This window comes from Ranitomeya variabilis, chromosome 4, assembly GCF_051348905.1.
Source record: "Ranitomeya variabilis isolate aRanVar5 chromosome 4, aRanVar5.hap1, whole genome shotgun sequence".
Classification (NCBI taxonomy): domain Eukaryota; kingdom Metazoa; phylum Chordata; class Amphibia; order Anura; family Dendrobatidae; genus Ranitomeya; species Ranitomeya variabilis.
This window is the reverse complement of record NC_135235.1, coordinates 17,213,299-17,285,387: the sequence shown is the minus strand read 5'-3', so window position 1 is coordinate 17,285,387 and position 72,089 is coordinate 17,213,299. Positions and strand designations below refer to the sequence as shown.

At 45.6% G+C, this 72,089-nt stretch overlaps 2 protein-coding genes across 4 annotated transcripts in view; one reads left to right on the top strand and one right to left on the bottom strand.

The window, feature by feature from the left end:
- The first annotated feature begins 25,229 nt into the window (after positions 1-25,229).
- On the top strand, positions 25,230-59,342 carry MXI1 (MAX interactor 1, dimerization protein). 2 transcript variants are annotated; one of them, XM_077258069.1, is made up of 7 exons: positions 25,230-25,544; positions 43,905-44,037; positions 54,043-54,072; positions 56,258-56,372; positions 56,644-56,815; positions 57,126-57,805; positions 57,897-59,297. In XM_077258069.1, the coding sequence occupies exons 1-6, from the start codon at positions 25,358-25,360 to the stop codon at positions 57,287-57,289; spliced, it is 801 nt and encodes a 266-aa protein (XP_077114184.1). In that variant the 5' UTR covers positions 25,230-25,357; the 3' UTR covers positions 57,290-57,805; positions 57,897-59,297. The 2 variants fall into 2 exon arrangements, with proteins under 2 accessions (XP_077114184.1, XP_077114185.1); XM_077258070.1 differs by lacking the exon at positions 25,230-25,544 and adding an exon at positions 42,673-43,163 and having other exon boundaries at positions 57,126-57,758; positions 57,942-59,342.
- Positions 59,343-69,308: 9,966 nt separating this feature from the next.
- Positions 69,309-72,089, bottom strand: part of SMNDC1 (survival motor neuron domain containing 1) — a 14,017-nt gene continuing 11,236 nt past the window's right edge. For both annotated transcript variants that reach the window (XM_077258053.1, XM_077258054.1), the window contains exon 6: positions 69,309-70,792. In XM_077258053.1, the coding sequence (XP_077114168.1) occupies positions 70,655-70,792 (138 nt within the window). In that variant the 3' untranslated portion in view covers positions 69,309-70,654. The remainder of the gene's footprint in view (positions 70,793-72,089) is intronic.

Sequence of the window (72,089 nt, the reverse complement as noted above, 5' to 3'; positions counted from 1 at the left end):
CCCGTCATCTCCATCATCAGTATCCAGTGACCACCCATCACCTCCATCATCAGTATCTGGTGATCGCCCGTCACCTCCATCATCAGTAACTGGTGGTCACCCGTCATCTCCATCATCAGTATCCAGTGACCGCCCATCACCTCCATCATCAGTATCTGGTGATCGCCTGTCACCTCCATCATCAGTATCTGGTGACCGCCCGTCCCCTCCATCATCAGTATCTCGTGACCGCCCGTCTCCTCCATCATCAGTATCTGGTGGTCACCCGTCATCTCCATCATCAGTATCCAGTGACCGCCCATCACTAATAGAGGCACATGCGACCACTATGGGGCCCGTGAGTAATAGGGGCCCGCCTGGAGCCAGCCCCCCCCACATTCAGCTGTATCACTGCTCTGTATACACCACACATGATAATGGGGCGCCCTCTTATATTGGGGCCTCGGCCATCACTGCAGGTTACATAGGACGGTGCCGCTCTCAGGGGGAGATCAGGACAGTCCGGTAATCCCTCCATCACTTCTTCCGGCCATATTAGCTCCTCTCCTTCCACAATGTTTTGGCTGACGAGGGGATTATAGGTCTAGAATGACCTCCGGACAACGGGATCCGATTCTGCGTCTCCTGAGCCTCCGACCTCTATGTAATATAACAGCCCCGACAAGAAGATCAGGAGGGGGACGCGATGTACCACAGTGCCACGAGTATCAGATACAGCAGCTCAGCCGAAAGCATCACACAGGATAAGATTAGATACACAGCTCAGCAGATATTGGCTCAACAGACAGTATCACACATGATAGGATTGGATTAGATACACTTGCTTATCAGACAGTATCACACACCACTGGATTAGATACAGCAACTCAGCAGACAGCATCACATGTAAGATTAGATACAGAGCTCAGCTTAAGTTTTGGAATGGACAAGTCACAGTCTAGACCTTAACCCTATAGAAATGACCTGAAGCAGCCATTTATTGGAGAAATAGACCAATGTAGCGCATACCCTGATGAAGCGAGAGTGAAACGCGCGTTGGGGCACTAGGGCCGCATGGAGAGAGGTGGAGAGGTGGAGAGGGAGAGGGAGAGGGAGAGAGAATATAATTATATACAAGAGATGCACAGTTTATACCAACTGCAAATATATAATTATATACAGGAGATACCCAGGTTATACCAGCTGTACATATATAGTTATATACAGGAGATGCCCAGGTTATACCAGCTGTACATATATAATTATATACAGGAGATGCACAGTTTATACCAGCTGCAAATATATAATTATATACAGGAGATACCCAGGTTATACCAGCTGTACATATATAATTATATACAGGAGATGCCCGGGTTATACCAGCTGTACATATATAATTATATACAGGAGATGCCCAGGTTATACCAGCTGTACATATATAATTATATACAGGAGATGCCCAGGTTATACAAGCTGTACATATATAATTATACACAGGAGATGCCCAGGTTATACCAGCTGTACATATATAATTATATACAGGAGATGCCCAAGTTATATCAGCTGTACATATAGAATTATATACAGGAGATGCCCAGGTTATACCAGCTGTACATATATAATTATATACAGGAGATACCCAGGTTATACCAGCTGTACATATATAATTATATACAGGAGATGCCCAGGTTATACCAGCTGTACATATATAATTATATACAGGAGATGCCCAGGTTATACCAGCTGTACATATATAATTATATACAGGAGATGCCCAGGTTATACCAGCTGTACATATATCATTATATACAGGAGATGCCCAGGTTATACCAGCTGTACATATATAATTATATACAGGAGATGCCCAGGTTATACCAGCTGTACATATATAATTATATACAGGAGATGCCCAGGTTATACCAGCTGTACATATATAATTATACACAGGAGATGCCCAGGTTATACCAGCTGTACATATAGAATTATATACAGGAGATGCCCAAGTTATATCAGCTGTACATATAGAATTATATACAGGAGATGCCCAGGTTATACCAGCTGTACATATATAATTATACACAGGAGATGCCCAGGTTATACCAGCTGTACATATATAATTATACACAGGAGATGCCCAGGTTATACCAGCTGTACATATATAATTATACACAGGAGATGCCCAGGTTATACCGGCTGTACATGTATAATTATATACAGGAGATGCCCAAGTTATATCAGCTGTACATATATAATTATATACAGGAGATACCCAGGTTATATCATATATATACATTATCACATGCATATACTATGGCTGTTGGTTGAGAAGGTACATGGTATAACATAAGCTTGTTGTGTTCCGTCATGTATTCCTTGTACTGGCCCATTTTCGGCTCGGGAGCTCTGCACAGATGGGGAGCACAATTGTCACTAGTAAAACAGGTTTGATCTTCAAATAGTGAGCGCCGGGCCGACAGCAGGTGATGGGGCAGCGAGGATTACAACTGTCTGCTGCTCTGGTCGGGAACAGGTGCAGCAGAGGCCACTACTAAAATCCTGATTATTCCGAATACTGATCATACGAGATAAACAGCAGGGCACACGGGGCTGGAGTAATGTCACAGCCAATTGTGAGATGTTTTCAGGACAAAGGTTAGAAGGCAGCCACTGTGTGCAACCTCTACTTCCTGTGCAGTCACTGTGTGCAGCCTCTGCCTCCTGTGCAGTCACTGTGTGCAGCCTCTGCCTCCTGTGCAGTCACTGTGTGCAGCCTCTGCCTCCTGTGCAGTCACTGTGTGCAGCCTCTGCCTCCTGCGCAGTCACTGTGTGCAGCAATCTTGCCTTACGCAGGCATGTACTACGGAGGACAGAGAATGAACTTCAATCCAATATTGCAGCCAGCGGGTAAGGAAAGGGTGAATCAAACACCCGAAAACCCCGCCTCTATGGCTGAAAATTGTTCCCTCCAAATTCAGGTGACAGAGTCCCTTTAAATTCTGTTTGGCCTTGGATGTGTTAGTTTTTGGTTTTGCAAGCTGCAGAGCAGGAGGCTCTGTGCACACAGGCCTGTGTGGAGCCAAAACAGAGCCAGGGACGCACCTAAGAGTTATGTGGTGGTATAGTCGTCCACGGTAACAGGGTTGAAAACGGACTGTTATGAGGCCCCGGCTGTGAACCGGACGATATCATTTATCTGTTTATGTGAGTTTTCTGGAATAAGCCGGATTACTCACCGGTAATGCTCTTTTAGTGAGTCCACGACAGCACCCCACTGGAGAGAGGGATCCGCCCCGCAGGAACAGGAAACCTATTGAGAAATAAAAGGGGGCGGTCCGCCTCTCCTCCTCAGTTTTGATTTCAGAGTACCCGGAGGACCGCCAGTATTAGGCAAATATCATTTATTTCATTCTTTAAACTTATTTGCTTATGATTAAAAGTATTTTACTCATCAGTATGTTTAATATAAATCTAGGGAGGGATGTAAGAGGGTGCTGTCGTGGACTCACTAAAAGAGCATTACCGGTGAGTAATCCGGCTTTTTACTCTTCGCCACGACAGCACCCCACTGGAGATCTTTCAGAGACCATCACCTAGGGAGGGGACCACCATGCTGAGGACAGTCCTGCCAAAGTCTAGGTCAGAAGTTGACGATAGGTCTAGCCTATAGTGGTTATAGAATGTAGAAGGATTTGACCAAGTTGCCGCCTTACATATAGTTTCAATCGGGACGTCTCCCCTCTCTGCCCAGGAGGATGCCATCGCTCTGGTAGAGTGTGCCGTTATGCCTTCCGGAGGGTTTTCTTTCCTCGCGGAGTAAGCCAGTCTGATAGACTCTCTGATCCACCGGGATAAGGTGCTTTTTGTTACTCCATGACCCTTCTTGTGACCCTGGAAGGAAATAAACAGAGCCCTACTCTGTCGCCAGCTGCTGGTTCTTTCAATGTATTTTAACACGACTCTTTTAACGTCTAGAGTGTGATATTTCTGTTCTTCAGGAGTGGAGGGATTACTGAAGAAAGTGGGCAGGATTATTTCTTGTGACCTGTGGAATTTTTTCGCTACTTTGGGAAGGTAGGAAGGGTCTGGCTTGAGAATTAACTTATCCTGAAAAGTTAACAGAAAAGGTGGATCTATAGAGAGTGCTTGGATGTCACCGATTCTCCTAGCTGAAGTCAGTGCTACCAAGAGGGCCGTTTTTAGTGATAGACATTTAATTGGTATTGAGTCTATTGGCTCGAATGGAGAGTCTGTTAGGGCTTGTAAAACTAAATTTAAATCCCAAGGTGGAATCCTAGGTATGTTAACTGGATTCATTCTTTCGCAGGCCGTAATAAATCTGGATACCCATCTATCCCCCACAATGTTATGGCCATAGAGGGCTCCTAGTGCTGAAACATGAACTTTTAAGGTGTTTACAGTTAGACCTAGTTCTCTCCCTTTTTGAAGAAACTCCAGGATAGAATGTATCGGAATCTCTGATGTGTTGGTAGATGTATGGAATTGTAAATTTTTTTTCCATATTCTCGTATAGATTTTTGTGGTGGAGGGTTTTCTACTACGGAGAAGCGTATCAATCAAACCCTCCGAGAATCCTCTCGATCTTAGCATCTGCCTCTCAAGTTCCAGGCCGTCAGGTGGAGATTGTCCACCTGAGGGTGGAAAAACGGACCCTGGAAGAGAAGATTGGGTGTTGAGGGGAGGACCCATGGATCTGAGACAGACATGGTCTGTAGCCATGAGAACCATGGTCTCTTGGGCCAGAATGGAGCTATCAGTACAACTCGCGCTCCTTCTCTGATTTTGCGTATGACTTGAGGTAGCAATATGATCGGAGGAAACACGTACGCCAGACTGAACTGCCAAGGGGCTTGGAGAGCGTCCAGAATGTCCGGATGATCCGCTGGAGATAGGGAAGCAAGTCTCCGGACTTTTCTGTTTTTCCTTGTGGCAAAGAGATCTATCTGAGGTCGGCCCCAAAGAGATATTATGTCCAGAAATATTTGCTGGTTTAGACACCACTCTCCTTGTCTCAGGGTGTGTCGGCTTAAAAAGTCCGCCTGCTGATTGCTTGCTCCCCTTATGTGCAGCGCAGTAAGGGATGTTAGGTGACTTTCTGCTAGATTTAGGATTTCTGTAGCAGAAGACATCAGAGTCTCTGATCGCGTACCTCCTTGACGGTTTAGATACGCCACCGTGGTGGTGTTGTCGGACAGGACTCTGATGTCTTTCCCCCGAAGCTGTGGGAGGAAATAGAATAAGGCGTATTTTACGGCATTTAGTTCTTTAACATTAGAGGAGCTGCAGCTTTCCTCCATGCTCCATGACCCCTGGCAATAATCATTCCCCATATGAGCGCCCCATCCATGAGGACTGGCGTCAGTGGTTATGGTATGAGATGGCGATATTACCCATGGAACCCCACTCAAATTGTTTGAGTCTAGCCACCACTCTAAGGAAGTTAAAACCTCCTGAGATAAGGTTATTTTCGTATTTAGGTGACCAAATAACCGTCTATTCTCTTGTAAAATTTGATGTTGTAGTGTTCTAGTATGGTGTTGAGCCCATCTTACTGCAGGTATACAAGAGATAAGAGACCCTAATAACGACATAGCTTGTCTTAGGGATATACGTGGATTGTTTATTGCAGCTAGGACTTTGTGTCTGATCAGTAAAGTCTTTACCTGTGGCAGAAGACACTTTTGAGATATGGAGTCTAAATGGAACCCCAAGAACGCTTGACGGGAAAGCGGAATGAGTCTGGATTTGTCGGTATTGATTATCCAGCCCAGGTCCTGTAGAGAGGAAATTGCGTGAGCTAAACGATCAGTACATTGAGTAACTGAATTTCCTATTACCAAAAAGTCATCCAGATAGGGCACAATTAAGGTTTCCTTCTGGCGAAGGTAGGCCATCACCTCTAGCATAATCTTGGTGAAGATCCTCGGCGCTGTTGAGAGGCCGAAGGGTAAGGCCGCATACTGGAAGTGACGAACCTCGTTGTTGATTTTTACTGCCACCCTGAGGAATTTCTGGTATCTGTTATGAATAGGGAGATGATAGTAAGCATCTTTAAGATCAATGCCCCCCATCATACAGTTTGGGAAGAGGAGCTTTATGGTGGATCTAATGGATTCCATTTTAAATGTATAGTTTTCAATGAATGAATTGAGTTTTTTAAGGTTTATGATTGTCCTGAAGGAACCGTCGGGCTTAGAAATTAGGAATAGGGGAGAGTAGAATCCTCTACCCTCCTGTCCCACCGGAACTTGGACTAAGACCCGTTTTGATAATAGGGTTTGAATCTCAAGCTCTAAAGCCTGTTGCTGTATAGGCGAGCTGAGAGTTGTTATAATATAAGACTCGTGGGGAACACGAGAGAATTTTAGTTTAATTCCATCTCGGATGATATTTAAAACCCACGAGCTAGATGTTATTTTCTCCCATTGAGTGGCGAAAAACTTCAGTCTGCCCCCAACTGGTATATCCTCAGTATTTGTTGTCTTTTGGGGGGTTGGGTCTTCTAAACATGGTACCTCTCTGCTTGTCGTCTTTAGCAGTCCATGTTGTAGACCTGTCCGTTTGTCTTCTTTTGCCAAACGGTCTCCTTTTAAAGGCCCACCTATAAAAGGGGATAGAAGAGTCAGGAAAAGCTTTCTTCCTGTCTTTTGCTTTCTTTAGTATGTCTAGAGTTTTGCCAAAGAGGAACTCACCCTCACATGGGATGGCGCATATTTTAGATTTTGATTGCGCATCGCCTTTCCAGCTTTTCATCCATAATGCACGCCTCACGTTGTTTACCAGACCTGCAGATCTTGCCGCTAACCGAAGGGAGTCCGCGGATGCGTCTGCCATAAAGGCTGCTGCGCCCCGTATCAAGGGGATAGCTGCCCGTAATTTCTCTCTTGAGATCTTATTCTCAATTTGTTGGTCCAATTGATCGATCCATATGAGCATCGATCTGGCTGTGCAAGTGCTTGCCACTGCTGGCTTAAATATTCCTGTAGTTGCCTCCCAGGATCTTTTTAGGGAGGACTCGGCTTTGCGATCCAGAGGGTCAGAGAGCAGTCCCGCATCCTCTACAGGTAAGGTTGACTGCTTCGAGGTAGAGGCTACCGCTGCGTCAACTTTAGGGACTTTTGTCCATGTAAGAAGCTCGTCGTCACTAAACGGATACTTTCGTTTTGACGCTGAGGGTAGGAAGCTTCTCTGATCCTGCTTTTCCCACTCCCTTTTTATTAATGCTTTTACTGCCGGTATAACCGGAAAACATCTCCTTTTTCTCTCTGCCAAACCCGCAAACATTATGTCTTGCGTGGTTTGTGCACTTTTTGTTTCTTCACACCCCATAGTGTCTCGTATCGATTTTACTAAATTGTCCACACTTTCCACCGGGAAACAAGAGCGTCCCTCAATTTCAGACGATGACGATGATGATGATGATGATTGGGAGGCGTCTGAACCTACCACCTGGTCACTATCTGAATCCGATGAGGGTGTTGGTATTCTGGTCTTGGTTTTATGAGGTTTATCTTGGGACATAGCTCTTAATTCCTCCCTGATAATGGTACGCAAGTCCGTAACGGACATTGCCGCTCCTTGTGTGGTTTCGGTTATGCAGTCCTTGCAGAGTTTTTTGGGGTATGAGTCGGGTAGGGGCTGGCTACATAAAGCGCATTCCCTATGTTTTGTTTTTTGTCGCTTTTTAACCTGACCCGATGTGTGCTGACGAGAGAAGGAGGAAGAGAGAGAGGGGAGATAGCATTAGCTTAATAGGTAGAGTCACTCACACTCACCCAGTGAAGCTGATAATCCCGGATCAGAAGCCCGAGATTCTGTCCTGGATCTGACCACCGAACCGCTCTTATGACCGGTGTCTGAAGATCCTTTGCTGGGACGATCCTTGGCGGGGGGTACTTGGTCTCCCGTTTCAGGGTCCATGGCACCTGGGGATGACATCTTGCATCGCCAAATAATGGTGCTTATTTGATTTATATAGGGCGTTTAAGCGTTCCCTTTTTTTTTTTTTTTTTTCAATCGCATTGCGCATGCGCGAAGGCCGCGCCTCCCCCCGCCGCTGGCCGCATCTTGGATACTCCGGAAGTTCAAATCTATACTTCCGGGTGAATCATTGGTGGTGGGCGGCGCGTGCGCAGTCCGGGATCTTGCCTCGGACTTACTTCCGGAACGCTGTCCTCTCCTGATCAGCGAGGACACCGGCGCTTGCTTCAGCCGCCCATTTCGGAAATGATGCCCGGCGGCCTCACCCGGACCAGGTCATCATCCAGGGCTTCTGTCAGACGAGGAGGGAGCCGTCAAACGGTTCTCCCCCGACGCTGCCTCTGGACTGCAGCCCCTGCCGTTCTCAAAGATACCGCACAGGCGGCATGCATGCCCAGGTATTTTTCTCTTCATAGAAATCCTGTCGTTCCCGCAGGAACAGGAAACCTAAACTGAGGAGGAGAGGCGGACCGCCCCCTTTTATTTCTCAATAGGTTTCCTGTTCCTGCGGGGCGGATCCCTCTCTCCAGTGGGGTGCTGTCGTGGCGAAGAGTAAAAAATACATTTTATGTTGAGCTTTCTGTGGTCCCTGCCTATCTGTCGCACTGTGTGAACACTGCTGTACTACAATATGTGCACACGCCTATACATAAGCTGCAGCAGACGCACCCATAAGGCTCAGTGACGGGGACGAGCCATCTGGGGTGACGTATATGAAGAACTTTGACATTCATCACTCACCACGTGAAAGCCACCACTAACCATAGAATAACCAATGTATAGCATCTGGCAGTCAGAACATGATATCCACAGTGCCCCCATAAGAACAGTGATATCCACAGTGCCCCCATAATAACAGTGATATCCACAGTGTCCCCATAATAACAGTGATATCCACAGTGCCCCCATAAGAACAGTGATATCCACAGTGCCCCCATAATAACAGTGATATCCACAGTGCCCCCATAATAACAGTGATATCCACAGTGTCCCCATAATAACAGTGATATCCACAGTGCCCCCATAATAACAGTGATATCCAGTGTCCCCATAATAACAGTGATATCCACAGTGCCCCCATAATAACAGTGATATCCACAGTGCCCCCATAATAACAGTGATATCCACAGTGTCCCCATAATAACAGTGATATCCACAGTGCCCCCATAAGAACAGTGATATCCACAGTGCCCCCATAATAACAGTGATATCCACAGTGCCCCCATAATAACAGTGATATCCACAGTGTCCCCATAATAACAGTGATATCCACAGTGCCCCCATAATAACAGTGATATCCACAGTGTCCCCATAATAACAGTGATATCCACAGTGCCCCCATAATAACAGTGATACCCACAGTGCCCCATAATAACAGTGATATCCACAGTGTCCCCATAATAACAGAGATATCCACAGTGCTCCATAATAACAGCGATATCCACAGTGCCCCCATAATAACAGCGATATCCACAGCATCCCCATAATAACAGTGATATCCACAGTGCCCCCATAATAACAGTGATATCCACAGTGCCCCCATAATAACAGTGATATCCACAGTGCCCCCATAATAACAGTGATATCCACAGTGTCCCCATAATAACAGTGATATCCACAGTGCCCCCATAATAACAGTGATATCCACAGTGTCCCCATAATAACAGTGATATCCACAGTGTCCCCATAATAACAGTGATATCCACAGTGCCCCCATAATAACAGCGATATCCACAGTGCCCCCATAATAACAGTGATATCCACAGTGTCCCCATAATAACAGTGATATCCACAGTGCCCCCATAATAACAGTGATACCCACAGTGCCCCATAATAACAGTGATATCCACAGTGCCCCCATAATAACAGCGATATCCACAGTGCCCCCATAATAACAGTGATATCCACAGTGTCCCCATAATAACAGTGATATCCACAGTGCCCCCATAATAACAGTGATATCCACAGTGCCCCCATAATAACAGTGATATCCACAGTGCCCCATAATAACAGTGATATCCAGTGCCCCCATAATAACAGTGATATCCACAGTGCCCCCATAATAACAGTGATATCCACAGTGCCCCATAATAACAGTGATATCCACAGTGTCCTCATAATAACAGTGATATCCACAGTGCCCCCATAATAACAGTGATATCCACAGTGCCCCCATAATAACAGTGATATCCACAGTGCTCCCATAATAACAGTGATATCCACAGTGTCCCCATAATAACAGTGATATCCACAGTGCCCCATAATAACAGCTATATCCACAGTGTCCCATAATAACAGTGATATCCACAGTGCCCCATAATAACAGCTATATCCACAGTGTCCCATAATAACAGTGATATCCACAGTGCCCCCATAATAACAGTGATATCCACAGTGCCCCCATAATAACAGTGATATCCACAGTGTCCTCATAATAACAGTGATATCCACAGTGCCCCCATAATAACAGTGATATCCACAGTGCCCCCATAATAACAGCGATATCCACAGTGCCCCATAATAACAGCGATATCCACAGTGCCCCCATAATAACAGTGATATCCACAGTGTCCCCATAATAACAGTGATATCCACAGTGCCCCATAATAACAGTGATATCCACAGTGCCCCATAATAACAGTGATATCCACAGTGCCCCATAATAACAGTGATATCCACAGTGCCCCATAATAACAGTGATATCCACAGTGCCCCATAATAACAGTGATATCCACGGTGCCCCCATAATAACAGTGATATCCACAGTGTCCCCATAATAACAGTGATATCCACAGTGCCCCCATAATAACAGTGATATCCACAGTGCCCCCATAATAACAGTGATATCCACAGTGCCCCCATAATAACAGTGATATCCACAGTGTCCCCATAATAACAGCGATATCCACAGTGCCCCATAATAACAGCGATATCCACAGTGCCCCCATAATAACAGTGATATCCACAGTGCCCCATAATAACAGTGATATCCACAGTGCCCCATAATAACAGCGATATCCACAGTGCCCCCATAATAACAGTGATATCCACAGTGTCCCCATAATAACAGTGATATCCACAGTGCCCCCATAATAACAGTGATATCCACAGTGCCCCCATAATAACAGTGATATCCACAGTGTCCCATAATAACAGTGATATCCACAGTGTCCCATAATTACAGTGATATCCACAGTGCCCCCATAATAACAGTGATATCCACAGTGCCCCCATAATAACAGTGATATCCACAGTGTCCCCATAATAACAGTGATATCCACAGTGCCCCCATAATAACAGTGATATCCACAGTGCTCCCATAATAACAGTGATATCCACAGTGCCCCCATAATAACAGTGATATCCACAGTGCCCCATAATAACAGTGATATCCACAGTGCCCCCATAATAACAGTGATATCCACAGTGTCCCATAATAACAGTGATATCCACAGTGTCCCATAATAACAGTGATATCCACAGTGTCCCCATAATAACAGTGATATCCACAGTGCCCCCATAATAACAGTGATATCCACAGTGTCCCCATAATAACAGTGATATCCACAGTGCCCCATAATAACAGTGATATCCACAGTGCCCCATAATAACAGTGATATCCACAGTGCTCCATAATAACAGTGATATCCACAGTGCTCCATAATAACAGTGATATCCACAGTGCCCCCATAATAACAGCGATATCCACAGTGCCCCCATAATAACAGTGATATCCACAGTGCCCCCATAATAACAGTGATATCCACAGTGCCCCATAATAACAGTGATATCCACAGTGTCCCCATAATAATAGTGATATCCACAGTGCCCCCATAATAACAGTGATATCCACAGTGTCCCCATAATAATAGTGATATCCACAGTGCCCCCATAATAACAGTGATATCCACAGTGCCCCATAATAATAGCGATATCCACAGTGTCCTCATAATAACAGTGATATCCACAGTGCCCCCATAATAACAGTGATATCCACAGTGCCCCATAATAACAGTGATATCCACAGTGCCCCCATAATAACAGTGATATCCACAGTGCCCCCATAATAACAGTGATATCCACAGTGTCCTCATAATAACAGTGATATCCACAGTGCCCCCATAATAACAGTGATATCCACAGTGCCCCATAATAACAGTGATATCCACAGTGCCCCCATAATAACAGTGATATCCACAGTGCCCCCATAATAACAGTGATATCCACAGTGTCCTCATAATAACAGTGATATCCACAGTGCCCCCATAATAACAGTGATATCCACAGTGTCCCCATAATAACAGTGATATCCACAGTGTCCCATAATAACAGTGATATCCACAGTGTCCTCATAATAACAGTGATATCCACAGTGCCCCCATAATAACAGTGATATCCACAGTGCCCCCATAATAACAGCGATATCCACAGTGCCCCATAATAACAGCGATATCCACAGTGCCCCCATAATAACTGTGATATCCACAGTGTCCCCATAATAACAGTGATATCCACAGTGTCCCCATAATAACAGTGATATCCACAGTGCCCCATAATAACAGTGATATCCACAGTGCCCCCATAATAACAGTGATATCCACAGTGCCCCCATAATAACAGTGATATCCACAGTGTCCTCATAATAACAGTGATATCCACAGTGCCCCCATAATAACAGTGATATCCACAGTGCCCCCATAATAACAGTGATATCCACAGTGCCCCCATAATAACAGTGATATCCACAGTGCCCCATAATAACAGTGATATCCACAGTGCCCCATAATAACAGCGATATCCACAGTGCCCCCATAATAACAGCGATATCCACAGTGCCCCCATAATAACACTGATATTCACAGTGTCCCCATAATAACAGTGATATCCACAGTGCCCCCATAATAACAGTGATATCCACAGTGCCCCCATAATAACAGTGATATCCACAGTGTCCCCATAATAACAGTGATATCCACAGTGCCCCCATAATAACAGAGATATCCACAGTGCCCCATAATAACAGTGATATCCACAGTGCCCCCATAATAACAGCGATATCCACAGTGCCCCCATAATAACAGTGATATCCACAGTGCCCCATAATAACAGCGATATCCACAGTGCCCCCATAATAACAGTGATATCCACAGTGCCCCCATAATAACAGCGATATCCACAGTGCCCCCATAATAACAGTGATATCCACAGTGCCCCCATAATAACAGTGATATCCACAGTGCCCCCATAATAACAGTGATATCCACAGTGCCCCCATAATAACAGTGATATCCACAGTGCCCCATAATAACAGTGATATCCACAGTGCCCCCATAATAACAGTGATATCCACAGTGCCCCCATAATAACAGTGATATCCACAGTGCCCCGATAATAACAGTGATATCCACAGTGTCCCCATAATAACAGTGATATCCACAGTGCCCCCATAATAACAGAGATATCCACAGTGCCCCATAATAACAGTGATATCCACAGTGCCCCATAATAACAGTGATATCCACAGTGCCCCCATAATAACAGAGATATCCACAGTGCCCCATAATAACAGTGATATCCACAGTGCCCCATAATAACAGTGATATCCACAGTGCCTCATAATAACAGTGATATCCACAGTGCCCCCATAATAACAGAGATATCCACAGTGCCCCATAATAACAGTGATATCCACAGTGCCCCATAATAACAGTGATATCCACAGTGCCTCATAATAACAGTGATATCCACAGTGCCCCCATAATAACAGAGATATCCACAGTGCCCCCATAATAACAGTGATATCCACAGTGCCCCCATAATAACAGTGATATCCACAGTGCCCCCATAATAACAGAGATATACACAGTGCCCCCATAATAACAGTGATATCCACAGTGCCCCCATAATAACAGTGATATCCACAGTGCCCCCATAATAACAGTGATATACACAGTGTCCTCATAATAACAGTGATATCCACAGTGCCCCCATAATAACAGTGATATCCACAGTGCCCCCATAATAACAGTGATGTCCACAGTGCCCCCATAATAACAGTGATATCCACAGTGCCCCCATAATAACAGTGATATCCACAGTGCCCCATAATAACAGTGATATCCACAGTGCCCCATAATAACAGTGATATCCACAGTGCCCCCATAATAACAGTGATATCCACAGTGTCCCCATAATAATAGTGATATCCACAGTGCCCCATAATAACAGTGATATCCACAGTGCCCCATAATAACAGTGATATCCACAGTGCCCCCATAATAACAGATATACACAGTGCCCCATAATAACAGCGATATCCACAGTGTCCTCATAATAACAGTGATATCCACAGTGCCCCCATAATAACAGTGATATCCACAGTGCCCCCATAATAACAGTGATATCCACAGTGCCCCATAATAACAGTGATATCCACAGTGCCCCCATAATAACAGTGATATCCACAGTGTCCCCATAATAACAGTGATATCCACAGTGCCCCCATAATAACAGTGATATCCACAGTGTCCTCATAATAACAGTGATATCCACAGTGCCCCCATAATAACAGTGATATCCACAGCATCCCCATAATAACAGTGATATCCACAGTGTCCCATAATAACAGTGATATCCACAGTGTCCTCATAATAACAGTGATATCCACAGTGCCCCCATAATAACAGTGATATCCACAGTGCCCCATAATAACAGCGATATCCACAGTGCCCCCATAATAACAGTGATATCCACAGTGCCCCCATAATAACAGTGATATCCACAGTGCCCCCATAATAACAGTGATATCCACAGTGTCCCCATAATAACAGTGATATCCACAGTGCCCCCATAATAACAGTGATATCCACAGTGCCCCGATAATAACAGTGATATCCACAGTGCCCCCATAATAACAGTGATATCCACAGTGTCCCCATAATAACAGTGATATCCACAGTGCCCCCATAATAACAGTGATATCCACAGTGCCCCGATAATAACAGTGATATCCACAGTGTCCCCATAATAACAGTGATATCCACAGTGCCCCCATAATAACAGAGATATCCACAGTGCCCCATAATAACAGTGATATCCACAGTGCCCCATAATAACAGTGATATCCACAGTGCCCCCATAATAACAGAGATATCCACAGTGCCCCATAATAACAGTGATATCCACAGTGCCCCATAATAACAGTGATATCCACAGTGCCCCCATAATAACAGTGATATCCACAGTGCCCCCATAATAACAGAGATATACACAGTGCCCCCATAATAACAGTGATATCCACAGTGCCCCCATAATAACAGTGATATCCACAGTGCCCCCATAATAACAGTGATATCCACAGTGCCCCCATAATAACAGAGATATACACAGTGTCCTCATAATAACAGTGATATCCACAGTGTCCCCATAATAACAGTGATATCCACAGTGCCCCCATAATAACAGTGATGTCCACAGTGCCCCCATAATAACAGTGATATCCACAGTGTCCCCATAATAATAGTGATATCCACAGTGCCCCATAATAACAGTGATATCCACAGTGCCCCATAATAACAGTGATATCCACAGTGCCCCATAATAAGGCCGGAGACACACTGGTGCGAGATACGGCCGAGTCTCGCTGGTTAAAAGCAAGCTGTGGCACCTGCACTCCGGAGCGGAGCGTGCGGCTGCATAGCAATACATGGAGCCGCACGCTCCGCTCCGGAGTGCCGGTGCCACAGCTTGCTTTTAACCAGCGAGACTCGGCCGTATCTCGCACCAGTGTGTCTCCGGCCTAACAGTGATATCCACAGTGCCCCCATAATAACAGTGATATCCACAGTGTCCCCATAATAACAGTGATATCCACAGTGCCCCCATAATAACAGCGATATCCACAGTGCCCCATAATAACAGCGATATCCACAGTGCCCCCATAATAACTGTGATATCCACAGTGTCCCCATAATAACAGTGATATCCACAGTGTCCCCATAATAACAGTGATATCCACAGTGCCCCATAATAACAGTGATATCCACAGTGCCCCCATAATAACAGTGATATCCACAGTGCCCCATAATAACAGTGATATCCACAGTGCCCCCATAATAACAGTGATATCCACAGTGCCCCCATAATAACAGTGATATCCACAGTGCCCCCATAATAACAGCGATATCCACAGTGCCCCATAATAACAGCGATATCCACAGTGCCCCCATAATAACTGTGATATCCACAGTGTCCCCATAATAACAGTGATATCCACAGTGCCCCCATAATAACAGTGATATCCACAGTGTCCTCATAATAACAGTGATATCCACAGTGCCCCCATAATAACAGTGATATCCACAGTGCCCCCATAATAACAGTGATATCCACAGTGCCCCCATAATAACAGCGATATCCACAGTGCCCCATAATAACAGCGATATCCACAGTGCCCCCATAATAACTGTGATATCCACAGTGTCCCCATAATAACAGTGATATCCACAGTGTCCCCATAATAACAGTGATATCCACAGTGCCCCATAATAACAGTGATATCCACAGTGCCCCCATAATAACAGTGATATCCACAGTGCCCCCATAATAACAGTGATATCCACAGTGTCCTCATAATAACAGTGATATCCACAGTGCCCCCATAATAACAGTGATATCCACAGTGCCCCCATAATAACAGTGATATCCACAGTGCCCCCATAATAACAGTGATATCCACAGTGCCCCATAATAACAGTGATATCCACAGTGCCCCCATAATAACAGTGATATCCACAGTGCCCCCATAATAACAGTGATATCCACAGTGCCCCCATAATAACAGTGATATCCACAGTGCCCCATAATAACAGTGATATCCACAGTGTCCCCATAATAACAGTGATATCCACAGTGCCCCCATAATAACAGTGATATCCACAGTGCCCCGATAATAACAGTGATATCCACAGTGTCCCCATAATAACAGTGATATCCACAGTGCCCCCATAATAACAGAGATATCCACAGTGCCCCATAATAACAGTGATATCCACAGTGCCCCATAATAACAGTGATATCCACAGTGCCCCCATAATAACAGAGATATCCACAGTGCCCCATAATAACAGTGATATCCACAGTGCCCCATAATAGCAGTGATATCCACAGTGCCCCATAATAACAGTGATATCCACAGTGCCCCCATAATAACAGAGATATCCACAGTGCCCCATAATAACAGTGATATCCACAGTGCCCCATAATAACAGTGATATCCACAGTGCCCCCATAATAACAGTGATATCCACAGTGCCCCCATAATAACAGAGATATACACAGTGCCCCCATAATAACAGTGATATCCACAGTGCCCCCATAATAACAGTGATATCCACAGTGCCCCCATAATAACAGTGATATCCACAGTGCCCCCATAATAACAGAGATATACACAGTGTCCTCATAATAACAGTGATATCCACAGTGTCCCCATAATAACAGTGATATCCACAGTGCCCCCATAATAACAGTGATGTCCACAGTGCCCCCATAATAACAGTGATATCCACAGTGCCCCCATAATAACAGTGATATCCACAGTGCCCCATAATAACAGTGATATCCACAGTGCCCCATAATAACAGTGATATCCACAGTGCCCCCATAATAACAGTGATATCCACAGTGTCCCCATAATAATAGTGATATCCACAGTGCCCCATAATAACAGTGATATCCACAGTGCCCCATAATAACAGTGATATCCACAGTGCCCCCATAATAACAGATATACACAGTGCCCCATAATAACAGCGATATCCACAGTGTCCTCATAATAACAGTGATATCCACAGTGCCCCCATAATAACAGTGATATCCACAGTGTCCTCATAATAACAGTGATATCCACAGTGCCCCCATAATAACAGTGATATCCACAGTGTCCCCATAATAACAGTGATATCCACAGTGTCCCATAATAACAGTGATATCCACAGTGTCCTCATAATAACAGTGATATCCACAGTGCCCCCATAATAACAGTGATATCCACAGTGCCCCCATAATAACAGCGATATCCACAGTGCCCCATAATAACAGCGATATCCACAGTGCCCCCATAATAACTGTGATATCCACAGTGTCCCCATAATAACAGTGATATCCACAGTGTCCCCATAATAACAGTGATATCCACAGTGCCCCATAATAACAGTGATATCCACAGTGCCCCCATAATAACAGAGATATCCACAGTGCCCCATAATAACAGTGATATCCACAGTGCCCCATAATAACAGTGATATCCACAGTGCCCCCATAATAACAGTGATATCCACAGTGCCCCCATAATAACAGAGATATACACAGTGCCCCCATAATAACAGTGATATCCACAGTGCCCCCATAATAACAGTGATATCCACAGTGCCCCCATAATAACAGTGATATCCACAGTGCCCCCATAATAACAGAGATATACACAGTGTCCTCATAATAACAGTGATATCCACAGTGTCCCCATAATAACAGTGATATCCACAGTGCCCCCATAATAACAGTGATGTCCACAGTGCCCCCATAATAACAGTGATATCCACAGTGTCCCCATAATAATAGTGATATCCACAGTGCCCCATAATAACAGTGATATCCACAGTGCCCCATAATAACAGTGATATCCACAGTGCCCCCATAATAACAGATATACACAGTGCCCCATAATAACAGCGATATCCACAGTGCCCCATAATAAGGCCGGAGACACACTGGTGCGAGATACGGCCGAGTCTCGCTGGTTAAAAGCAAGCTGTGGCACCTGCACTCCGGAGCGGAGCGTGCGGCTGCATAGCAATACATGGAGCCGCACGCTCCGCTCCGGAGTGCCGGTGCCACAGCTTGCTTTTAACCAGCGAGACTCGGCCGTATCTCGCACCAGTGTGTCTCCGGCCTAACAGTGATATCCACAGTGCCCCCATAATAACAGTGATGTCCACAGTGCCCCCATAATAACAGTGATATCCACAGTGTCCCCATAATAATAGTGATATCCACAGTGCCCCATAATAACAGTGATATCCACAGTGCCCCCATAATAACAGTGATATCCACAGTGCCCCCATAATAACAGTGATATCCACAGTGCTCCATAATAACAGTGATATACACAGTGCCCCCATAATAATAGTGATATCCACAGTGCCCCATAATAACAGTGATATCCACAGTGCCTCCATAATAACAGATATACACAGTGCCCCATAATAACAGCGATATCCACAGTGCTCCATAATAACAGTGATATCCACAGTGCCCCCATAATAACAGTGATATCCACAGTGCCCCCATAATAACAGTGATATCCACAGTGCTCCATAATAACAGTGATATCCACAGTGCCCCCATAATAACAGTGATATCCACAGTGCCCCATAATAACAGCGATATCCACAGTGCTCCATAATAACAGTGATATCCACAGTGCCCCCATAATAACAGTGATATCCACAGTGCCCCCATAATAACAGTGATATCCACAGTGCCCCCATAATAACAGTGATATCCACAGTGCTCCATAATAACAGTGATATCCACAGTGCCCCCATAATAACAGTGATATCCACAGTGCCCCATAATAACAGTGATATCCACAGTGCCCCATAATAACAGCGATATTCACAGTGCCCCATAATAACAGTGATATCCACAGTGCCCCCATAATAACAGTGATATCCACAGTGCCCCCATAATAACAGTGATATCCACAGTGCTCCCCATAATAACAGTGATATCCACAGTGCCCCCATAATAACAGTGATATCCACAGTGCCCCCATAATAACAGTGATATCCACAGTGCCCCCATAATAACAGTGATATCCACAGTGCTCCATAATAACAGTGATATCCACAGTGCCCCCATAATAACAGTGATATCCACAGTGCCCCATAATAACAGCGATATCCACAGTGCCCCATAATAACAGTGATATCCACAGTGCCCCCATAATAACAGTGATATCCACAGTGCTCCATAATAACAGTGATATCCACAGTGCCCCCATAATAACAGCGATATCCACAGTGCCCCCATAATAACAGTGATATCCACAGTGCCCCCATAATAACAGTGATATCCACAGTGCCCCCATAATAACAGCGATATCCACAGTGCCCCATAATAACAGTGATATCCACAGTGCCCCATAATAACAGTGATATCCACAGTGCCCCCATAATAACAGTGATATCCACAGTGTCCCCATAATAACAGCGATATCCACAGTGCCCCATAATAACAGCGATATCCACAGTGCCCCCATAATAACAGCGATATCCACAGTGCCCCATAATAACAGTGATATCCACAGTGCCCCCGGATGTAACACACACACACGTCCTTCGCTTGTACATTATTATTTGTCCGACGACCCTCAGAAATAATCTGAATTTATAAATTTGCTTCGCTTACTGTTCTATAATGAAAAAAACAACTTCTATCCCTTTAACTATATGACTTTTTCTCGCCCTAGAATGGTCTTTTATAGAATTTCTAGGAAACCCGGAGGAACAACGAGGAACACTGAAGATCTCTGAGAAATGTCCGTATCATCCCGCTATCTGGATGATAGAGCCCGCTCCTCTTCCCCGGCCCTGGAGGCGGCCATTATCGCTGACATAGCTCCAGGGCCATCGACCAAAAGTACAAGAAGATACAAACACAGTCATAAAGTCAGAACTATGGACTCCAGAGTCTGGGAGAAACTGAGGGGACTGGCCCTTTAAATTATTGTGTCATGCCCCGCCCCCTCAGGTCTTGCATTACACAGTGCAGCAGATGTGCCTGGAGGATCCCTTTAAGGACAAGTCATTGATAGTAAGAAGCCTTATCTCTCTATTCAGGACCTTATTATTAGGGTGACTAATAAAAAGACAAGTCATAAAGTAACGTTAGCCATCATGACTGCAGTATGGGTCCACATGGAAGGTCAGAAACACCATCTGCAATAGCTCTGCTTTCTGTCACTGAATTGGGACATGACAGAGGCCGCTATCCTTCTTGTTCTTGTTTGGATTGTTACAAGCGAGAATCTGATACAATGTAGCAGCTCCTAAATCTTTGATTCTGGAATCATAAGGGATTTTTTTGCTGTTAGATATAAAATGTTTCTATTTACAAACAGCAAGTAGAGATGTGAAAACAATCACAAAAATGTCCAAAAATGATCAAATTCCGTCCATTGCAGCAGAGCCTTTGCCTACGGACAGAACACGTGTCTGCTTCTAGCCCTGGCACCATGGAGCTTCATCCTCAGCAGCAGATTGTCATTGTCCATTGTCATCTCCGCACCTTGGTCGTGGCCGGACCAGAGCAGAAGGCAGCCACAGGCCACAGGATTTCAGGCCTTGGTGCGGAGGGATTACAGGGGGCATTCACAGAAGGATTAACCATTCAATGTCAAGGAGGAGCAGTGCTCAGGAATGATGGGGGTGGTATACTGCATTGCTTGGACCCAGAAATTAAAAAATGAGGGGACTGTGTTTAGATGGAGCATTATGTCTGCAGATTTACCAACGCTACAAAGTGAATGTGAATCAATGTGTGATACTTGTTGGGGATTTTGTGCAGTGTCGCACATAGAAAAGCTGCCAGACAAAAGAACAACAGCTTCCGACTGTGATTTACGACACCTATTGGTCCCTGTGCAAAAAAAGTAATGATAAACCGCAGCAGCAAGAAACACACTCCAGCTAGTGGCGGCTACAGAGATGCCCCTTGCAACAACAGTATTTGGGCCCCTGGCAGGAAGCAGAAAATATCCCCTAAATACTTTATAAAACTCTTCCAGTAATTGTGAGAAATAAAACCCATTGGTTGGTCCCTACGACACAGTAGGAAACTGGTTTTATATGGACAATGGGCCCCTAAACCTACAGGGCCCCTCTACAACTGTACAGGTTGTACCCCTGGCTCCAGCCTCTATCAGCTGGATCCGGAGGACACTCTCACCTATCAGCTTCCTCTCTTTAGATACCTGAATTGTTTTATGGTTTTTTTTTTTATATGTTACCATTCATTTCAGCTGTTGTGTGTGCACACGAGGAATATCACAATTTCTGGTCATTATAAGACTTGTAGCCTGCATTTTTCAACAGTTTTCCCTCTGTAAGCTCTTATCTCAATTTCCTAACACAAACATGAGGGATTCCAGATTTACTGTCTCCGTGAAATAAAATTCTTACTAGAAAGCAACATCATGGAAGATAAAACACAGGAGTACTTGTCAGTGTAGCTGTGCATCCAGCTCCAGAGAGAAAACACTTACTAGAAGACAACAGCATGTAGGAAATTATACAGGAGAGGCGTCAGTGTAGCAGTGAATCAAGCTCGGGAGTGAGATAAAATACTTGAAAGCAACAGCATGGAGGACATTATACAACAGTACTGGGCAGTGTAGCTGGAAATGCATCTGAGATAAAACACTTACTAGAAAGCAGCTGCAGCAAATCCTGTTTCGGGCAGTATGGGTCTCTCTCTGTCTTTCTTTCCCTAGACCTTTCCCCTCCTCTCCTAGATTTTGGTAACTGTAGCCTGACCCCCAAGGACAGCTGAGAGTCCATTGTGTCTTAAGACAGATAGGCTAGTTTCACACTAGCGTTAACTGCAATACGTCGCAAATGCGTCGTTTTTGCGAAACGCCGCATCCAGCAAAAGTTTTTGCTGGATACGTTGTTTCGTCATAGAGTAACATTAGCGACGCATTTGCGACGCATTTGCGACGCATTTCCAAACGGTGAATGCGTTTGGCGGCGTTTGGGCGTATGGTAGCGGTCCGTCGGGAGAAAAAAACGTTACATGTAACGTTTTTTGCTCCCGACGGTCCGCTTTTTCCGACCGCGCATGCGCAGTCGGAACTCCGCCCCCACCTCCCCGCACTTCCCCGCACATCACAATGGGGCAGCGGATGCGTGGGAAATATGCATCCGCTGCCCCCGTTGTGCGGCGGAGACCACACTAGCGTCGGGAACGTCGGCCCGACGCGCAGCGACGGGTTGTTCCCGACGCTAGTGTGAAAGTAGCCATACTAGCAGTTTTCCAGAGTGAATGATGAGTGGAGGAGACAGGAGAGGAGAAGTGGCTCATAAGAGGAGAAAGAAGCAGATTTCTCTGATAAAATATATTATATGTTTCTTCTTTAGGCTTATACCATTAATTTATGCAGTTTATTTAGAGTGCAGCGACCATTTAAGTGCAAAGTTGTGAATTTTGTCAATTTACTTGATTTCTAGATTTTTATGTTGAATCAGTCAAAAAATACTAAAATATTTAGAATGAAGAGTCCTAATTCTAAATATTTTTCTATCCACTGGCTAACACGGTACCAAGATATATATCTTTCCTGTATCAAAAAACACTACTCGCTTGTTATTTTGTTTCTCAGTTTTAGATGTTTCACTTTTGAGAGTATTGATATTTTGAAGTTGTTTTCATGGCGACATTTAGAATTTTTCAGGCTCCGAGCACTTTATGGTACAGCTCCACGAAAGATTTATTATACAGGTGAAATGCAGGCTGTGCTTACATGTTGGGTTTTTGCTGTTTTTTTTTTTTTAATGCCAAGTTTAAGCTACAAAGCAGGTTTTGCTGTGTATTTTTTTTTTGCTTAGGTTTTGCTGCGTTTTTGTCAGCATACATTTGTCTCTTGGGCAGGCTGATAAAGTTTACTGCTTTAAAAAAAATCTCATTCAACTTCATCAGGTTTTTCACTTAGAGCAAAAACAGCAAAAAGGCAGAGACGCTTACCTGCCCAGGCCTCCAAACAAAGGCACTATCAGGATGCAGTGGATAAGATGGCGGCTACTAGGCTGTTATCCTGGATGCTGTGCATCTCCATAGTGTGAACAGCGCCACATACAAGTCTTTTATGTGCAGTAATATGCCAAGCAGCCGTCCCCTCCATGAATTGGTAGGCTGTGAGCGGTTGCCTCATCGGTATTCTGGCACCTGTGTCACTGCCATCTTAACTACATGGGTCCACTGCATCCTGTTAGTGCGTTTGTTTGGAGGCCTGGACAGGTAAGCATCGCTGCCTTTTTGCTGTTTTTTCTGAATTTTTGGAGGATCTCTGAATCCTCTATTTGTGCTATTGCTCTTTTCACTTAGAGCGCAGCAAAACCTGATCGCTGTGTTTTTTTGCAAAGTTTTTTTGCACCACTTACTGCTTTCAATGGGTGAAAGACGCTAAAAAAACACTAAGGGTATGTGCACACGCTGCGGAATGGGGTGCGGATTTTTCTGCACTGATTTTGGTAAATCAGCAGGAAATCCGCACTGCGGATTTACTGCGGAATTACAGCGGTTTTTGTGCGGATTCCACCTGCGGATTCCTATTGTGGAGCAGGTGTAAACCGCTGCGGAATCAGCACAAAGAATTGACACGCTGCGGAATAAACAATGCAGTGCTGCCTCGTGTTTTTTTCCCGCAGCATGTGCACTGCAGATTTTGTTTTTTCATAGGTTTACATTGTACTGTAAACGCATGGAAAACTGCTGCGAATCTGCAGCAAAATCTGCAGTGTGTGCACATAGCCTAAAAGAAGTGTGGTATTGTGAAACGCAGCTGAAAATTTGCTTAAAAAAAAAAGCTGCAAAAAAACGCAAGGTGTGAACATAGCCTTAGGGTGAACCCCTGCAGCATACAGTGCTGCTCAGGGGCACAATATGGCGGCATGTGGAGCGACTATAGCGCGTCGTACACAGGGGCGCTCATGGGCCCAGGGGCAGGTTAGCAGAGGGCATCACATGTGCATCCATTGGTCATGTACAGGTAACTTTGAAATCGCGCTCTGGGGGCGGCTCCTGACTTCTGACCCCTGTACAATATTCTGGCTGATATGTTTACAATAAATATTGAATTGTATAAATTGTTCAGATTTCTGACTTTCTCTTTCCCTGATCCGCCATGCACTGAACACTATTGTGGTACTACAGGTGCCAGCATGCCTGTGCATAAGCCAGATAGTAAAAGTTTACTGAGGCAACCTGCAGCTTTACTAAGGATTTAACCCCATATTTCCCCTGCCAAGGAATAGTGCATGGCCTCATGGCTGGAGCATGGGGGTAGGATGCTGGTTTGTTGCCTGTATTGGTTGCACACTTGTCTGGTTGCTGGGTGGGACTGACTGTCCGGGGTTTAGGCGGTTAAAGCAGTCGTCTGGCGGTAACTGTGCAGTGTCTGCTGCCTGCTGTCTATGCTAATGTAGGTCAGCAGCCGGCGGCACTAGGACCGGCCCGGCCACCTCCTGCATCCAGTGAATGAAGTGCACAGGGGGTTATTGTGGAGCCCCCCAGGACAGGAGAGCAGATCATCCCAGCAGACATGGTCAGAGGGCGGCCCAGGAAAGACAACATGATGGACACGGGCTCCCAGGTACCCAGGTGCCCCCTGACTGAGCTGCTGGGCACTCAGGGGCAGGACATGGGGCACATCACTACTTTCCTGGACAATGTGCAGATCTTGCTGGAAGCTGCCAGTTACCTGGAGAGACTGGACCAAGACAGGAAAAGTAAGGATGGAGGGGCCAGGGGTGAGAGAATGGGGGGCACAGGCCAGGGGCTGCAGAGAAACAAAGGATGGGGGGTCTGAGTGCAGCCTGGTCCAGTGTGAGCCTGGTGCCAGCCTGGCAGGAGATGGCAGGAGCAGGAGATGGCACTGAGCCTGCTGGAGGCCTGAGTGAGCCTGCGACCGGCAGAGGCTCCGACTGCACAAAACTGCACAACTTTCATGGTTCTTCTTGTTCTTTTTTGTCCAGACAAAGAGCAGGCACCATCCCATTGTTAGCAGCCAGAAACTGCCAGCAGCAGCCCAGGCACTGGGCATGTGTCCCTGCAGCCACTATGTGCCCCCACATAAAGCACCGATCCCCCCATACACAGTGCAGTGTATGTTCTGTACATGTAACTGGTCCTGCACCTATGTATCTGTCCCCACATAAAGCAATGATCCCCCCCCCCCCCATATACAGTGCGCAGCTTCCCTGTATGTTCTGTACATGTAACTGGTTCTCTGTATGTTCTGTACATGTAACTGGTTCTGTACATGTAACTGGTTCTCTGTATGTTCTGTACATGTAACTGGTTCTGTACATGTAACTGGTTCTCTGTATGTTCTGTACATGTAACTGGTTCTCTGTATGTTCTGTACATGTGCTGGTTCTCTGTATGTTCTGTACATGTAACTGGTTCTCTGTATGTTCTGTACATGTAACTGGTTCTCTGTATGTTCTGTACATGTAACTGGTTCTCTGTAGGTTCTGTACATGTAACTGGTCCTGCATCTATGTGTGATGTGTCCTCACCATACATGAATGTTTGCCTCCTGTGCTGGTAAGATTTCCACTTTTGTCTACAGTCACCTCATATACAGCCATGTGCACTGACCCCATTATAGAGCCTGCTCCTAAAGATTTACTGTATGATCTCCTACATATAAGTGTGTGATACTATGTGATCTGCTGTTATGTGTGCTTGCTGCTAGTATTTCCCCTTTGCTGTTTGCTCTGATACTATAGGTAACTCATCTATGGGTCATGGACACTACATGTGTCTATAACGTGTGCATTCCCTTATAGATGTGCTGTGCTGTATTCCCATGTGTATATACTGTGTGCATTCCCTTATAGATGTGCTGTATGCCCATGTGCATATACTGTGTGCATTCCCTTATAGATGTGCTGTGCTGTATTCCCATGTGTATGTACTGTGTGCATTCCCTTATAGATGTGCTGTATTCCCATGTGTATATACTGTGTGCATTCCCTTATAGATGTGCTGTATTCCCATGTGTGTGTATATACTGTGTGCATTCCCTTATGGATGTGCTGTATTCCCATGTGTATGTACTGTGTGCATTCCCTTATAGATGTGCTGTATTCCCATGTGTATATACTGTGTGCATTCCCTTATAGATGTGCTGTATTCCCATGTGTATATACTGTGTGCATTCCCTTATAGATGTGCTGTATTCCCATGTGTGCATTCCCTTATGGATGTGCTGTATTCCCATGTGTCTATACTGTGTGCATTCCCTTATGGATGTGCTGTATTCCCATGTGTATGTACTGTGTGCATTCCCTTATGGATGTGCTGTATTCCCATGTGTATGTACTGTGTGCATTCCCTTATGGATGTGCTGTATTCCCATGTGTATGTACTGTGTGCATTCCCTTATAGATGTGCTGTATTCCCATGTGTATATACTGTGTGCATTCCCTTATAGATGTGCTGTATTCCCATGTGTGTGTATATACTGTGTGCATTCCCTTATGGATGTGCTGTATTCCCATGTGTATGTACTGTGTGCATTCCCTTATAGATGTGCTGTATTCCCATGTGTATATACTGTGTGCATTCCCTTATAGATGTGCTGTATTCCCATGTGTATATACTGTGTGCATTCCCTTATAGATGTGCTGTATTCCCATGTGTGCATTCCCTTATGGATGTGCTGTATTCCCATGTGTCTATACTGTGTGCATTCCCTTATGGATGTGCTGTATTCCCATGTGTGTATATACTGTGTGCATTCCCTTATGGATGTGCTGTATTCCCATGTGTCTATACTGTGTGCATTCCCTTATGGATGTGCTGTATTCCCATGTGTATGTACTGTGTGCATTCCCTTATGGATGTGCTGTATTCCCATGTGTATGTACTGTGTGCATTCCCTTATGGATGTGCTGTATTCCCATGTGTATGTACTGTGTGCATTCCCTTATGGATGTGCTGTATTCCCATGTGTATGTACTGTGTGCATTCCCTTATGGATGTGCTGTATTCCCATGTGTATGTACTGTGTGCATTCCCTTATGGATGTGCTGTATTCCCATGTGTATGTACTGTGTGCATTCCCTTATGGATGTGCTGTATTCCCATGTGTATATACTGTACACCTTGTGCTGTTTGCCCCATACACTTGTGGGGGGGCATTAGTCAGTATCTGGGGCCTCAGGGCAGTGACTGTTCCTGGGGTTCATTGTCTGCTGTGATGCCGGCACTGCACGTGTCATCAGGACACACAGAGCCCTCAGTGCCCGGAGGAGGGTGAGGCCGGTGCCCGCGGGTGTAACTCTGCACCCCCATCTGGGGCAGAACGTATCACGGGGCAGAAAGGTAGAAGCCAATGATCCCGAGGCGGGAGCTCCATATCCGGCGCCGAGAATGGGCCCAGCGGTCTGAGATTATTATTATTATTATTATTATTATTATTATTATAATAGGGGATGTATCGGCCGCAATGTACAAGAACAGATTGTGATTCACATTATTGCAGCGACCACGGGCACCTGCAGGTGAGGGGTTAAGCATGGCCCCGGCCCCACACATCGCCCCCCGTCCTGCCGGGGCTTACACTGTACCTGCTCCCCAGGACGGACCACCATCATCCTCCCATGGCATTGGGGGTCTCCAGTATAGCCCCCTCTGTACAGTGCAGGATGCAGAACTTCAGTGTTAGAATAAATATCTTCTATTCCACAAATAAACTGGAAACTACAGGAGACCCTGGCTGGTCGGTGACCGGGGGTCTCACCAGAGCAGATTTCCCTCTGTGCCCCCCATCTGCACCTGTAGATTAACCCTTAGCAGTGACTGCTCCAGTGCAGCTGCACAGACCCCCACCCTCCCTGTCTGCGGTGGTACAAAGACCCCCTGTCTGTCCCCAGCATGTGGCTCCAATCCAGCCCGGCCATTGTGTCTGCAGACTTCTCTGTCTGCTCCAGAATAAAGTGCAGCCCTTGTGTGCAGGTATAGAGCTACATACTGGGGTATACAGGTGTGTATATAGCTACATACTGGTGTATACAAGTGTATATAGCTACACACTGGTGTATACAGGTGTGTATATAGCTACATACTGGTGTATACAGGTGTATATAGCTACACACTGGTGTATACAGGTGTGTATATAGCTACATACTGGGGTATACTGGTGTATATAACTACATAGTGGTGTATATAGCTACATACTGGTGTATACAGGTGTGTATATAGCTACATACTGGGGTATACTGGTGTATATAACTACATAGTGGTGTATACAGGTGTGTATGTAGCTAGATACTGGTGTATACAGGTGTGTGTGTGTGTGTGTGTGTATATAGCTGCATACTGGTGTATATAACTACATACTGGTGTATACAGGTGTGTGTGTAGCTAGATACTGGTGTATACAGGTGTATATAGCTACATACTGGGGTATACTGGTGTATATAACTACATAGTGGTGTATACAGGTGTGTATGTAGCTAGATACTGGTGTATACAGGTGTGTGTATATAGCTACATACTGGGGTATACAGGTACATACTGGTGTGTATATAGCTACATACTGGGGTATACAGGTACATACTGGGGTATATAACTACATAGTGGTGTATACAGGTGTGTATGTAGCTACATACTGGTGTATACAGGTGTGTATATAGCTACATACTGGTGTATACAGGTGTGCATATAGCTACATACTGAGGTATACTGGTGTGTGTGTATATAGCTACATACTGGGGTATACAGGTGTGTATACAGCTACATACTGGGGTATACTGGTACATACTGGTGTACAGGAGGAGCTCAGGCTGCTCTGCTCACACTTTACTTTACAGCTCCCTGTTCTATCACTTTCCACCAACAAATCTCCAGAGAATATTGTTGTCCTCTAATCACAGTGCTCTAGAAATAGTCATTAGTCCCCTCTGTTCTTGGGAAAGCTGGGTGCTGTCTCCCAGGCGGGGGCCGTGTACAGAGGGCTTCCCCCCGGATATTAGGTGGGGTTATAGTGTGGAGCTGGCGGGTCTGTAGCTGCCCCTCATCATCAGTCCCACTGACTTCTGTGGCCACGTCCTTATGGGTCACTGTCCACGGATGGACTTGGCCAAGTCGTCTGTTGAATCGCTTCCTCATCGCTCTGAAGTTACAGAACATTTATTAGACCCCCCCCCATCTCGGTGATCGCACATGGAACGTTCCGCCCGCACTTGTTACATTGTATCAGCGGTCACGTGTCCCGGCCCCGCACCAGTCTCAGGTGCTCTCCCAGCATCACGCGACCTGCACTTCCTCACCGCACACGTGGTTTCCACATGGAGCCAATCGCTGGTTTTCTATTGGCTATCTGTCAAGAAAGGCAGGACCAGGTATTAACTGTCCACCAATCAGAGCGCCGCCGACTCTGTGATGTAGGCGGTTGCTGGGCTCAGCAGAGGGGCGGGACCTGATTGTTCTCTGGGCTGATGACATCATCCTCTTGTTTTAAAGCGACAGGACTTATTTGCTGTGGACAAAAGACTTGTGAGGGGGTGACCTCTTCTCACTGTGCTCGGTCATATTGGGTGAGGGGGACAGACTCTGCAGTGTTGGAGGAGCTGGAGAGGCCTCCACAAATGTGAATTGCTTTTACCAACTGGGATAATAATTTTTAAGTGGAAAAAAAAATAAAATTAAATTAAAATATATATATATATATATATTTGTGATATCGTTATAATAGATGATAGAGTAGATCAGAAGGATTCTCAGGGCCCTGGTTCACTGGTTCCGCTGCCATTTTGGTGATCCATGAGCCTCTGATTCTTTTGCTACCTTCTGCGACTCTTCTGATTAGTAGGTCCGGCATGATGTCATCTGTGAATCCCCCCACAATGATGACATCACCCTGGACCTACTAATCAGAAGAGGCTCAGAGCAAGAAGGACAAGATCTGGTGGCCATTGACTACCAAAATGGCCACTAATCCGAGGCCCTGAGAATGTTTTTTGGTCAACCATGATGACTAGATGGACATACAAAAAATAATAATACAATCACCGCTGTGGTAAGGACGGATGCAAGAGAGTCCTCCGATAATATGGAGCAGAACTGGAAGAGATCCATGTGCCAGATATAAGGGTAGATTGGATCGGCCCACCTCAGGGCCGCCGGGGTCACTGCTGCCTCTACCCCCCTATAGCTACTGGCCAGGATGAGAAAGGCTTCAGGAAGAACGGAGACGTTGCTGTTGGATTTGCACTTATTTTTCTCGGTCTCCCATGACAGCACTACGGAGAGAGGGGATCCGCCCTTCAGGGACAGGAAACCTACAGATAAAAGGGCGGTACCTCTCCCTCGCATCAGTTGGTTTCCTGTCCCTGACGGGGAACCTCTTCTTGGTGGTACCTGAATCAGTCAGAAGACACCGTATTACGGACCGGGACCGGGCAGTTGGGTTCCGGCAGCGAGGAGGCTCCTGCCGTGGCTTGTCCGGCACCCGAAGCCGCCACCGCTGGAACCGAGGGGTTCTTCAGGGTGTGCGGGGGAGAGAACGCCGCCGACTCTGAAGGAGAAAGGGGCGCTGGATCACCCGGAGCTCCTGTGCCGATTAGCACACGCTCCGGGTGTAGAAAGATGGCCGCCGCTCCGGAAATGCGGCAAGAACTTCCGGGTCATCTTCGCGCGCATGCGTGGCAGTCTCTCTTCCTGGAGGATGTACGTGGGACCGGAAGTACGGTAAACGCCGGAGGTGGCGCCGGATTCAAATAGGGAGATAGTGCGACAACTCTCTCCCTGTAAGCATGGAGGACAGCAATCCACAGCAGCAACTGCAGCCGAGGCAGCAGCACCATAAGAAGGTGGACCCTAAGAGTTCCAGAAAAAGTGGGTCTAGCAGTCAGTCCACGCAGCGCAGCAGATCTTCTGCAAGGACTAACTCCCCTCCTCAAGAGACTCCTCTACCAGACCCGGGCCCTCCTCCAGAACCGGTACCTACCTCCACATCCGAATGGTGAGTGATCTCCGTGAAAGTACATATTTTATAATGGGGTTCCCTCTTCTCCCTTACTAGGGTAAGAAGAGGCTGGAGAAAAAGAAAAATAGGTCCTGCCCCACCTGTAACAAAGCTTTGCCGGTAGCCTGGAACAAAAAGCTTTGTAAATCATGCATTCAACGTTTATTGTGTGAAGAGACCCCTGATTTCGCATCTGAACTTAAAACTATAATTAGATCTGAGGTTCAGAATGCCCTTTTATCTTCCAAAAAAGGAAGGATAAGGTGAAGGAGATGGTATATTCCCACTCTGTCCGATCCTCATCTGAGGACGTGGACTCTGACGATTCTAAATCCTCCCTATCTTCCTCCGATGAAGATTCGGGCCGTCATTGCTTCCCACTAGAGGAGGTGGATGCTCTAGTGAAAGCCGTTACAGCCACTATGGGGGTTGAGGATCCCAGACCCGATAAAACGGCTCAAGATATAATGTTCGGAGGTCTGGGACAAAAAAAGCGGAGAACTTTCCCACTAAATCCCAATGTCCAGACACTGATCAAAAGAGTGGGAGAAACCGGACAGGAGAAATTCTTCGGTGCCCTCGCTTAAAAGGAAGTACCCCTTTGAAGACGAGGCGTCCACTTCTTGGGACAAGGCACCAAAATTGGACGTAGCGGTGGCCAAAGCCTCGAAAAAATTTGCGCTCCCGTTTGAGGATATGGGTACCCTCAAAGACCCTTTAGATAAGAAAGCGGACACTTTTCTTAAAGGGGCATGGGAATTGGCTGGGGGTAGCTTGAGACCTGCAGTTGCAGCGACCTGCACCTCCAGGTCTTTAATGGTGTGGGTTGACCAGCTGGAAAGCCAGATTAAGGATGGGTCACCCAGGAGTAAATTGCTGGACTCAATCCCTGCATTTAGGGCAGCAGCAGCATTCCTAGCGGACTCAGCGGACTCGGTGCGTTTAACATCCAAGGCCGCTGCCCTCTCCAACGCAGCCAGAAGAACCTTATGGCTTAAGAGTTGGCCAGGGGACCTCCAAACGAAGCTAAAATTATGTTCTATCCCATGTGAGGGGAAATTTCTTGTTTGGGGAAACCCTGGATGACATCCTCCAGAAAGCTGGAGACAAAAAGAAGGGGTTTCCAAATCTGGGACCAGCCCCATTCAGACAGTCCTTTCGGAACCGGAGATTTTTTCGTCAGAGACCTCCCAGGGAACAGAATAAATGGGAAGAAGGGAGAAGAAAGGATAGGGGTTACCTTTTCGGCAACACTTCCCGTGACAAAAAGCCCTCCAAATGACATTTTTCCTACGGTGGGGGGGGGGGGGGGGAGACTCACCTCTTTTCTTCCTGCCTGGAAGAAAATATCCAACAACGCCTGGATTTTAAAACTCATACAATCCGGTCTAAAAATAGATCTTCTTTCTTCCCCCCCCTCCGAAATTATATAGTGACAAGAACTTCGGCAGCAGAACAAGCGGCATTAGAGAAAGAAATTATTTCCCTACTGCAGAAGTCCGTAATTCAGGAAATCTCCCCTCAAGAAATAGGGGAAGGTTTTCTCTCCCCTCTGTTTCTAGTACCGAAACCCGACGGGTCCTTTCGGACGATTATAAACGTAAAAAAACTTAAACAATTATGTAAAAAATCACAAGTTCAAAATGGAGACAATAAAGTCTACCGTAAAAATTATTTTCCCGAATTGCTACATGGTCGTAATAGACCTAACTGACGCATACTACCATGTGCCCATCCACGAACAATCTCAAAAATTTCTCAGGATGGCGGTCTCCATAGAGGGACAAATAAGAAATTTCCAGTACAGGGCCCTCCCGTTTGGGATCTCAATTGCTCCGCGAATATTCACGAAAATAGTAGCGGAAATGATGGTCCACATAAGGGAACAAAACATTATCATAGTCCCTTGGACGATTTTCTTATTGCGAGCGACTCGGCACAAAGTTGCAGAGAACAGAGAGACCGAGTAATGACTATTCTAACAGACTTGGGTTGGCTCATAAACATAAAAAAATCAAAGTTGGAACCCTGTCAAGTACAGGAGTTCCTAGGACTGACGTTAGACTCCCAGGTTCAAGAATGCCGACTCCCGGGCCCCAAAAAAGACAAAATATTGACCATGATAGCACGAACTCTACAAAACCCCTCCATGACTCTAAGGAGGGCAATGTCACTACTGGGCTCTCTGTCTTCATGCCTGCCAGCGATACCTTTCGCACAATTCCACACAAGCGAGCTTCAGTGGCACATACTAGAGTGGCAGTTAATATTAAAAAAACAATTTGGAAAGCCGGGTCATCCTAAACTCCTCAGTTATTCATTCCCTTCTTTGGTGGGGAAAGAACCAGAATATTTCAAAAGGAATTCCTTGGGTACCAAAAATATCTCAGGTAATAACAACCGATGCGAGTCCCAGGGGGTGGGGGGCCCACATGGAAGACAGAGTGGCTCAGGGCAACTGGTCAGTTCAGGAACTGTCAGCATCCTCAAACCAAAAAGAACTTTGGGCGGTGGATCGTGCTCTTCTATCTTTCCTAACCTACATTCAAGGACATCATGTCCGAATTTTTTCGGACAACATAGTGACAGTAGCCTATATAAATCACCAGGGAGGAACAAGGTCTCGGTCACTGAGTTCCTCCGCCAAGGTTATCAGCCTTGCGGAAAAAAATGTACTGTCCCTCTCTGCGCTACATATTCAGGGTTCAACTAACGAGAAAGCAGATTACTTGAGTCGAACCCAGTTGAAACAAGGCGAGTGGTCCCTGAATCAGTCTATCTACAACCAGATCACAGGAATGTGGGGAACTCCAACAATAGACTTACTCGCCAATTCCAAAAACAAAAAAGTAGCCAAATTTTGCCCTGAGTCCGGAAGGGAATCCCCAGGCTCTGGATGCCTTTCTGATCCCATGGACCCACAAGCTGACATACGCTTTTCCTCCAATCATTCTGATCCCGGCAGTCATTCGGAAAGTCAGAGAAGACAAATCAAAAAATGATCCTTATAGCCCCGTTCTGGCCAAAAAGGACATGGTTTTCCTGGCTAAGGATGCTATCGGTCTCAGACCCATGGATCCTACCGAATATGCCAGACCTGCTACAGCAAGGACCGATTTTCCACCCACAAGAGTCGAACTTGCATTTGACAGCCTGGCTTTTTGAACGGAGACTATTAAAAGAAAGGGATTTCTCAGACAACTTAGTTGCTACATTGTTAAAATGTAGAAAACCTATTACTACTAAAATATATGGGAAAACTTTGAAAAAATTCTTGTCTGTCTCCAAAGTAAAAATCCAGGATGGGCCCTCAATTAATAAAATACTTGAGTTCCTACAAAAAGGTCTGGAACAGGGGTTAGCGGTCAGTACTCTTAAGTAGTGTTGAGCGATACCGTCCGATACTTGAAAGTATCGGTATCGGCCGATACCGGCAAAGTATCGGATCTGATCCGATACCGATACCGATACCCGATACCAATACAAGTCAATGGGACTCAAGTATCGGAAGGTATCCTGATGGTTCCCAGGGTCTGAAGGAGAGGAAACTCTCCTTCAGGCCCTGGGATCCATATTAATGTGTAAAATAAAGAATTAAAATAAAAAATATTGATATACTCACCTCTCCGACGCAGCCTGGACCTTACCGCTGTGAACCGGCAACCAATCAGAAGCCGTGACGTCATCCCTCAGGTCCTAAATTCCTAGAAGGGAATTTAGGACCTGAGGGATGACGTCGCGGCTTGTGATTGGTCGCGTGGCGGTCACATGAGCGGCACGCGACCAATCAGAAGCCGTGACGTCATGGAAGGTGCTGAACGCGCTCATTTTAAACAAAGAAGGCTGCCGGTTACCAGCGGTGATGTCCAGGGGCCTCCGGACAGGTGAGTATATCAATATTTTTTCAGACCCTGGGAACCATACACTGGAAACTTCCGATTCCGATTCCCGATACCACAAAAGTATCGGATCTCGGTATCGGAATTCCGATACTGCAAGTATCGGCCGATACCCGATACTTGCGGTATCGGAATGCTCAACACTACTCTTAAGGTACAGATAGCAGCTCTGAGAGCACTCTATAACCAAAATATTGCGGCTAACCCATGGGTAATAAGATTCATTAAAGCGGTAACAAGATCAAAACCTTTAGTTACTCAAAAAATGCCCTCGTGGGACCTAAATTTACTCCTCTCGGCATTATCTGGTCCTCCATTTGAACCCATAGAGACGATTCCCATAAAAACCCTATCACTTAAGACCATTCTTCTAGTAGCCTTAACATCTGCGCGCAGAATGAGTGATATTCAAGCCCTATCCTCTAACCCACCTTTTACAAAAATATTGGATGATAGTCACTCTTAGACCTGACTTGGCCTATTTGCCAAAAGTGGCGTCAAAATTCCATAGGTCACAAGAAATATCCCTGCCGTCCTTTTGCCCAAACCCCAGAAATGAAAAAGAGCAGAACTTCCATAATCTAGATGTCAGAAGATGTCTAGTCCAATACCTAGATTCCACCAGGGAATATAGGAAGGAAGGCTCTTTGTCTGTTTTCAGGGTCCCAGAAAAGGATTCTGGGCATCTAAAGGTACCTTGGCAAGGTGGATAAAAGAGGCAATAGCGTTGGCATATTCATCCACGGGGAATACGATCCCGGATGGTATAAGAGCGCATTCCACAAGAGCAGTAGCTACCTCATGGGCTGAGAGGTCAGAGGTATCAATAGAACAAATCTGTAAGGCGGCCACCTGGTCATCACCGTCAACCTTTTTTAGACACTATAGATTAAATCTAGCCTCTGCGTCTGACTTGACCTTCGGGACAAGGGTTCTCGAGGCGGTGGTCCCTCCCTAAGCTTAGTCTCTGCAATTCTCTCCGTAGTGCTGTCATGGGAGACCGAGAAAGTCATAGTCACTCACCGATAACTGTGTTTCTCGGAGCCCATGACAGCACTCGCTTATTCCCTCCCATCACGAGTGCGGTGAGCACCTTTTAATTACATATAATTTATATAATATAGTCTAGGCACGAGGTTCCTTTATTAAGAAATGTTATAATATGGTTTTTTCTCTGTTGTAACTAACCTGGAGGTCCTCCGATGCTCTGTAAACCAACTGATGCGAGGGAGAGGTACCGCCCTTTTATCTGTAGGTTTCCTGTCCCTGAAGGGCGGATCCCCTCTCTCCGTAGTGCTGTCATGGGCTCCGAGAAACACCGTTATCGGTGAGTAACTATGACTTTTTCACTTATTGGAGTAGAATTGCTTTTTTTTGGGATATTAGATAGATAGGATAATTAATAATAATAATAATAATAATAATAATAATAAGACACTCCAATAAATTCCTTGTGGTGACCTGTCAGACATTTTAAGCCAATGGATTTTGCAAAATGTATTGGACAAGCATGTGCCAAACTCTGAACTCTCCAGAATGTTCCACTAGTAATAATAATCTTTTTATTTTTATATAGCGCTAACATATTCTGCAGCGCTTGCACACATTCTCATCGCTGTCCCCATTGGGGCTCACAATCTCAATTCCCTATCAGTATGTCTTTGGAATGTGGGAGGAAACCGGAGAACCCGGAGGAAACCCACGCAAACACGGGGAGAACATACAAACTCCTTGCAGATGTTGTCCTGGCTGGGATTAGAACCCAGGACTCCATTGCTGCATTGATAACCACTGAGCCACCGTGCTGCCACTAGTAAATGATATATTGAGCGGCAACTGATCCTAGAGGCAGAATATTGTTCTTGTGTCTATAAGCAGTGATCTGCCCTCAGCGTATCCAGCTCAAATTACTAATACTGACCTACAAAGCCATCCATAACCTGTCTCCTCCATATATCTCTGATCTAATCTCCCGATATCTTCCCTCACGTAATCTCTGGTCCTCCCAAGACCTCCTTCTCTCCTCCACACTTATTCGCTCCTCACCCAAAAGCCTCCAAGACTTCTCCCGAATATCCCCCATCCTCTGGAATTCTTTGCCCCAACACGTCCAACTATCAACATTCGGATCCTTCAGATGGAACCTGAAAACCCACCTCTTCAGGAAAGCCTACAGCCTGCACTGACCCCGCTGCCGCCTCACCAACACCGGAGCTACCGCCTCACCAACACCGGAGCTACCGCCTCACCAACACCGGAGCTCCTGCAACCCCCAACCTACTGTCTCCTTCACCACCATCCTGTAGAATGTAAGCCCGCAAGGGCAGGGTCCTCGCCCTTCTGTATCAGTCTGTCATTGTTAGTTTACTGTAAGTGATATCTGTAATTTGTATGTAACCCCTTCTCATGTACAGCACAATGGAATCAATGGTGCTATATAAATAATAATAATAATATGCCGCTACACCAGTGCAATGACTGGCACAGGGCAGAGGCATCGGTTACCCATCCACTCCAGAATTCAATATAAACTTATCACTCTCACCCACAAAGCACTCCATGGCTCAGCACCACCCTACATCTCCTTCCTGGTCTCAGCCTACCACCCTACCCGTACCCTCTGCTAATTACCTAAGATGAACATTCTCAATCATCCGAACCTCCCACTCCCGACTCCAAGACTTCTCACGTGCTGCGCCAATTCTCTCGAATGCACTACCGAGGATAATACGATTAATCCCCGATACCCACAGTTTTAAGCGTGGCCTAAAAACGCATTTCTTCAGACTGGCCTACCGCCTCAACATATTTATCTAACTATTCCTACAATACCCTTATACGATACGATACGATACGATACACTTTATTGATCCCGTGGGAAATTATGGTATCACAGCAGCACAACTTAAATCATAAAAATCATAAAATGAATTACTTAATTGACATGACAGTTTGTTGACAGAAGAACATTATACATTAGAATAGGACATACACAGCGGGTAAACTGAAATGTAGAGGAATAAAGTAGACATTCACCTTGATGATTTAACCCTAATATTATTGTTGTACATTCCCATCGCAGTTGGCACAAACGATTTCCTATATTTTTCCTTCTTACACCTCAGAAGTATTAGCCGGTTACTGAAGGTGCTCTTCTGTCTCATGAGTAGCTCATACAATGGATGTGCATTATTGTTCATAATTGCCCTACACTTTCTCAGAGTTCTTCTCTCCACTACCTCCTCAAGAGAGTCCAGATTGCAGCCGACAGCAGAGCTTGCCTTTTTGATAATCTTAAGTCTACGTTCACATTTGCGGTCTGCGCCGCAGCGTCGCCGCATGTGTCATACGCCCCTATATTTCACATGGGGGCGCATGGACATGCGTTGCACTTGCGTTTTGCGACGCATGCGTCCCTGCGGCGCCCGCGTCCGGGCGCAGAGGACGCAGCAAGTTGCATTTTTGCTGCGTTCAAAATCAACCAAAAAAAGACGCATGCGGCGCAAAACGCAGCGTTGTGCATGCGTTTTGCTGCGTTTTTGTTTGCGTTGTGCGTTGCGTCGCCGACGCTGCGGCGCACAACGCAAATGTGAACGTAGCCTTATTCAGCTTATTAGCATCAGAGGCCCGCACACTATTACCCCAGCATATGATTGCAAAGAAGATGGCACTTGCCACCACAGATTGGTAGAACATTCCTAACATTTTGCTGCACACATTAAAAGACCTCAGTTTCCTTAGGAAATACAATCTGCTCATCCCCTTCTTGTAGACAGTCTCTGAGTGGCATCTCCAGTCCAGTTTGCTATCCAAATGGACCCCCAAATATTTGTAACTCTCCACCTGCTCTACCTCCTGACCAGCAATAGTGATCGGTAAGCATTCCAACTTAATCCTGCTATAGTTGGCCACCAACTCCTTGGTTTTCTTAACATTTAGTTGTAGATAGTTACCATTGCACCAATCCACGAAATTCAACACCACCCTTCTGTATTCCTCATCCCCCTGATCTCCCCTAATACATCCCACAACCACGGAGTCATCCGAACATTTTTGAAGGTGGCAAAGATCAGATTTATACTGAAAGTCCGATGTATACAGTGTGAATAGAAAGGGCGCAAGCACCGTTCCCTGGGGGGCACCTACACTGCTCACTAATCTGCTTGACACAACGGCTCCCATCTGTACAAACTGTGGCCGATCTGATCGGTAGTCAGTTATCCAATTTCTCATCCCCACCTCCACCTTCATATCAGTCATCTTTTTGTGTAGTAAAGGTGGCTGCAGGGAGTTAAATGCACTCGAGAAATCGAAGAACATCGCTCGCACCGTGGTTCCGTCAGTCTGTGTCTGTACTTTTATACATACTGGTTGGTGACCGGTTCATGCAGCGTTACATGAACATCCTATTTATTACATTGATGGCTGCACCGTACAATGAAAGCAATTGTTACCATCCACCTTTCGTGTCTCCCCTATTTCCTCATAGATTGTAGCTTGTGGTCAGGACCCTCACTCCTCTTGGTATCTGCTGATTCATGTGATTATTGTTGTTCTGTAATGTGTATTGTCTGTACAAGTCCCCTCTAAAATGTAAAGCGCAGGGGAATATGTTGGGGATATAGAAATAAAATGATTACTATTATTATAAATTCTAGAGATGAGGAGATGATGTGGAGGACCCTGGTGCAGCCGCCACGTTGGCAGCCATTGTGCTGAGCCGGCTAATCGGGAGACCCCAGGATTCCAGCACTTAGGCCTCATGCACACATGCGATTTTTGTGTAAGTGGCAGCCGTGATGTTCGCACTCGCACCTGTGACAGTCTATGGGGACATTCACATGTCTGATTTTTCTCTGTTTCTTCCTTTGGACTGTGTAGTCTGCAGAAAATATTGGAGACATCCAATTTTGATCCAATACAAGTCGGTGAAAATAAATTGTACTGCACTCAGATTACATCCGCGTGCGCTGTGATTTTCACAAACTGTCAGAATGAAGAAGGTGGAGAAATTGTTTTTTGTTTTTTAGTTTCTCCATGTATGAGCAAGTCAGATGACACTCGGCCCACACTATGATTAAACTCAAACTTTGATCAAAATAATTGATCCGATTTTCTCGAGAAAAACATCTGAATGAGATGTCCAGAGGCCACAGACCACCCGACCAATATGCCTGCTGGCTCCTCGGGGTCCTGGGAATCTTTTCAATCGCTTCTATTATGTTGTTCTGCTGTAATAGTAAATAACCCGCGGACCCCAGTCTGCACATGAGGCGCAGAGAGCGCTGGTCACACAATCTCATGGTTCCTCTTTAGCTGAAGCCTCCTGACCTGCTTGACATAATTTGTGACCATCTCACCTCACTTCCCCTTATGTCCAACTTCCCAATTTGAAGTTTTAAAAAATGAAAGAAAAACCTAAGGCTGTGTGCACACGTTTAGGAATTTTCGCGTTTTATTCACGTTTTTTCGCTATAAAAACATGATAAAACCGCAAAAAACCGCTCACATTAAGTATCCTATTTATAGAATGCATTCCGCATTTTTTGTGCACATGTTGCGTTTTTTTTCCGCGGTGGAATTGCATTCAGGGAAAAAAACACAGCATGTTCATTCTTTGTGCGGAATCGCGGGGATTCCGCACACACAGGAATGCATTGATCCGCTTACTTCCTGCACGGGGCTGTGCCCACCATGCGGGAAGTAAGCAGATCATGTGCGGATGGTACCCAGGGTGGAGGAGAGGAGACTCTCCTCCAGGCCCTGGGAACCATATACCTGTTAAAAAAAAAATAAAATAATAATAATTTAAATAAATAGTGATATTCTCACCTTCCGGCGTCCCCCGCAGCTTTCCTGCTCCTTGTGACGCTCCCGTTCCCAATAATGCTTTGCGAAAATGACCTGTGATGAAGTGCGGTCTCGCGAGATGCTACGTCATCTGGGGTCATGCCGCAAAGCATTACTGGGACCGGAGCATCGTGAGGAGCGGGAAAGGCTGCCGGGGACGCCGGAAGGTGAGAATATCATGATTTATTATTTTTAACATTCTATCTTTTACTATTGATGCTGCATAGGACATACCTTCACCAATAATATTGGGGGCGTGAAATGGGGCGAGGATGGGAACACCTACCGGTCACTACAATCCTGCCATGCCGCATGTATCTGTCGGCTGGTGGCAATAGGATCTGGCCACAATGTGGTGTCTATGGGGCAAACAATTGTAGAAATGAGATTCTTCTGCCTGATGTTATGTCCCCTGAAATAAGTGTTTGTTAGACGCCTCATCTCTATATAAAAACCAGAAAAGGAAGGTGCACAATCACACTTGGAGCAGGACTCACAGCAACAATGCAGTCCTGGAACATTACATCAATGGTGGACGTCACTGAGCTCCGATCTGCCTCCCTGAGAACCAAAGAGCCATTGTATCCCCAACCAGGGCGCACTGTGGCCCTACAGAAGAGCTGGATCTGAGACCCCCTCCCTCAGAGGCTGTCATCCCACACAGGTCACATACCGTCAAGCCTACTTATAAAATAAATGGATGAGAGACCCCAGAGGCAAATAATCCCCCCCAATGTCAGTGTCTCGTCGGACCCCGCAAACCGCTGTGCTCAGAGGTAGAAAAGCAACAGAAGGGAAAAACAGTATCAAAATAGAAGATATAATAAACATTTATAAATACAATGTTTCAAACAGAACTCCTGAATATGTAGACAACATTTTGTATCTAGAAATCTTAACTTTTCAAAAGTTGGGTTTATTCGGATATATGTGTGGAGATTCTGGCTCATTTGCAATTATGCTAATGTCCCAGCCCCAGCTTGTCTGCTGCATGTTACATCTGCATATTTATAAGCTCGGCTTCTGACAAGGGGTCCTTTTGTTTCCATTTAATAAAAAAAAAAAGTAACTTCTAGCAAAGAGAGGGTTAAGAATGTGCTCTCTGCAGAATGGAAAACTACAACTCCCAGTGCTCCTTGCAGCTGAGCTTGATGGGAGCAGCCCTCTGCCTGTGCTGCAAGAAGTAAACAAACTCTTCTGTGGGTGTCAGTGCAGGGTGGCAGCTCCCAGTCCATGTCCTCAGCCCGCAGTTCCCCTTTTCTGCCCTATTTTCTCTTCTTTCTTCCTTTCTGCACGGATCAGCTGCCATTCCGCCTTCCTTTTCTTCTGCACTGAAGCCCCACCAGGCTCATCTGCCCTACTGAGGCCTTGATCTGCTGCAGAAACTTACTGGGCCCTTTAAAATCTCATTATTTTCATGCAAACAGCATTTAGTCTTTTTGGATTGGAGACATTTTGGAACTTTTTTTTATAATTTATTTGCAAATAATATAGCAGATTTTTTTGCATTTGAAACTGATATTTTTTGGAGGCTACAAACTGCATTATGGACTGCGTCCGAATGGTGAATATTCAGAGGCTCTTGGATGCTGCCGAATATCTGGACAGGAGGGAGCGAGGTAAAGATGTCCTCTGTCTGTATAGAAATGTTCGTGGTTTTTTTTTTTTTTTTTGTGGTCTTTGCATTTCTGCATTGCATTGTGGGGGATGTAGTGTGCGTGCAGCAACGATGGGGTCTCTGGTTGTTTTGATGTGTGATCCCCACCCATGTGTGTGGAGGGAATGTGCCCGAGTGTTGGACACTCAGGGGTAACTTGTGGTTTTTAGGTGAAATGCTATAAATATATGGGTGAATAAGTAGCAGGGGGGTTTCTGTGACTTTCTTGTGTGTCGGGTGTCAAACGACGCCCCAGATGCCGCCACGCTTGGCACTCGTGCCCGTGCACAGGTCACTATGTGGTGACTCAGTTAGTGAAGGGTGGATGGTGCAGAGTTCTGATTGTGAAGTTGTAGGTGATGGATACAAAGTATTCACGCCTGGTGACGAAAAAAACATCATTCTATATTAATAATGTAACTTTCTGTATCCTTTATAAAAGTGCAACAATGTATCTCATGTATATAGAAGATCACCGACCCCTAATCGACCATCCGATTATCCATAATCCTACTGATTACACATTTATTTCATTTTTTTTTTGTGTGGAACTTTAATGGTGGCGATTGATGATAATATGTGTTGTCCAGCTGTCGCAGAATTAATTGATAAAGTGAAAACAAATGGGGAAAACTACAAGTCCCAGCAGTACCACGGCCATTGTTACAGCACAGATTCTTACTCCTGATTTTTCTGTCCGCAGAGTGTGAACATGGCTACGCCTCCAGCTTCCCCTCTGGAGACAGCTCGGATCTTCACAGGCTAAAAACAAGACGACTAAAATCCAAGAGGTGCAGCAGCAGTGGAAGTAGTAATCTAGGAAGCAGCACAAACCGGTAAGAACCGATCTGGTGTGTAATACAGAATGGGGGCTCGCACACGGTAAAGGGGCACCCCAAACCCCCACGTTCTGTCCTATTGGTAGAAGTTCTGCTAGACTCCTTGGTTCCTGGGTCACCATTGTCGCCCACAACGCTCACTAGTTGTGTACATGAATCTACATTGCCATTCTCCTTCTTGGGCAAATTCTGGCTCCACATCACATTTACCCCAGTCCTATTATATTCCAAAGCTGCAGGTGTAATGCTGGTAGATGTTATTGGAAACCATCAGCAAGCTTGTGAATAGATCTTGGCTGAGCGCCTGCCATACAGTGGGGCGGTTAACCCTTCCTTCGTCAGATGACGGTACCACACCGGGTGTGAAGACGACTCTTCCCAGAATACAGGGATCTAGGCAGAGTGGGTCACTGGAAGTAAAATCCAAAAAAGCATCAAAGAAAAGAAGAGGCCGTACAGCAATATGGGGTCAGATACTAGAATCCTGCAGGACGTACGTGGCCCCGTTATAAAAGGCAGCGTGAGCACAGGTGTATGTACTGATGGACCACTACTCACACTCCCATCATCCATCATATGGGGATTATAAATGCCCACCGATAAGGCGCCAATCACACATATACTTGTAGACACACTCATACTATTGTATCAGGTGGCTGCCCAGCATTATATGAGTACACCCCACAGGGTCAGACACCCCAGGGACAAACGCCCCAATTCCCCCCACCTCCACGACCGGACCCGGCCGCATCCTGCAAAGATGAACAATACAAGATCACAACCAACGTCCCCGATCCTGATTGTCCAGCGAGACCCTACACGAAGATCCACAGCAATTCACTCCACAGTAAATAAATACTGCGAGCGGGTACTAGTAAATATTCATTTTAGGCCTCGTTCACATTTCTGTCGGTACGGGCCCGTCTCAATGCGTCGAGCTGACGTACCGACGGACGTTGTGAATTCTCTGCAGGACGTGGGCAGCGGATTGACGCATCCGCTGCCCATTCTGCAGTCCAGGGAGGAGGGGGCGGAGTTTCGGCCGCGCATGCGCAGTCGAAAATAGCAGACCCGTTGCACAAAAAAGTTACATTGAATGTTTTTTTGTGACGAAGGCCTGCCAATTACCGACGCATCCAGTGCACGGCGTATGGAACGTGTGTCGGTAATACAAGTCTATGTGTAAAAAACGCATTCTGCCGGCAACTCTGCAGGATGCGTTTTTTGCACAGAACGACGCATTGCAACGTCTTCAAAAAGACGTAAGTGTGAAAGTAGCCTTATGTGATGTTTTCAGACTAACCAGAGTAACCAGAGAAAACGCAGAAACTTAGCTCTAAATCTGCCAAATAGTGAGTGCAGCTCTGGAGTATAATACTGGATGTAACTCAGGATCAGTAATGTATGTACACAGTGACTGCACCAGCAGAATAGTGAGTGCAGCTCTGGAGTATAATACAGGATGTAACTCAGGATCAGTAATGTAATGTATGTACACAGTGACTGCACCAGCAGAATAGTGAGTGCAGCTCTGGGGTATAATACAGGAGGTAACTCAGGATCAGTAATGTAATGTATGTACACAGTGACTGCACCAGCAGAATAGTGAGTGCAGCTCTGGGGTATAATACAGGAGGTAACTCAGGATCAGTAATGTAATGTATGTACACAGTGACTGCACCAGCAGAATAGTGAGTGCAGCTCTGGGGTATAATACAGTATGTAACTCAGGATCAGTAATGTAATGTATGTACACAGTGACTGCACCAGCTGAATAGTGAGTGCAGCTCTGGAGTATAATACAGGAGGTAACTCAGGATCAGTAATGTAATGTATGTACACAGTGACTGCACCAGCAGAATAGTGAGTGCAGCTCTGAAGTATAATACAGGATGTAACTCAGGATCAGTAATGTAATGTATGTACACAGTGACTGCACCAGCAGAATAGTGAGTGCAGCTCTGGAGTATAATACAGGATGTAACTCAGGATCAGTAATGTAATGTACAGTTAGGTCCATATATATTTGGACAGAGACAACATTATTCTAATTTTGGTTCTAGACATTACCACAACAAATTTTAACCCCTTCATGACCCAGCCTATTTTGGCCTTAATGACCTTGCCGTTTTTTGCAATTCTGACCAGTGTCCCTTTATGAGGTAATAACTCAGGAACGCTTCAACGGATCCTAGCGATTCTGAGATTGTTTTTTCGTGACATATTGGGCTTCATGATAGTGGTAAATTTAGGTCGATAATTTCTGAGTTTATTTGTGAAAAAAACGGAAATTTGGCGAAAATTTTGAAAATTTCGCAATTTTCACATTTTTAATTTTTATTCTGTTAAACCAGAGAGGTATGTGACACAAAACAGTTAATAAATAACATTTCTCACATGTCTACTTTACATCAGCACAATTTTGGAAACAAATTTTTTTTTTGCTAGGAAGTTATAAGGGTTAAAATTTGACCAGTGATTTCTCATTTTTACAACAAAATTTACAAAACCATTTTTTTTAGGGACCACCTCACATTTGAAGTCAGTTTGAGGGTTCTATATGGCTGAAAATACCCCAAAGTGACACCATTCTAAAAACTGCATCCCTCAAGGTGCTCAAAACCACATTCAAGAAGTTTATTAACCCTTCAGGTGTTTCACAGCAGCAGAAGCAACATGGAAGGAAAAAATGAACATTTAACTTTTTAGTCACAAAAATGATATTTTAGCAACAATTTTTTTATTTTCCCAAGGGTAAAAGGAAAAACTGGACCACGAACGATGTTGTCCAATTTGTCCTGAGTACGCTGATACCTCATATGTGGGGGTAAACCACTGTTTGGGCATACGGCAGGGCTTGGAAGGAAAGGAGCGCCATTTGACTTTTTGAATGAAAAATTGGCTCCAATCTTTAGCGGACACCATGTCGCGTTTGGAGAGCCCCCGTGTGCCTAAACATTGGAGCTCCCCCACAAGTGACCCCATTTTGGAAACTAGACCCCCCAAGGAACTTATCTAGAAGCATAGTGAGCACTTTAAACCCCCAGGTGCTTCACAAATTGATCCGTAAAAATGAAACAGTACTTTTTTTTCACAAAAAAATTATTTTAGCCTCAATTTTTTCATTTTCACATGGGCAACAGGATAAAATGGATCCTAAAATTTGTTGGGCAATTTCTGCTGAGTATGTTGATACCTCATATGTGGGGGTAAACCACTGTTTGGGTGCACGGCAAGGCTCGGAAGGGGAGGCGTGCCATTTGACTTTTTGAATGGAAAATTAGCTCCAATCGTTAGCGAACACCATGTCGCGTTTGGAGAGCCCCTGTGTGCCTAAACATTGGAGCTCCCCTACACGTGACCCCATTTTGGAAACTAGACCCCCCAAGGAACTTATCTAGATGCATAGTGAGCACTTATAACCCCCAGATGCTTCACAGAAGTTTATAACGCAGAGCCGTGAAAATAAAAAATAATTTTTCTTTCCTCAAAAATGATTTTTAGCCCAGGATTTTTTAATTTTCCAAGGGTAATAGGAGAAATTGGACCCCAAATGTTGTTGTCCAGTTTGTCCTGAGTACGATGATACCCCATATGTGGGGGTAAACCACTGTTTGGGCACACGGCAGGGCTCGGAAGGGAAGGCACGCCATTTGGCTTTTTGAATGGAAAATTAGCTCCAATCATTAGCGGACACCATGTCACGTTTGGAGAGCCCCTGTGTGCCTAAACATTGGAGCTCCCTAACAAGTGACCCCATTTTGGAAACTAGACCTCCCAAGGAACTAATCTAGATGTGTGGTGAGCACTTTGAACCCCCAAGTGCTTCGCAGAAGTTTATAACGCAGAGCCGTGAAAATAATAAATGTGTTTCCTTTCCTCAAAAATATTTTTTTAGCCCAGAATTTTTTATTTTTGCAAGGGTAACAGGAGAAATTGGACCCCAAAAGTTGTTGTCCAGTTTCTCCTGAGTACGCTGATACCCCATATGTGGGGGTAAACCACTGTTTTGGCACACGTCGGGGTTTGGAAGGGAAGTAGTGACGTTTTGGAATGCAGACTTTGATGGAATGGTCTGCTGGCGTCACGTTGCATTTGCAGAGCCCCTGATGTGCCTAAACAGTAGAAACACCCCACAAGTGACCCCATTTTGGAAACTAGACCCCCCAAGGAACTTATCTAGATGTGTGATGAGCACATTCAACCCCCAAGTGCTTCACAGAAGTTTACAACGCAGAGCCGTGAAAATAAAAAATCATTTTTCTTTCCTCAAAAAAGATGTTTTAGCAAGCAATTTTTTATTTTCACAAGGGTAACAGGAGAAATTGGGCCCCAATGTTTGTTGCCCAGTTTGTTGTGAGTACAGTGATACCCCATATGTGGGGGTAAACCACTGTTTGGGCGCACGTCAGGGCTCGGAAGGGAAGTAGTGACATTTGAAATGCAGACTTTGATGGAATGGTCTGCGGGCGTCACGTTGCATTTGCAGAGCCCCTGATGTGCCTAAACAGTAGAAACACCCCACAAGTGACCCCATTTTGGAAACTAGACCCCCCAAGGAACTTATCTAGATGTGTGATGAGCACGTTCAACCCCCAAGTGCTTCACAGAAGTTTACAACGCAGAGCCGTGAAAATAAAAAATCATTCTTCTTTCCTCAAAAATTATGTCTTAGCAAGTAATTTTTTATTTTTGCAAGGGTAATAGGAGAAATTGGACCCCAACAGTTGTTGCCCAGTTTGTCCTGAGTACGCTGGTACCCCAAATGTGGGGGTAAACCACTGTTTGGGCACACGTCGGGGCTTGGAAGGGAGGGAGCACCATTTGACTTTTTGAATGCAAGATTGGCTGGAATCAATGGTGGCGCCATGTTGCGTTTGGAGACCCCTGATGTGCCTAAACAGTGGAAACCCCTCATTTCTAACTTCAACACTAACCCCAACACACCCCTAACCCTAATCCCAACTGTAGCCATAACCCTAATCCCAACCCTAACCCCAACACACCCCTAACCACAACCCTAACCCCAACACACCCGTAACCCTAATTCCAACCCTAGCCCTAATTCCAACCCTAACCCTAAAGGTATGTGCCCACGTAGCGGATTCGTGTGAGATCCGCACGACTTTTGAAAAATCTGCAAGTAAAAGGCACTGCGTTTTACCTGCGGATTTACAGCAGATTTCCAGTGTTTTTTTGTGCGGATTTCACCTGCGGATTCCTATTGAGGAACAGGTGTAAAACGCTGCGGAATCCGCACAAAGAATTGACATGCTGTGGAAAATACAACGCAGCGTTTCTGCACGGAATTTTCCGCATTATGGGCACAGCGGATTTGGTTTTCCATAGGTGTACACGGTACTGTAAACCTGATGGAAAACTGCTACGAATTCGCAGCGGCCAATCCGCTGCGGATCCGCGGCCGATCCGCTGCGGATCCGCGGCCGATCCGCTGCGGATCCGCGGCCGATCCGCTGCGGATCCGCTGCCAAATCCGCACATGCCATAACCCTAACCCTACCCGTAACCCTAACCCTAGTTCTAACCCTAACCCTAGTTCTAACCCTAACCCTAGTGGAAAAAAAAAAATATATATTTTCTTTATTTTATTATTGTCCCTATCTATGGGGGTGATAAAGGGGGGGGTTTATTTATTATTTTTTTTATTTTGATCGCTGTGGTAGAACCTACCACAGCGATCAAAATGTACCTGTAAGGAATCTGCCGGCCGGCGGGCGTACTGAGCATGCGCCCGCCATTTTCCAAGATGGCGGCGCCCAGCGAGGAGACGGCCGGACACCGGGAGGATCGGTAAGTATGAAGGGGTGGTGGTGGGGTGGATCTGAGCACAGGGGGGGTGATCGGAGGACGGGGGGAGCGGACAGCAGGACGGGGGAGCGGGCAGGAGCACGGGGCAGCGGGCAGGCGGACGGAGGGGACCGGACCACGCACCGGAGCACTGGGGGGGCGATCGGTGGGGTGGGGGGTGGTCACTTCAGGTTTTCCAGCCATGGCCGATGATATTGCAGCATCGGCCATGGCTGGATTGTAATATTTCACCTGTTTTTTAGGTGAAATATTACAAATCGCTCTGATTGGCTGTTGAAAGTGAAACTGCCAATCAGAGCGATCGTAGCCACGGGGGGGTGAAGCCACCCCCCCTGGGCTGAAGCACCACTCCCCCTGTCTCTGCAGATCGGGTAAAATGGGAGTTAACCCCTTCACCCGATCTGCAGGGACACGATCCCTCCATGACGCATACGCTGCGTCATAGGTCGGGAAGGCACAGACTTTCATGACGCAGCGTATGCGTCAAAGGTCGGGAAGGGGTTAAACAAAACGATTCAGATGCAGTTGAAGTTCAGACTTTCAGCTTTCATTTGAGGGTATCCACATTAAAATTGGATGAAGGGTTTAGGAGTTTCAGCTCCTTAACATGTGCCACCCTGTTTTTAAAGGGACCAAAAGTAATTGGACAGATTAAATAATTGTAAATAAAATGTTCATTTCTAGTACTTGGTTGAAAACCCTCTGTTGGCAATGGCTGCCTGAAGTCTTGAACTCATGGACATCACCAGACGCTGTGTTTCCTCCTTTTTGATGCTCGGCCTTCACTGCGGTGGTTTTCAGTTGCTGTTTGTTTGTGGCCTTTCTGTCTGAAGTTTAGTCTTTAACAAGTGAAATGCTGCTCAATTGGGTTGAGATCAGGTGACTGACTTGGCCATTCCAGAATATTCCACTTCTTTGCTTTAATAAACTCATGGGTTGCTTTGTCTTTATGTTTTGGGTCATTGTCCATCTGTAGTATGAAACGACGACCAATCAGTTTGGCTGCATTTGGCTGGATCTGAGCACACAGTATGGCGGCTCTGAAGACCTCAGAATTCATTCCTGTGTCACATCATCCATAAACACTAGTGACCCAGTGCCACTGGCAGCCATGCATGCCCAAGCCATCACACTGCCTCCGCCGTGGTTACAGATGAGGTGGTATGCTTTGGATCATGAGCTGTACCACGCCTTCACCATACTTTTCTCTTTCCATCATTCTGGTAGAGGTTGATCTTGGTTTCATCTGTCCACAGAATGTTCTTCCAGAACTGTGCTGGCTTTTTTAGATGTTTTTAGCCTTTTTATTCTTGATGCTTATGAGTGGCTGCACCGTGCAGTGAACCCTCTGTATTACTTTCATGCAGTCTTCTCTCTATGGTAGATTTGGATATTGATACGCCGACCTCCTGGAGAGTGGTGGTCACTTGGTTGGCTGTTGTGTAGGGGTTTCTCTTCACCATGGAGATTATTCTGCGATCATCCACCACTGTTGTCTTCCGTGGGCGCCCAGGTCTTTTTGCATTGATGAGTTCACCAGTGCTTTCTTTCTTTCTCAGGATGTACCAAACTGTAGATTTTGCCACTCCTAATATTGTAGCAATTTTTCAGATGGTTTTTTTCCTGTTTTCGCAGCTTAAGGATGGCTTGTTTCACCTGCATGGAGAGCTCCTTTGACCACATGTTTACTTCACAGCAAAACCTTCCAAATGCAAACACCACACCTCAAATCAACTCCATTATGTCATTCTGAATTAAGCAGATAAAAGGCCTGAAGGGATTGCCCACAACTGTCCATGAAATAGCCTTGGAGTCAATTGTCCAATTACTTTTGGTCCCTTTAAAAACAGGGTGGCACATGTTAAGGAGCGGAAACTCCTAAACCCTTCATCCGATTTTAATGTGGATACCCTCAAATGAAAGCTGAAAGTCTGAACTTCAACTGCATCTTTGTTTAAAATTCATTGTAGCAATGTCTATAACCAAAATTAGAAAAAGGTTGTCTCTGTCCAAATATATATGGACCTAACTGTATGTACACAGTGGCTGCACCAGCAGAATAGTGAGTGCAGCTCTGGAGAATATGTAAGCGGTGCTCTAATATACAAGGACCTGCCTCTATGTAAAAGCTGCAGTTTTCTGCGGCACTGTTAGGGTTTCCTGTTTTGCTACTTCTCAGCGTGACTCTATACGGTATGACCGCAGGAAATGATATCAGCGACCACTAATATTTGAGTGGACAATGCTGGGTCGTTGTCTCTGTTTTTCCCCGGGAGATTTGGCCTTTATTTCTGGATATGAACATTGTGTCTGCAGTTCTTTAAATCAAGGATTTCCTGTTCTTATTTGAGGTCTTTTTACGACTCTTGAATCAATGGAAAAGAGCAGGGTTTGGAGAGACGGGCCCAATATTGAGGAATCCAATACGAAGGGCCGAGTTTATCATGTAACGTTAATAAGTTTGGGAGCCGCACTGTCGCCCTGATGGGATCACGAGGGGTACGTGACGCGCTCGGCTCTGCTGCATCTGCCCCACAGTCACCATTCCGGCCTCCAGTCCCCTCTGCAGCAGGAGGGTTAAACGTGGAGTAAAGTGATTCCAGATGGGAGATAATCTGCATCTACTGCAGCCCAGAAAAACACAAACCCCAGTTATCCAGATTTTCCACTCGGCGTTTTTTGGCTCCTCCATCTTGGGCCGTGTGACCTCATGGTACCCCAGTCCCATACAGGGAGGGGGCCGCGTCCTGCAGGTTTATGCCCCCGGAGGGATCCGCGCTGTCGTCCGCCTGCTATGATATTTGGGGCCGGTTACTGTACGAGGCAGAACATGAGCTTTATGTGTCTGGCACTAAGCGGCTTACATGTTCCCGGGTCGGGGCTGATATTCTGCATCTTCTAACCTCAAGTGAACTCTGTAACATACAAGATGTCCTGAGACCCCTCCAAGAGCGAAGGGGCGGCTGCATCTACTGTCTGCTGTATCTAAGCCCCTCATGTGTGGTACTGTCTGCTGCATCTAAGCCCCTCATGTGTGATACTGTCCGATGCATCTAAGCCCATCATGTGCGGTACTGTCTGCTGCATCTAAGCCCATCATGTGTTATACTGTCTGCTGTATCTAAGCCCCTCATGTGTGGTACTGTCCGATGCATCCAAGCCCATCATGTGTGGTACTGTCTGCTGCATCTAAGCCCCTTGTGTGGTACTGTGTGCTGCATCTAAGCCTCTCATGTGTGGTACTGTCTGCTGTATCTAAGCCCATCATATGTGATACTGTCTGCTGCATATAAGCCCCCCATGTGTGGTACTGTCTGCTGTATCTAAGCCCCTCATGTGTGGTACTGTCTGCTGCATCTAAGCCCATCAGGCGCGGTACTGTCTGCTGCATCTAAGCCCATCATGTGTGGTACTGTCTGCTGTATCTAAGCCAGTCATGTGTGATACTGTCTGCTGCATCTAAGCCCCTCATTTGTGATACTGTCTGCTGCATCTAAGCCCCTCATGTGTGGTACTGTCTGCTGTATCTAAGCCCCTCATGTGTGGTACTGTCTGCTGTATCTAAGCCCATCATGTGTGATACTAACTGCTGCATCTAAGCCTCTCATGTATGATACTGTCTGCTGCATCTAAGCCTCATGTATGATACTGACTGCTGCATCTAAGCCTCTCATATGTGGTACTGTCTGCTGCATCTAAGCCCTCATGTGTGGTACTGTCTGCTGCATCTAAGCCCATCATGTGTGATACTGTGTGCTGCATCTAAGTCCCTCATGTGTGGTACTGTCTGCTGCATCTAAGCCCATCATGTGTGGTACTGTCTGCTGTATCTAAGCGCATCATGTGCGATACTGCCTGCTGCATCTAAGCCCCTCATTTGTGATACTGCCTGCTGTATCTAAGCCCCTCATGTGTGATACTGTCTGCTGCATCTAAGCCTCTCATATGTGATACTGTCTGCTGTATCTAAGCCCCTCATGTGTGATACTGTGTGCTGCATCTATGCCCATGTGTGATACTGTTTTTTGAGCTGCTGTATCTAAGCCCATTATGTGTGATCCTGCTGGTTAGTTACATCTAAGCTTTTCATGTATGATACATTCTCCAGAGCTGCGCAGCACTACAACCCCCATCATTGCTCGTTACTGATATGATTTCTTCCTCTTTCTTCAGGTCGACGCACAACGAGCTGGAGAAGAATCGGTGAGTCGGCTGATAGATACATAATGGCTGCGTGTGGGATTTGTCTCTCAGGAGTCGGGGAAAGCTGGGTGACAGCTGGCGGGGGCAGTGATGATAACCCTCATCCTCCTCTGGATCTGGGCTAATGTGAGAAACTCTGAGAATGCAGGGGCTGTGTGATGGAGGCTGGGGGTCCGCAGAGGGAGTGAGGACAGGAGGAATGTGGGAGGCTGGGGGGGGGCGCGAGGTTAGGACGGGGTCACAGGATTTATTACACATTGTCCCTGTGTCTGATTTATTAGGGAAATTATCTAGAATAATAAACAGTTAACCCCCCCCTCGGTGACTATTATTACAAGATCGGGCGACCCCCCCCCATAAGTTATACTAACTCCCACCGGTTGTGGTATATGTAAGATGACTCCTATATATCGTCTGCAAAATAATTTTTTCAAAGTTTTTTTTTTTTCTTCTCTAAATCTTTTGTAAGAAACCACAAACCATTAAATAACGGGCAGTAATACTGTATGGGGGGACTGGAGGCGTGCGGAGCCTCACACCTCATTCTATGGGGGGCTGTGAATAACCACAATGACCAATAGACCCGATGATGATGATGATGACTGAGCTCAGCGTTGCATTGATGCTGCCGTCTTACAGCAGTTGTTACATTGTATCCCGGCTCTTCGTGGCCCCCATGACTTTCTGGACTCATGTTCTTTATAGCCCACCATGCCTGGTGCCTCCTGCCTGACTTATAGGCCATGTTCTGCGCCTCCATTATAGCACTTTGTGCCTCATCAGCTGCAGGATTGCGTTGTGCCCACCCTGACTGTGCTGTACCCTCGCCCTGATGTAGTAAGTGCCCCTCCGCGGCCCCTTCTGTGACTCGCAGCCTCGTTTCTGAGGGCCATTCACAACCCTAGGGCAGCCGGGCGACCATGGTGGCCTAATTGGTTGCTTCCTACTTGCCGAATGGCAAACCCGTCTCGTTGACTATCCTCGTGGGGCTGTAATGGCGTCTTGTTGGTAGTCGCTGCTCTTCACCAGTGTCCAATAGAACTTGTCACCTTTTCTTGTGTTCTGTCACTTTTACATGAAGCATTGGCCTCCAGTTTGGCTCCGAGAGACACATTTGGCAACATGGAGTGATCCGGACAGGTCAGACGTAGTGCGGGCGCCGCGCCAGGTGTCCTGTACAGATAGAGACTCGGAGTGAAATTCTTTGGCAACTGGTGACCGCTCTGGAGCTAATAAAAATGGAATAAAAATAATCTACTAGTGAGACCAGAGACGGGAACAGGACAGTGGACGAGGGGCCGTGTTCTGTGGTCACCCCTGGGCCAGGGTGGATGGGGGAAGACTTATTTAGGGGATTCTCCTCTTAAATGTATTTGTGCAAATAGAAATAATTTCGGCAGGAAAAGAGGTTTCAGCCCTTCTTAAGGTTGTCGGACAGAGTTTTCTTAGGAACCAGATTGTCAGACACCAAACAACCTCCACTGATCAACTGTTCCCGGTCTGGTTGGATGTGAATGGTTATAGAGAGGCACAGCATTGTGAACTGTGTGGTGGGCGTAGAAAGGCATCTGCCCCCTACCCCATGGCATCTGCGCAGTACCCCACCACAGCCACGCAGTACCCTGCGGCCTCTGCGCAGTAACCCACGGTAGCCGCACAGTACCCCACGGCAGCCACGCAGCACTCCACGGCATCCGCGCACCCTACATCCGTGCAGTACCCCATGGCATCTGCGCCGCACCCCACCGCAGCCGCGGAGCACCCCATGGTATCCGGGCAGCACCCCAACGCAGCTGTCAATTGTGCAGTGCAGATCTGCATCTGGTCACATCCGGCCATCACCAGGCACAGCTGATCAGTGGCGTTGCTGGGTGTCGCACCTCCACAGATCTGATATTGATAACCTCAGGATAGGCCATCAATATAAAAGTAGACAAGAATAGGGTGATCCCCGGCACAACCATCCAGTAATAAAAAACCAATTTCTTTATTACTACATGGTTGTACCGAGGATCACCCTATTCTTGTCTGTCTTGAGTGCTGCGCTCACCAGCGGTTTCAGCACTGAAAATCGAACGACGTGTTGAGCCCAATATGTCTCTTTTTTCAATATAAAAGTAGTGGACAATTCCTTTAATTATTCTCCGAGAAATCATGTGACGGGTGCATCACTTTTGTTTTTCAGGAGGGCCCATCTACGACTCTGCCTAGAGCGGCTGAAGGACCTTATACCCCTAGAGGACGACAGTGCCAGGCACACCACCCTGGGGCTCCTAAACAAAGCCAAACTGCACATCAAGGTGTGGACAGCGGGCATCACATCTCATGGTGGTGGAGGGAAGGAGGATGGAGGGCAGATCTGCGTCCCAGGGATTTCACCTAAGTATGAGGGCGTTAGAGGATGTGAGTGATAACCTCCCTCCATCAGTTAGTTTGGGTGCACGGGGCGTGACAAGTCTCAGCCTCGGACATTCACGTCTTTTATACCAAGAGGAAAGGTCGTCCCCTGGGATTCGAGATCAGTGATGTCATTTTGGGGGTGTAAAGTCCATTTTTTTTATGTCCCCGCAGAAACTTGAAGATTCAGCGCGGAAGGGCCAACATCAGATGGAGATGTTGGAAAGGGAGCAGCGGTTTTTGAAGAGAAGGTTGGAGCAGCTGCAGGGCTGTGGGGAGCCGGAGCGCGTGCGAGCGGACAGTGTCGGCTCCAGCATGTCGTCTGACCGGTCTGACTCCGAACGAGGTGAGACTGATGAGAGCTGTGCTTACAAGTTAAAGGGTAATTCCTCTTATAAAATCTGCCCTTCTTATAGAATATGATATCACTCTGATCATTGAAGGGGCAGCAGCATTGGTCTGGCGCTGCGCCTTCTTGTGCTGCAGGGCCTGTACACTGGGTGGTTGGAAATGGTGATGCCTCTGGTCCGAACCCATAAGCCCAGGGTAGACATTGTAGCATGATCCGGACGTCCTGTGCCCACATGCAGTGATGAAGGTCAGGAATATTTTCCTAGGGAGTCACCATAATTGATTATGTTCTTTCTCTCTAACAGAAGAGATCGAGGTGGACATCGAAAGCACAGAATTCTCCAACTTAGAAGTGGACAGTTCTAGCAGCACCAGCATCAGTGACCTGGACGACCACAACAGCCGGCAGAGCCTGGGCAGTGATGAAGGATATTCCAGTGCTAGTATCAAGCTGCTATACCACTCCTAAGAGTTCTGGGCTGACGGCAGTGGATCAGACTCTGCCCGAGCCTAAGAGTCCCGGGCTGACGGCAGTGGATGAGGCACTCTGCCCGAGCCTAAGAGTCCTGGGCTGACGGCAGTGGATGAGGCACTCTGCCCAAGCCTAAGAGTCCCGGGCTGATGGCCGTGGATCGAACTCGCTGCCCGCGCCTATGAGTCCTGGGCTGACGGCAGTAGATCAGACTCACTGCCCGCTCCTAAGGATCCTTGGCTGAGGCAGTGGATCAGATTTGCTGCCCGCGCCTAAAAGTCCTGGGTTCACGGCAGTGGATGAGGCTCGCTGCCCGAGCCTAAGAGTCCTGGGCTGACGGCAGTGGATCAGACTCGCTGCCCGCGCCTAAGAGTCCTGGATTCATGGCAGTGGATCAGACTCGCTGCCCGCGCCTAAGAGTCCTGGATTCATGGCAGTGGATCAGACTCGCTGCCCGCGCCTAAGAGTCCTGGATTCATGGCAGTGGATCAGACTCGCTGCCCGCGCCTAAGAGTCCTGGATTCATGGCAGTGGATCAGACTCGCTGCCCGCGCCTAAGAGTCCTGCGCTGACACCAGTGGATCACTCTCTGCCCGAGCCTAAGAGTCCTGCGCTGACACCAGTGGATCACTCTCTGCCCGCGCCTAAGAGTCCTGCGCTGACACCAGTGGATCACTCTCTGCCCGAGCCTAAGAGTCCTGCGCTGACACCAGTGGATCACTCTCTGCCCGCGCCTAAGAGTCCTGCGCTGACACCAGTGGATCAGACACATTACCTGCGCTCCCTAGTTCTGCACTATTGGATTCAATCAAAATTTTGGTTCCTCAAGATCTCCAGTCCTGAATGTAGTTGGACAGTTGTAGGGGATTTTCTTCTGTTTTGCTGGACCAAAAAAGAAAAGCCACTTTTGACCAGCTCGTTCTCTGAATAAGGGCATTTCCTGAAGACCACACAACTCCCGCAGTGTCGGAGATCATTACAGCGGTCTAAGCTTTTTTAGCACAACTGCCTACGGTGTTACATTTTCCATACAGATCTGTATGTTATCTTTGAAGATGAGATTCATTGTCACGTGGTCTTTGCCTTAATTCGGCATCTTAGAAGACTTTTATACAAACTCACCATGGAATGGTGTAAAACAAAAAGAATTTCCTCATTGTGGTCAACGGCATGCTCTCTGCTGGGTCTTGTAGTACCCTTCATTCCGGAGACCAGTTATTATTCTTTAGTTCCTTCCTGAGATGGTCCTTGATACTCATTCAATCTACCAGCAAAAAGTTTCTACACTTGCATGAGCCATGTTTTCAAGAAGTTTGTCCCAGCCTCAGATCTTCTCAACCTCTAAGGACCTGGTACTTGGCAACTCGTGCGGTGACGGTGGGATGGTATCACATTTAGATGTGTCACTATTCACTAAATAACTTTTATTTTTCTTATTTTCAGAACTTTTATTTTGGATGCACTAGATAAAACTCTGGCAGAACTACAAGCCCCAGGATGGCCTCGTTATAGTATGCGCAGAACCTGTGGCACTTCTTCTATAACTGCACCGCCTGAGCCATTTCCGTAACCAATAAGCATTTGGTTGATAGTATAAAGGGAGTTCTCTGCCTAAGTTTAAAAAAAAAAAAATCTGATTAATAAGGCGGCAGCAGCAGATCGCCTGACATGACTGGTGGTCGGCCACTCCAGATATTTGGCACCCAGCAGCCAGTATGACCCACATGACTCACGTCCACAGTTGCTAGCAGTGATGGAAGCAGTAGCCGTGACTTGCCATTCACCATATCGTCTGCATTACTAATGAGATTTTTTTTTGTGTAAAACTAAATTTAGGTGGAGATGACCTTTAAAGAGAAGCAATCACCAGAAAAAGTGATCTAGTGTTAAAATTGGGTTTTTTTTTGTGCTACATGTAATTTTTAAACATTTTTGGCAAACGTAATTTTGTTTTCATATCAATCTTTATTAAGCAAAATTAAATAATCTTGTAATTTTCACACTGACCAATCGGGCTTTTCTAGACTTCTACTTCTTGTCCTTTCAGAAAGAGTTTTCAGCAGCCTCATTATTATCATGGGCAGGATTACAATGACACACAACACCTACACAGTACACAGCTGATATCACAGGATCCACCATTCACAATAGGTGATGTCACAGATCACCTCCTCCTCCTGTACAATGACTAATAACACCTCTATATATAGTAGATACCACAGGATCCACCACTCACAATAGGTGATGTCACAGCTCACCTCCTCCTCCTGTACAATGACTAATAACACCTCTATATATAGTAGATACCACAGGATCCACCACTCACAATAGGTGATGTCACAGCTCACCTCCTCCTCCCTTCATAATGACTTTTGTACATGCTCATGAGATGCCTCAATACAAACGATAGGCTCAGAGTCTGTTGAATGTGGATAATGTACATGTGATGTCTGAACTAGTGATGTCTGAACTAGCCCCAATGATCAGTTTCAAAATTGCAACATTTTTTATTAAGGCCGATAGAAGTATTTTTAATTTTTTTCCCATACTACAAACAAAAACCTGGTTTAATCAGTAGGTAATGTTCTGGTGACCGCTTTGCTTCGACATCGGGTTCAGTTCTATACAATTCCATATAATGGAATCTTTTAAGTGTTTCCTTCATGTCCACAATGTGATCATCTTGTATCAGGACCCTTCTAATCTCTAATGCTCCCGATTCCCAGGGTTACACGAGCACTGATCCGCTGTCATTGCGGGAAATGAGAACACTAATTGTAGCTTGCAGTGTAAGGTCGCTCGGTCCGTGGGCGGCTGCTGTTTCGTCACACTGTCATCTAGACAAGTAAATGTTCAACTTTGTAAGTTGCGTGACGTCGCGATCCGTTTTTTTTTTTGCTTGTGAAGTCCTGCGCCTTCTAAGACTATCTGGTAGTGGTTTTTAGGTTCATTGTGTAATTTTTATTTTGTTATTTCTCTTGTATTTTCTTTAGGGTTTTACTGTGGGGTAGAAGGAATGATTTACACTAAAACTAATACTCTGGATTTTAGAAGACCAAATAATGTAAAATGATGGTCTGGGATGAGGTTGTTCACCTCTGACAAACAAGACTGTCCATAAAAATGCATGCTCAGATTGGTTGAGTGTGCATGATTATGACAATGTATATATTTTTTATACTGCACCAATGCATTTAAAACTCAAACCTGAATTTTCATTTGCGTATACAGCTCCTATGCAGAGATACGTGTCTCCATGGTAACAGATGGCAAACAAAACTGACGTGTTACTCCCACCTCCTTATATCCTTCAGAGAAGGGAAACCTAAAGAAGTGACACACTGACTCCAGGGTTAGTTGTCTGTTACCGTGGAGACACGTAGATCTGCCTAGGAGCTGCATACTTAAAATGGTAGATGATTTTGTGTGTTTTTTTTTTTTAATCCAGATTCCAGTTGCAAAATTCTTTTATTTTAAGTGCATCAGAGCAATAAGTGTTGGTTGCAGAAGTATCCACACCCTTTTAAAGAGGCAGATACAGGAACGTATCTACAGTGATACCCAGGTTACAGATAGTAATGATCATTGATAATTTATATTTTAGGTTAATAGCAAGGATCTAGAGGGAGCAGAGGGAAAATCAGAATAAAAAATGACAGAACAGTCTAAAATAAAAAAACAGACTTATTGATTTCCCCACCAACCCCCATGTGTTCAATTAATGGATGTGCCTTTAGCAGATGGTGATCTGACCGCTACGTAGTTATATCCTGAGTCCACCAGCAACTCATGACCTCGCCGAGGTACGAGGCTTTCCTGTTAGTCGCCCTCTAAAAACGAGATACATTGTGTCTTGTGTATCAATAAGCCACAAAGTGTAACCAGATGAGAGCAGTGACCCGGTTCTTGGGGTCTGAACATGCAGTAATCCTGAGGCTTATGTTATCCCCCCCCCACTGTCTTCTCAGACATCGCTCATGCACGTCCCGGTGCAAAACACAAAACGTTACTTTAGTTTCATTATTTTTTTCCCCCCGTTTTGCACTTTTTGATTTACTAAATATTTACTATTTATGTCTATGTGCATTTAGAGGATTCTTCTCACTGCTTCTTAGGGCGGCTATAGTTCAGCCACAGCGCTACTGAGCTATGGTCAGCTGAGTCAGTCCGCTTCTATATCCCCCCCCCCCCTTCCATTTCTGTACCCCACCTTCCACTTCTATACCCACCCTCTGCATCTATATCCCCCTTCTGCTTCTGTATCCACCTCTGCGTCTCAATCACACCTTCCGCTTCTATATACCCCTTTCCTCTTCTATACTCGCCTTCTGCTTCTGTACCCCCCACACACTGTGAAATCCTTGAGAAAGCAGTTTTTGTGCTCTGCAGTCTCCAGCGTTTTGCACTAGTCTTTAAGGATATGGGGGCAATTTTTTTTTTTTTCTTTAAGTTGCTGTATTTGGAGCTAAAAATTTTTTTTACAATTGGGATTCATTACTAATTTTGTCTGGTTTCCCTCCTCCAGCCTCTGTATTGCAGAATGTGTTGTCCATCACTGAGCTTGTTTTGACACTCTGTAACTTTGTCTCAGCTGATTTTATGATAAAGTGCAGCTAAACTTTCATGTGGATAAAATACGGAATAAAAGATTCAAGCTCCTATCTAAACCAGCTCACTGATTGTTCTTGTTGTTTTTTCAGCTCATTCTGTAGCTGAAAAAACTGGCAATAGCCAAAGCTTACAATTTTTTTTTTTTTTTTTAATGAAACCCAATTGCAAAAATAATGTAATGTCCATGGCCTTTATATTGCTAGATCTACCCTGAAAGTCGTGTCATAATTACATTCAAAGAAATACTATGACCAGATGCAACTGCCCCAAAATGTAGCGGACACGGAGCAGACGTCACACTCCAAAGTGAATACGTCCAAGTCTATAGTCGCACAACGTTCCCCATGTGCCACCATTCACGTGCTATAATGGTGACTCGCACAATTTGGGCCCTCGGTCCTCAAGCACTGGCTTTCAGAAACTCCCGCAAGTGGGATATAAATAATATATCCATTACTAAAATAATGCGACTCCCCAGACAGAGTACCAGCAATTAAACAGGGATACAATGGAAACCTCAACTTTCTACTGGGAAAGTCATTGTGGCGTTTCCAACCTAAATGTTTATTATTCGTTATTATTTTGTATAAATCCCTAATTTTCTAATCAAAATATATATATATATATATATATATATATATATATACAGTATATATTTAATGAACTGGGGTCACTATTTAAAATTCCATCTGAAAGCAAACGCCCATTTCAGCAGCTCAAATGCTCTTGATCTTGGACTTTTCCTGCAGGCGCCTGGATTTGTGTCCTGATACAATATCTATATAATGCCAGATGCTGTATTCATCAGATAATGAGCCTTATTCTTAAAGGGATGCTCCATACACAGCGCCACACTTGTCAATAGGACGTATCTGGTATTGTCCACTTTAATTGAGCTAAGGAGCTGTAATACCAGACACAGCCACTAGACAGGTGTGGCACTGTTTTCAGAAGAGAGCAGCAATTTTTTTACAGATCCTAAAATTCCAACTAATAATTTGAAAAGAGACGAAACTTTTATGCCAAGGTTTTGGTTTTTAATAAATTATAGTGCACTTTTTATGTAACCATCCTTCACTTCGCATGTTGTGCTGCTGAGCGGTGCCAAGTTACTATTTTAGAAGGTAATTTTACTGTCTTTCATTGCAAAAATATATATTTAAAGGGCAATTCCAGTTGTCCATAAATTTTCCTGCCAGATGAGGTTCCACATTTTATCCCATAGGGGGCAGTGTTCTAGTATTTAATATTGATGCACTACAGATAATCAGGCCGTCATCCAATGGAACTGGAGAGTGATGCAGAAATGTGCACAGACATTGTCACTTCCCAACCTGACTAATGGCATCATACATGGCGATGATGAGGGATAAGAGACAAGAAAACATAATAATACGTAATATTATTATTATTAATAAGATAATATGGCCTCCATTCCCATGAGGATAATACGGGTAGGAATGGAATTGCCCTTTATCATCACTAGGCCATGTTCACACAGAGTTTTGTAGCGGATTCCCCTTAAAAACTGCTGCAAAAAATGCTTGGAAAGCTCATCCTATTCATTTCAATGAAAAATCCACATTAGAGTATGTTCAGACAGTTTTTCAGTAGTTTTTTGAGCAGAAAAGGTTCAAAAACACAAATTTTGATTGCAGAATTTGAGAATCGGCTTTAACAACTATTTAAAAAAACAGTTTGAACATACCCTTATGAAGTTGTTTTATTGTTTATTTAGCCTTATTTTTTTCTAAAGATATTTTTGAAAAAAAAAAAAAAATGACCCCTCTTAGGATCAGCTCCCGATGCAATCTGCTCCATTCTAACCACTGTCCAATCCAAAGGCTGCAAAAAAAAAAAAAAAAACGCATTAGGAAAAGAAAAACTTCCCAGAAAATTAGAGTTTAACAAGCAGTTTCCACTTGAAAAACTTAGTTTATAAAAATGCCTCAGACAATTGTTTTAAAGCATCCAACAAAAAACAAATCCCCTCCCCCATCACTCTGATTTCCAGCATTAATGACTAATCTTCTAGAATGGTGTGCACACGGTAAATGTCGCCTCTCGTCTGACTTCACGACTGTCATTTTATCCCTTGCCCTTTGTAACATTTCTGCTGTAAAATAAGAAAAACTAATTTAAACTTCCCCTGTTGGTAAAGACATTCTTTATAGAAATGCCTAAATTATTGCCGAACTTGTTAATAATTTTATTTCATTCTCGTAGTTTTTTTTTTTTTATGTAAACTGGTGCGAAACCAAGAACGGAACAAAACAATAAAAAAAAAGTTTCTGTATTGTGATGTTTTTTATTTAGATTTTTTTATCTTTATCTGGGTGCGCGGAGACTAATGTAAGGCTGGGGGTACACGACGACAGCGTCATCCCCGAGGCGCAGGGACACGTCGCACGCACGCTGTGATCACCGCATCGGATGTGGCGCAGCAGCTGGGATCACGGCAGCGGATGTGGCGCAGCAGCTGGGATCACGGCAGCGGATGTGGCGCAGCAGCTGGGATCACCGCATCGGATGTGGCGCAGCAGCTGGGGTCACCGCACTGGATGTGGCGCAGCAGCTGGGATCACGGCAGCGGATGTGGCGCAGCAGCTGGGATCACCGCATCGGATGTGGCGCAGCAGCTGGGGTCACCGCATCGGATGTGGCGCAGCAGCTGGGATCACTGCATCGGATGTGGCGCAACTGTGATCTCCACATCGGATGTGGCGCAACTGTGATCACCACATCGGATGTGGCGCAGCAGCTGTGATTAGCGCAGCAGCTGTGATCACTGCACCGGATATGGCGCAGCAGCTGGGATCACCGCACCGGATGTGGCGCAGCAACTGCGATCACCGCAGCGGATGTGGCGCAGCAGCTGTGATTGGCGCAGCAGCTGGGATCACCGCACCGGATGTGGCGCTGCAGCTGCAATCACGGCACTGGATGTGGCGCAGCAGCTGGGATCTTGCAATCCATTAGGAAGAGAGACACTTTGTCTCACATTTACTATTGTACTTGTGCAGTGTATGTACAGAGATCTGTATAATGGTCTTTACACTTTAGTAACAAGGAGCATTCTGTACAAGCACAGAAACCATGGATTCTTTGCGGTACAATCAGTACGAGTATAGATTATTTACCGCACAACTAGTGATACTTACGGGCATTTTATTGAATGAACAGTGAAAATTATATTCTTTTACTATAGGAGGAGTAAGATAAGTGATACATTACATCAACATTGGGACTTTAGATTCTTTACTGTCCAAGCAAAGGAAATTGGAATGTTTACTGTAAGAGTGGAGACATTATGCATAGAGTCTATAGGTGCAATGAGATTGGATTTTCTTAATTTTATGGATTCTTTACTTTAAGAGCAGTGACACAATTGATTCTTTATTGTGCAAGCTGTGAGGTTTTGGATTCTTTACTGTACATGCAATAGAAATTATCCCACAATCCACAACTATTTCATGAGGTTTGGATAAACATATTGATTTTGAGTTTTTGTTTTTTTTAAGTTCTAAACTATTAATTTACAAGTGTGTATGTGAAATCAGGAAAAGTGCACGGGCGCCACTATACTAGGGCGAGTCAGGTGGCAATCTACGCTAGAAGCAAAGCTTTCCTGTATCTCTGACTATACATCATCAACGGAGCAGCCATTAAATCCAGTGACTTAAGGACATACAGACGGGTTAAGACAATTTCAGGCCATTTCCTTCTATTAAGGTTCACTAAGGACAAAACCAAAAGATATTACATAATCAGCATTGTCCACACAGCTGATACTTTATTGTGCAGCACAAATACTCCTGAGATTAGCACAAATCCTCAGCTTAAAATCTTACTGCTCGAAGTCCCGGCTCAGCTATGCCAGCTAATGAGAAACTGTGTACAAGGACAAACTGGAAACACTAGAAGAAAGAAACGCGGAGAGCAATCCAAAAAGAATAAGGAAAACACACCTGCTCCAGCACAAGGCGGCACTGCGCTATGCTAATCCATAGGGGCAGTATTATAGTAGTTATATTCTTGTACATAGGGGGCAGTATTATAGTAGTTATATTCTTGTACATAGGGGCAGTATATTCTTGTACATAGGGGCAGTATTATAGTAGTTATATTCTTGTACATAGGGGCAGTATATTCTTGTACATAGGGGCAGTATTATAGTAGTTATATTCTTGTACATAGGAGCAGTATTATAGTAGTTATATTCTTGTACATAGGGGCAGTATTATAGTAGTTATATTCTTGTACATAGGAGCAGTATTATAGTAGTTATATTCTTGTACATAGGGAGCAGTATTATAGTAGTTATATTCTTGTATATAGGAGCAGTATTATAGTAGTTATATTCTTGTATATAGGAGCAGTATTATAGTAGTTATATTCTTGTACATAGGGGGCAGTATTATAGTAGTTATATTCTTGTACATAGGGAGCAGTATTATAGTAGTTATATTCTTGTATATAGGAGCAGTATTATAGTAGTTATATTCTTGTACATAGGGGGCAGTATTATAGTAGTTATATTCTTGTACATAGGGGCAGTATTATAGTAGTTATATTCTTGTACATAGGGGCAGTATTATAGTAGTTATATTCTTGTACATAGGGGGCAGTATTATAGTAGTTATATTCTTGTACATGGGGCAGTATTATAGTAGTTATATTCTTGTACATAGGGGCAGTATTATAGTAGTTATATTCTTGTACATAGGAGCAGTATTATAGTAGTTATATTCTTGTACATAGGGGGCAGTATTATAGTAGTTATATTCTTGTACATGGCGCAGTATATTCTTGTACAGGGGCAGTATTATAGTAGTTATATTCTTGTACATAGGAGCAGTATTATAGTAGTTATATTCTTGTACATAGGGGCAGTATTATAGTAGTTATATTCTTGTACATAGGAGCAGTATTATAGTAGTTATATTCTTGTACATAGGAGCAGTATTATAGTAGTTATATTCTTGTACATAGGGGCAGTATTATAGTAGTTATATTCCTGTACATAGGGGGCAGTATTATAGTAGTTATATTCTTGTACATAGGAGCAGTATTACAGTAGTTATATTCTTGTACATAGGAGCAGTATTATAGTAGTTATATTCTTGTACATAGGGGGCAGTATTACAGTAGTTATATTCTTGTACATAGGAGCAGTATTATAGTAGTTATATTCTAGTACATAGGGGCAGTATTATAGTAGTTATATTCTAGTACATAGGGGGAAGTATTATAGGAGAAAACCTGAGGCACTTGTGTTTGATGCTGGGGTAGCTGGTTCAGGGTCTTGTAATTATTTTTCAGGTCACAGTAAATGCTGGTAATGAGTGCATGGTTTATAGGTTTCTGTCTGTAGAAAACGTGAACAATATTTTTAGATAATTTGCCTTTAAAAGGAAAGATCATGATTGCACACCTGGGGTTCATCGGAATTTGGCATGTCCCTCATTTAATAACGTGCTCAGTGCTGGTGTTATATATTATATACGGCTCTTGTAGCATTAGTAGGTCATTGCTTTAGTGATGTTGGTAATTTGTTCTTATTCTCACTCATGTTTTTTCTCCCAACGGGGTCGATTTTTATGGAAGGAGTGTGGACATGCTGCATTTTCTACAGACTTCTTCCCACAGTTTTGGCCACATCTTCAATGACAGGAGCGAGGCCTTTTCACCCCATCTACCGGTGGCAGCTGACCCAGATCCTGCAACGCTCAGTATTACAGAGATGGCATTGATGGCATGTGGTGCTGGACCCCCGAGATTAGACCTCCGCTTATCTTGGCAGATGTTCCCATCCAGCTTTGTGATAACAGATTAGGGAAGGTTGTTTTTCTGCTCCCCATGACTGTGCCCCGTGCATAAAGGTATAGTTATAAAACTGGCAGCGCAAAGTAAGGACCTGACCCCCGTCCTATAGGCGTCTCCCCTACTATCGGCATCGGACCTTATAAATGATCTTTCTCCTGAATGGGTAAAAATCCCAGATCCTCTACAAAGAAGGGAGAAGAATGGAGGCTGCTACTGCCACAAGAAATGGGGATGAAGCTATAGGAACAAGCTCATTGGGTTAGCTGAAGGGTTCACATACTTCTGACATCTTTGACAGTTTACGTTATAGATCATTTCTCCTTGTATCGGTGGATTTAGCGTACAGCGGGTCTCTCTGCACTGGCCTTTATTGGGCACCCTTTACATGTCCTCGGCCTTATTCTCACACATTCTCCTCCGTAGTGTGCAGACAGAGCCGGGCACATGCAACTCAATGTGGCTACTCACGATTGGTTTCCAACTCGCCCGTTGGATGTGAGGTCACTGCTGGTCTCATTCTGGTCCATTCTGTGAATCAGACACGTTCAAGATTTTGAGAATGAGAAAAAGAAATAAAAAGGATACATGGTGCTTCAGATGCCAAACTAACAATTGTATGATGAAGCCTAATGCTGTATTACAGCGCCCGAATCACTGCAGCTTAGTGAAGAGTAATTCTCCTCTGCATTGTGGTCCAACTCTTCTTGGTGTGAGGGGCTCAGAAGCTCTGCAGCTGCATCCTCCCTCCTCCAGAGACTGAATCCCTGCAGCTGCATCCCCCTCCCCTCCTCCAGAGACGGAAGCTCTGCAGCTGTATCCCCCTCCTCCTCCAGCATAGACGGAAGCTCTGCAGCTGCATCCCCCCTCCCCTCCTCCAGATACTGAAGCTCTGCAGCTGCATCCCCCTCCCCTCCTCCAGAGACGGAAGCTCTGCAGCTGTATCCCCCTCCTCCTCCAGCATAGACGGAAGCTCTGCAGCTGCATCCCCCCTCCCCTCCTCCAGATACTGAAGCTCTGCAGCTGCATCCCCCTCCCCTCCTCCAGAGATGGAAGCTCAGCAGCCACATCCCCATCCAGCAGAGACAGAAGCTCTGCAGCCGCATCCCCCTCCCCTCCTCCAGACACAGAAGCCCTGCAGCTGTATCCCCCTTCCTCCTCAATAGACGGAAGCGCTGCAGCTGCATCTCCCTCCTCCTCAATAGACTGAAGCCATGCAGCTGCATCCCCCTCAACAGACTGAAGCCTTGCAGCTGCACCCCTCCTTCCTCCTCAATACACGGAAGCCCTGCAGCTGCATCCCCCTCCTCCTCAATAGACTGAAGCCCTGCAGCTGCATCTCCCCCTCCAGAGACAGAAGCTCTGCAGCTGCATACCCCCTCCCCTCCTCCAGAGACGGAAGCCCTGCAGCTGCATCTCCTCCTCCTCCAAATACTGAAGCCCTGCAGCTGAATACCCCCCTCTCAAGAATGAAGCCCTGCAGCTGCATCCCTCCCTCCTTCAGAGACTTAAGTCCTGCAGCTGCATCCTCCTCTTCCCCTTATACTATGTATTGTATTACATTACTTATAGATGGTAACCATCGTTTTGAAACGTTTTATTTTGGTAAAAAGTTACATACAAAACCAAAATTCACACTTGTTATACAAAATAAGTCACCATCCAGCACAGAAGAATAAACCATTTACCTGCTAAATAAGTGGTTGCTGCAGATGTGGCCTCGGTGGCGCCCCCTTCATGTCTCAGGAAGTGTTCGGCTGATACAAGGGGAGAGGAGGCTGCGTACTTGATGTGAAAAATCAATGCTGCATGTTGCCGGATGGGTGAGGGGGGATTAAACGGATGATGAGTTTGCCGCGTCCTGGTTTTTTGTCGAACATTTTGGAAACTGTACAAGGTTACAGAGGTACAAATGTCCTATTTACAAGAGAGAAGTTCGGGCCGATGACCTTGGGTATGTGGAGACCGCACACTCCACTACATATATACAAGGACGTATATACAGGACACGAGGGCTACCCCACTGTCTGAACGGTGACACGCACCATTCACTGACAGCAAGCAGAGACCATGAAAATGGCTAATTACAGAACCAAAACTGAACTAAAATATGTAACAAAATTGAAGAATATTTCATTATATATTTATTAAAGGGGTTGGACACTTTCTGGCCAATATTTCTTAAAAAAATAAAAAAAAAAAAAAACCCTAAAATTGGGCACAGAAAAACAATCATGAATATCGTCAATGCTTACCCCCCAGACCAGAGTTTGCGAATGCCCTACCAGGGACTTCTGATTTGGAGGCATCATGTGCAGGAATTCCAGATCACAAGAGGTGGAGAGGATGCCGGCAGCAGAAAGTAGGATGTTCACAGGGCTCTGGTCCAGGGGTCCCAGAATACAGACGTAGCACCTGGACCAGGGTCCTGCAAATCTAAAATGCACAGCAGGGGTAAGTGATGGGAAAGCTCACGATTGCTTATGACTGTGCACAATACAGGGTTTCATAGAAATTGGCCCTGAATGTGGTTAACCCCACTAAACTTGATTTACACAAGACTAAACAATCCCTCGAAGTCGCCGGCTGCGTGGTCTGCAGCACCGTGCGGATTGCATGGAAGTTTCTAGTCATCGCGGTCACGATTATTCCATCACAGATTCTCATTATTTCTAGGTCTACACCGGTGCAGCCTCTGGATCGGGTGCACGACCGAGGCTTCGTCCTCCTTATACACATCTCTGCATGGCCCCTTCAACCTCACCTGGTTCCACATAGACACCGAGAAGTCGACGGCCCGGTACCTGGGGTGGAGAGGCCTCCAGTAATGAAAGGAGAGTCGCGCTTTTCCTCAGACCACAACAAATAATTTAGTTTTAGAAAAATAGAACAATAAAAAGGAAGATGCTGGCCTAAGGGTCCGGGGCATTATTGGGGCATCAGATGCCGTACGTTGTATTTGGAGGTGTCTTGATACTGTGTCATTGGTTTGTCCGCGATGCCGCACGTGCCGACTCCAACCTTGCCGGTGACACTTTCAGGGGAGGCGAAAATACTTCTCTTCACCTAGAAAAGAAACGTACAACCCTTAAGACATTAAACTTTGTCACAGTGTCTATTCAGGACGCACAGATGCCTCCGATAGGCGAAGAATGGCCGACTTTCTGGTGGGATCAACAGCCGTCCCGCCGGCTACAGGCAATCAGAAACCACACGAGGTCACCGTCCTGCCTCCTGTCCTGGGTGCCCAAAATTCAGCTGCCTGACCTACAATGTATGGCCACACATTCACTGAAAGTGGCCCCTAACAGGAAGGTACACAGCCTTTTTTTTTTGAACCTTGAAGCTAAAATATTCTTTCCGAATCCCTTTTTATTTTCTTACTGTAGAGGTTTCCAGCAGCCACATGGACCATGGGAGCCTGTAGTCTGGAGAGGACTCAGTGACTCCTACTGGAGGGCTTTCTCGACATACTCTGTGGCCTGTGCTAAGGTGAGCTGTGACCGTCACCTAGTATCATGTATGGCAGAGCGCTGTGAGCATGCTCTATGGTCAGGACAAAGGAGAGAGGAGGAGGTGAGCTGTGACCATCACCTAGTATCATGTATGGCAGAGCGCTGTGAGCATACTCTATGGTCAGGACAAAGGAGAGAGGAGGAGGTGAGCTGTGACCATCACCTAGTATCATGTATGGCAGAGCGCTGTGAGCATGCTCTATGGTCAGGCACAAAGGAGAGGGGAGGGGGTGAGCTGTGACTGTCACATAGTATCATGTATGGCAGAGCGCTGTGAGCATGCTCTATGGTCAGGCACAAAGGAGAGGGGAGGGGGTGAGCTGTGACTGTCACCTAGTATCATGTATGGCAGAGCGCTGTGAGCATGCTCTATGGTCAGGACAAAGGAGAGAGGAGGAGGTGAGCTGTGACCATCACCTAGTATCATGTATGGCAGAGCGCTGTGAGCATACTCTATGGTCAGGACAAAGGAGAGAGGAGGAGGTGAGCTGTGACCATCACCTAGTATCATGTATGGCAGAGCGCTGTGAGCATGCTCTATGGTCAGGACAAAGGAGAGAGGAGGAGGTGAGCTGTGACCATCACCTAGTATCATGTATGGCAGAGCGCTGTGAGCATGCTCTATGGCCAGGACAAAGGAGAGGGGAGGAGGTGAGCTGTGACTGTCACATAGTATCATGTATGGCAGAGCGCTGTGAGCATGCTCTATGGTCAGGCACAAAGGAGAGGGGAGGGGGTGAGCTGTGACTGTCACCTAGTATCATGTATGGCAGAGTGCTGTGAGCATGCTCTATGGCCAGGACAGAGGGGAGGAGGTAAGCTGTGACTGTCACCTAGTATCATGTATG

Excerpts from the sequence above, each read along its gene's own strand:
- MXI1 (XM_077258069.1), top strand. The coding sequence starts at position 25,358 with ATGGTCAGAGGGCGGCCCAGGAAAGACAACATGATGGACACGGGCTCC. Across the intron at positions 44,038-54,042 it reads CTAGGAAGCAGCACAAACCG|GTCGACGCACAACGAGCTGG; the intron begins GTAAGAACCGAT and ends CTCTTTCTTCAG. Across the intron at positions 54,073-56,257 it reads AACGAGCTGGAGAAGAATCG|GAGGGCCCATCTACGACTCT; the intron begins GTGAGTCGGCTG and ends TTTGTTTTTCAG.